Raw genomic sequence first — 54,362 nt, forward strand, 5'->3', positions numbered from 1 at the left:
TGGCTCACTTCAAGTCATCTTCAAAATAGTGTCCTAAAACCGATAAAGAAAAGCATGATATATCTCATGTGCCTTATTCGAATATGGTTGAAAATTTGATGTATGTCATGGTTTATATAAGACCAAATATTTCACATATGGTTGGTATTGTTAGTCGATACATGTCAAACCTTAGAAAGCAACACTAGGAAGTAGTGAAATGATTACTTCGATACATTCGAGGTACAAAAGATTACATATTAACTTTTGAGAAAATGAGGGCTAAGTTAGTTTAATATGTGGATTCAGATTATATGTGCAATGTGGATTCTAAAATGTCAACTTCTGGTTACTTGTTTGTACTAGTGGGTGGAGCAATCAGTTGGATGTCGAAGCTTTAGTTTGTGGTGACTCTTTTTACGACCAAAGATGAGTATATGGTAGTAACGAAGGTATTCAAAGAAGGTGTTTGGTTGAGAGGAATGATAAATCAGTTGAAGCTTCAGCAAGATATTGTGTCGGTTAATTATGATAGTGAAAATACTTTCAATTTGGCTAAAAATTATGTTTATCACTCATTACTAAACACATTGATGTTCGTTACCATTTTATCCGATAAGTGCTAGAGGAAGAAGGCATGACTCTAGAGAAGATTCACACGAACGTGAATTTGGCTGACATGTTTACTAAGGTGGTTAATTTCTTTAGAGAAGTTCAAGTTCTGAGCAACTTCTCTAGGCTTAACGAAGGTGTAAAGAAAGACGGATAATGCAAAAGAAATAATGGTGGAGATATGATACAAGATTGGATTAGAGATAAGAGAAAATAAGCTATGAAGAAGGGCAATTGAAGATATTGTGGAGAATGTTGATAGATGTCTTAAATCTATAAATCAACATGCCTATCGATGACAATTTGATGTCATCGAAAAATTTTGAATTTTCTCATGTTAGTTGCTGGACACTTTGGTGTCCTGCTCGATGCCATCGAAGGTTGTTCGATGCCATTAGAGTTAGTTTTGACGACATCGAAGGCCTATTCAATGCCATCGAAAAAATTTGTAAAATCCATGATTTATCGCTAAAATGTTTTGGTGTTAGTTCGACGCCATCGAAGTGGGTTTGATGCCATCAATGGTCTGTTGATGCTATCGAAGTGACATCGGACGGTTTTCGTAGAGTTACGCAGATTTATGTATTTACAGGATTTGTTTTCGATTTCGATTGTGATTCTTCTTAAGGCTATATATAGGGGTGTAATCGGGATTAGGGTGTATCTCATAGCTTTCTAATTTATTCATAGGGTTTCAAAGGGCTTGTAAAGGGGAGTTCGAGGTTTGTTTGAATCAGGTATTCTCTCCATCTCTTGTAATTTCCACTTTCATAATGATATATAACTATCACTTTGTGCTGTGGTTTTCTCCAAAAAGGGTTTTTCCACGTTAAATTCGAAGTCTTTGTGATTGTGCTTGATTGTGTCATTGGAATTCTTGATTCATCTTTGTGTACTTCTGTGTCCCCCAACAAAAATAGCTTAAGAGTGGCCAAAGCATCACAAGTTTATGATGATATGTGATTATTAGTAATACAATAGTTAAGTGCGCATTTGTTCGCATTTAGTATAATGGTCATAGTACCATATGATGATGATGGTATCATAAGCTGCAGTTGTGTAAAGGAAGGTGAAGACCCAATAACATAGAAAGGTGGTTAGTTTTTATAAAACAACAGGAATAAGATAATGGGTTAAGCATAAAAAGGTAGATCTTAAGGCTCACATGTATGTGTTCTCTTCATTTTAGTATCAAACTCACTAGTTTTATTGTGAGGATTTAAGAAAATCATTTACATGTTGCAACTTTAGCCTACATGAAGGTTTAAATGATGCACTAATTTTCTACTAAAATTTGACCTTAATTGAATTCTTGTATAAGGTTGAGTGCTTTTAATAATAAGTTTGACTAATCATTTACAACAATTTCTACTTCATTTATTAGCAATGAGTCATCACATGTTCCAATGTTGAATGGTGAAAATTGCTTGGACTGGGAAGAGAAAGTTCTCCTAACGGTAGGGTGTATGGAACTTAAATTTTTTTGTAGACGAACCACCCATATCCATTGAATCAAGTGTATCAATGGAGAGAGCATTGGGAGCGATTTAACCGCCTATGTCTGACATTCATCAAGGCTCATTTTTGGAAGAACATATTCAATCTTAGAAAACGCTTGCTTCCATCTTTCCGTTGGGGGGGGGAGAGAGAGAGAGAGAGAGAGAGAGAGAGAGAGAGAGAATGTGCTAAAGTTAATTAAGGCCTTCATGAAATCTGTTGAATTGTAGTTTGTAAATTTTGATAAGGCATTGGCCAACATCCTAATAAACAAACTCATGAGTAGCCGTTTGTGAATTCAAATAAAGGTCGTGAAATGTTGGAAAAATGATGAATCTTATACACAATGGAGGATAGAGGAAAAAGATAATGAGATAATCAGATCTATCGGGTTCAAGGCTCGACTTGAATGTCTATTTCTTAAGACAGTTTTACTACACCTTTTCTGGTAGTTCCAGCAAGTACAAATGAAGGAAATCTGCAAATTGTCTTCAGGATGCAATGAACTCTCAATCTAAATTTCAACACGAAAATATGAACATTTAAGTGTTAAACAGATCTTTAATTTTGATACCGATATGCCTTTAAGACATTCAGAAAAAAAATAATATAACAAGAGGTCAAATTCGAGAGTACTACATAGAAGATGATTTTTATCTAAAAAATGAAGAGTATTTTATTTGGATTATAATATCGAAGATTTATAACAATTAAAGGATCATGGAGTTCTTTCATAAGAGATGCTCATTTGCATCTTCAAGACATCCATACCCATTCACAACAAACAATTTTATTCCATGAAAAGATACGACCCTTTGTCATATGGCAGTTATTTATATACCCTTTCAGACAGAAACAGTTATCCAACAGTATAAAATTGTAGTCACATGTCCTAATTATCATTTTAACTATTGCCACATGAGTGACACGTGACATAGGTGACTCATGTACAATTATGCCACAGTTACTCTCAATCAACACCAAGGTAGACCCTAGTTTAATTCAAGTTGTACTATGGCTCAAAAAGGTTTGAACCATGGCTCCATGCAAAGATGTGCATGTGCGAAGTGTAAAGTGTAAAGTGCGCCTAATAAACTAACACAACACAAACAATTACCTTATTTCCAACAAACCCATAAAACATAGTCATTAATCATATAGAGTACAGGGCTAGCCTGGCAACATGGACAACATCAATCTTTCTTAGAGTGAGAAACATGCCTAACACCATCTTCATAAAAACAAATTTTGCATTCGAGTCACTCAACATAGTAATTGTGTCAAAATCTGATAAAAGGGGGCAATATTTGAGGCGATCCGACCAGGAACGATTCTTAAGCAACATTGAGGAGTTCTTAAACACTGCTTCTAAGCCTGCCTAAAGAAGATTTTCTGCCTGTTGAATTTCGACCACAACTTAACTCGGTGTTTTGTTTTTTAGTGGCCTTTCTAAAGCCATCAACCAAATAATATGAATCATTTGATAAATGTGATATTTAGTCATGGACACACCAATTGAGGTCCCACCTGATGAATGGTCCAGCTCTCATGAGTCCATGTTTGCTTTTTATGGTCTTCCTACTATTTATAGGAGACCCTCTTTTAGCACTAAACCCAATTCGACTAGAACATTCAATGGCTCTTGACTCCTCTCTTTCAGCATCTCTCCCTCTTTTTCTACTAATATTAATCCTTTTTCTTGATATACAGAAAAGGAATAGTAAAAGATGCTCAAAGATACCTCCAGGTCCACCTGGGCTTCCCATCTTAGGCAACCTGCACCAGCTCACTTCCTTGCCTCATCGCAAATTCTGGCTACTCTCTAGAAAGTATGGCCCACTCATGCATTTGCAACTAGGTCATGTACCGACCCTCGTTGTTTCTTCGGCGAGAGTTGCTAAGGAGGTCCTGAAATCTCAAGATCTTCATTTCTGCAGCCGGCCACCACACGTCTCATACAGAAAACTCTCATACAATTTCTCGGATGTAGCTCTTGCACCCTATGGTGAGCACTGGCGAGAAATGCGCAAGATCTTCTGATCTGAAACGGTAATGAACCGTACTTGGCTAGTTGTTGTTATACTCTGTTGTTTCCATTTTTTGTTGGTGTGTCTTAATTGAGTGTTTGATGTTCTTATTTATTATTATTATGCTTTATTGTTTTATTTTGAAACAGATGGACAGAATGGATTCTATTAGTAACTTCTGAGTGGACCCCACATGGCTCGAGAGCCACGTTACTGTATATACCGCAGACTACCGAATATTTTTCTTCATTTCCTTGCGCCAAAACGCCCTAAATCCCTTATTTCCTTACGCCATCGCCATCTGCGTCTCCCTCTCCCAATCTCCCTCGATCTCCCTCCCTAGATCTCCCTCTCCCGATCTCCACCCTCTCTCTCGATCTCCCTCTCCCGATCTCAACCCTCTCTCTCTCTCGTTCTCCCTCTCACTCTCGCTCCCTCTCCCTCAATCTCCCTCTCCCTCGATCTCCCTCTCCGTCTTCCGATGTCGACCCTCTCTCTCTCGATCTCCCTTTCTCTCGATCTCCCTCTCACTCTCCCTCCCTCTCCCGATCTCCCTCTCCCGATCTCCCTCTCCCTACATTTCCTCTCACATGAAAGATGTATTCGTGCATTTGAATCTGTGGAAGAAGGTAATGTGACGTCTGCTTACTCTATGAAATTGAAATGACGTCTCCTGGAATCTCTCATCATGAATGTGCATGTTATAATCTTCCGATAGATATTTGTTTTGGTGTATTTATAAATGTTTATGAACATGTAGTTTTGCATTTTGTGGGGTTTTCAGACTGTTTTTATCCAATCTGGAAATCTACTCGAGTTAGAAGAAAGTAACTAAAAGGATAACGAATAACACATATCTGCCATTGGCTTGGCAATTATTTTTGAATTAGAGGTTGTTGGATCGAACTCTACCTGATAGAGTTGTTTTTCTTTTTAAAAGAAAGCAAATGAACACCTTAGTTGACCGGGATTTCCCAACTGGTCTCGACTGGGACTCTCTGGTCCAGTTTGGGTTTCAAACATTGCATTAAACTGGATTTTTTTTTTTTTTTGTTCCATTACTAATACATACTGTAGACTGTAGTAGTTAATCTGCCACAACAAGGAGAATGTGGACTTGGAATTGGTAAAAGAAAAATGAAGTGGTAGACTGGGATGATAGTTTAGACCTCGAGCATGTTAATTTAAACTGCAACCCTGCTGGCTGTTGTGACTAACTGATGAGGCAGGCATTATACTTTTCTTCAATCATGTCTGGGGAGAGGTAGGAAATTTAGTTGTGGTCCTCTTAGACAATCATGATGCATTTGGTTGTCATCTAAATTGCAAATCGATGGGAATTTTTGGCTTAAAAGATGGCTATTTGTTCCATCTGACACTTGGAGTGGTGCAAGTTTTTTGAAACTGCATTATCGAAGGTCCCATTTTTCAGCCTTGTGTGCGCCAAATCAGTATCCAGATTCAGGTTGGATGTGAAACACTGGGGATGTTGATTTGGGGAGAAAAGCATCCTGCCTGGGCAGAAAAATCAGGACATGGAAATGCAACCTTTAAGTGCATGGGGCTGATATTTCTTGTAATTAGGAGTTTGATTTCATTATTCACTTCACTTGGTCCCTTTTTAATTAAAAACAGGATATAAAGCTCGGACCACCATTCTGGTTGGATAAGTAGGTCCAAATATCCTTTAGATAAAATCGTAGAGACCTCACTGTTCTACAAAGGCCTTTGGATATATCAATTCCTGGCATTTTTTATTGCACAGTTCAAAAACTCACTGACTCGACTCGAAACTCGAGGGAGTAAACTCTGACTTGCTGAGATTTTTAGCTGCATCACTGGGAAACTTGGTTGTGGCCGTGACTCGACCTCACTGAGATTGTATCCTGTTATTGTTTGATAGATTTTGACTCTAAATTTTTATTTTTCAAAGAAATCAATAGTAGAGAATGCAGGACAAACTCAGCATTGACCCATAGTAGTCCAGGTTCAATTCTCTCTACCTTGTTATGCATCTGTATACTTGGGTTTATTTTCATGGTATTTTGATTATTTACAATGGCACGTTCTTTATTATTATTTTTTTCCCCTCGTCTTTTCTGGTGGTGATAAAGCAAACATGTTCTACATGATAAATACAATTACTAACTAGACAATGTATTGTGCTTGTATTCCATTTATCTGAAAATGGCTTCCAGTTTGCCCATTCCCATCTACATTTGGCTAGCATTTCTCATCTTTGCTTGGGCACTTCAATGGATTATAAGTGGTTGCTTTTGAAAAAGAGAAACTTTAGATACTCTGACAGTGTGATGGATAATGTGCAGGCACTTAGAAATTACTTAGAAATTGCATACATGGCATACAAGTCAAATTATGCCATCCAAATTATGGTGTTCCCAGTAGATGTATCATGAATAAAAATTAAGCTTGTTTGATTATTTGACTATTGGATTGGTGGACATTTATTGGATGGTTAACAATGGGGGGGAAAATCCAATAGTCCTATTTCAACAAACAAGTGTTCACAAATGGAATAATCCAATATATGGGAAGTTCCCATGCAGTTGAGCTTCTATGGGGCCCACCGTGATGTTTGTGTAGCAACCACTCTATCCATCAGTTGTGCCATGGGCTGACCCAAAACTCAAGTGAGTCGCACGGCAAGAAAAAAAATGTAAAATGGGTTGATGGCACACATATATCAATGGCCTGGACACGGCTCAAATGTATGAGAACTTCCCATGCAGTCGACTACATTGAATGAGAGATACATGGATGATATGGAGGCAGTTCTAAATTATCGAGAAATTGCAAACTTGGAACACAAATAATTCAAAAAAAACTGGTCCAAATTATAAGTACCAGTTTAGATGAAACCAGAAATTACTCTTACTTGCTCGTCCAACTATTGTATTTCCTGACATTTATGACAGGGTTAAATAAATAACATCCATTAGTCTTATTTTAAAAAACAAGCGTCCACTTTGTATTATTCAACCCATCTAGTTTTTAGCCTGTAACTTTGCCACAACTGTTCTTGCACAATCTCATAGTTTATTTTTTTATTTAATATTTGCCGCATGTATCATTTCTAAGTGTCTGCATATCAAATGTTATATCCAGCCAGAGTATCAAATAATATTCCCCATTGGATAAAGGCTAGTATCCATTTAATGTTCTAACTATTACACCCATCTCTTTATATCACATGACATCATCAACATGATTAAATATCTTTTAGTATGTTACTTACCAGAAAAAAAAAAACATTTTTTGCCTACTTTTGAGTTTTTTATGCTTCCAATGGCATATTATTTCTATTCTCAGTCAGGACTGTGTAATTATGGATGATAGGTTATGCTTTAAACTTCATTGATCTAGTGAAAAATGAGAGTTTCATTGATGTAGGTCATACTTGTACATAGGACCAGTTTGGCGGTTGTCCATTATTTTTTGTGGTCCACATGATGAGGGGATTGGTCTGATTTTTGCATCTTTGTGGTGGGGCCAAGCAATGAGTGCATCATCACAGTTTTTGCATTTATGTATTTCTATTTTGTTCATGAATTACTTTACTATGAATAATTGCACATCATTTTTAGGCTTTAACCAGAGATTTAATTTGTACTCACTAAATTTTATAGGTGATGCTGCTTGCACATTTCAAGCGATTGATGAGAGAGTTTACACATATGCATGACCAAGCTGTTCATCCAACCTGATTCTTGGACCAAGCATAAGTTGTGGGTAAGTTTTACTAACATGTGTGTGAAGCATTGCTCAACCAAATGCAGCCACATGCACCAATGTAGCGTAAGGTTGTGAGATAAAAGCTTTCCATTAAGTGGGTCACATTTTTTTAGAACTTTTAGCTTTAAAATCAAGTGTTTCCTTCCTCAAGTTTTTAGAACTTTTAGCATAAAAATCACGTGTTTCCTTAATTGTCTATTTGCAGCCCACCAACCCAAGGATTCAAAGGAAACCTCAGCGATTCATCCATTTTGGACTCATCATGTGTTGTTAGTTGTTACTCATAAAGGTCCTAGAAGGGGTCCTATTGGTGCTACAACTTCCATTTGAAACATCCCTGAGGTCCTAGAAGGGAATTGATGCAAATGGATAAATTCTGGGCATTTTGAAGGAATGGGTTTTCACTTAATCCATCACAATAGGGCATTGGTTTCTTTTTACAGAAATATTTATGTAGGTGGAGGAAGTTGACGGTTGGATTTGTCTGGCCTTACATGCGTCATATTTTGGGTTGTCCTTCTGTTGGACGCTCACCTTGAAAATCAAGTTGCAACACTCATCAAGTAAGTACATGCGTACATCTTAACATGGATCAGCGGTCAGCCTCTCTGTCACGCTTGTGGCCATTCCTTCGGAGTTGGATTTGGACTTTGGTGTGCTGTTATCATGGTTTTTCTGTCTTTATTAATAGCTTATGTTTCCAGACAGTAGTATATACAATGTTTTTGCCATCTTCTCATGAGTAGTTTCATTTGTAATTCTTGTGCATGCCTGCTCCTTTCGTGCAGGTTCAACCATGTGTTGGTATTTGGAGTGATAAATGCTACTCAAAATATGGAAGAAGATGGCCATTTATTTTAGTTGGATCCCTCATGATCTCTATCGCTGTGAGTTTTAATAGCTATTGTTTTTATCATTGGTTTCTGGATGCTGGATTTGGCTAACAATACAGTGCAAGTAAGCTTGTTGAAATAGTTGTGCTGCCTTCTATGTTTAATCTACTTTATACGATGACATTTACTACCATGCATAAATCATCTTCTAATGGTTAACATCTTGTTTGGATGTCTGTTGACTTCCTGGTACTGTTTCCATTGTAGGGTCCAGCTCCTGCTCTTCTGGCTGATCTCTCAGATGAATTAGTGCTACCATTACAGTCTTTGCAGGATTGATCAACTTTCTTTCTTTCTTTATTATTTTTTTTTTTCGTACATATATTTACTCCTTGAAGAATAAGTTACACCATATCACAATGTTTTTGAAGAATGTGCTACAAGATTTATTTATGTTGTGACAGGGCCTGACCAAAAAAATGCAGCAAATGCAATATTTTGCTCATGGATTGCTATTGGAAACATTGTAGGGTATTCTTCGGGTGCTAGTGGAAGTTGCACAGGTGAAATTTTCTTGGCTTATATTATTAATTTATTACTTTGCTTTTCTATTGATTGTTCTTGCAGATGTATGGTAATACCGTAAATTCTCCTCCATACAATATAAACCTTAAACTTATCTCAGACTGAATTAAGGTCTGTAATTTACTCTTGAATTGCTTAATGATTCCCTATTCTCATTTTTTCTTTGCATATAGTTTGGGATCTTGTGTGGATGGGAACTACTTCCCTTTGAGTGATCCTACCTTCTTTTAGTGACATAAATATTTTAGAGTCCTTTTCATGACTCAACTTCGATATTCGGTTTTCTATCAAATTGTTTTATTTGAGTACTCATTTTTAAGCAGGTGGTTTCCATTTTTGAAAACAAGAGCTTGCTGTGAAGCCTGTGGAAATTTGAAAGCAGCCTTTTGGAGTCCTCGCTTCTATTCGCTGGTCATGATGAGGATGGGCCTAGTTTGTAAGTATCAACCTTTAACTTTGATCTCTTGGTCTTCTGTAAGGACCATAGCTATTGGTCATTGGGAATATATAGTCTACATTAGGAGGTTATGCTTTTTTATATGCTTCTGACTTTGAATTTTAGAATGGCCAGTTTTAGCTTTTTTGCTTTTTAGTTTTTCTGCACTTAGAAATTGTGATATGCAGATACTACACGGACCCATCTGGTACCTTCTGGCAATGCAATGCAAAGGCAATAGGTTCGGGCTCCAAAGGTGCTGACAGCTCGTTGCAGGAGCAATACAACAAGGATCATTCATTCAATCAAAGATTTTCTTTTTCCTTTTATTTTTTTCCACTTTTCACGTAGTGACTTCTGTTTCTATATATATTACCAGCACAACCTAGGCCACGGGAACTTATGGATGGATTTAAGCAATTTGCCAAAGTTGAAGAGCCAAGAGTTATCAGAGAGCAGTCTTTATAGGTAAAGCACACAAATCCAATTTCCCTATGGTTAGATATATGTCCATATGTGCTTTTGACACATTTAGTTTCCTTCAACAGTTACATCCACCAATACATCCAGTCATTGGAGAGGGATGCCAGGTTGGACATGATTGAAGGAATAAATGAGAAGACCCGAAAGCGTTTCAAAAATCCAAAATTATTATATAGTAACTGTGCCAAAATATGTAAGCATGCTTTTGTTGCTTGGTGTCGATCCATTCTTATTAGTTTGGCCTTGATCACTCCATTACCTGCTGAAAATGCAAGTGTTCAGGCTCCTTCAACCGTAGCTGCTGGTTCAGAACCTGGCCTGCTGCTTTATGATGTTCTGAGCTTTTGTTTTGGCTCCATGCTTTCAAGATCCATTCCCCATTGCCTCTAATCCTGTATCTCATGACCCTACTAAAATAGTGTACTGTAATTTTATTTGAGAGAAGATTTAGAGTGTTGGATGGATCAGTTGAACTGATATGTCGTGCTTTACAAAATCATTGTCATCGTCTCATTTCCAAGTTTGGAAGTGTTAAAAGAGCTGGAGAGGTTTCTTACAGCCCTAATTCTCACATTTGAAAGATGGATGGCCTTCCTTAAAGTGACGGTTTGAGGTGAAAGTAGTAAATGGCTAAATATTTTGGCAAATGTGATTAAAACAAATAATAATAATAAATAAATAAATAAACCACTCCTTATAATAATAAAGGCCATTACATGAATGGTCCTGATATATACATTTCTCTGCCACGTGTACTTTGTAGAGATGGTTCTACCGTAACATCTCCCCAAGACCGAGATATACGATTTGTATGGTTGGGAGGTTATTAGAACCCAGCACCTACTGGACCCTACCATGGACTGGTTACTGTTCACATGGCAGATCCAAAATACAATGAACTAAGGGGTTTAAAATTGTTCTTAAAATTCCTTCCTAAAATCTGACCATTGGCAACATTAATAAGCATTCAAAACTGTATCTAAAATTGTGCCTAAAATGTGACCGTTGGCACCAGAACGGTTTAAAACCGTTCCTAAAATTCCGTTGAAACGGTACCCAAAACGGTTCTGAACCGTTCCTGATTTTCTGCGACGCCTCTTTTAGGAACGGTATTGAACCGTTCCTGAAGAATTTAGGAGCGGTTTAGAACCGTTCCTAAATGACGATTTTAGTGTAGTGAGGTTTCTCGGATGTAGCTCTTGCACCCTATGGTGAGCACTGGCGAGAAATGCGCAAGATCAGCATCATTGAGCTTCTCAGTATGAAGAGGGTGCAATCCTTTCGAAACGTTCGAGAGGATGAAATCATGAGATTGGTTTCTTCAATTTCTTCTTCTTTTGCGGAACATGTTAATCTGAGTGAGATGATGCTTTCTCTTGGCTATAACATACTCTGTAGGGCTGCATTTGGTAAGATCTACAATCAAGGAAGTGAAGATGAGAAGATGGAATTTCATGGAGTGCTTAAGGAGGTAGGAATCATGTTGGGGAGTTTCTTTGTTGCTGATTATCTGCCGTGGATGTGGTAGGCCGATGTGATCACGGGGTTGCATGGACGGCTGGAGTGGAGTTTCTCTAAGTTGGATGCTTTTTATGAAAGACTCCTCGACGAACACCAGAATCGGAATAGGTATGACGCTGAGGAGGATGACTTTGTGGATGTGCTGCTTCGCGTGCAGCAGGAATTCCATCTCACCAAAGATCAAATCAAGGGAATTATTATGGTAATGAACTGTTTCTTCATCCTCGCTTTCTTCATTTTTTTCTACTGCTTACAAAAACGGAAGCGGATTGGCTGGTGTACCGCACACCAAACGATATGGCTCGTGTGGGTACGTGTCGTGATCAAAGTTACATGGCCCCAAAATGATGTCTTTTTTATATCTACACCGTTCATCCATTTTATGAGATCATTTTAGTGCATGATCCTAAAAATGATTCATATCCAAAGCTTAATTGGACCACACCAGAAATAGCAGTCGGGACAATGATTCTCATCATTAAAACATTCGTATGGCCCACCATAGCGTTTATTTTCCATCCTATCCATTCATAAGGTCACACAGACATGGATGGATAAGCAAAACAAATATCATATTGATTCAAAACTCCTATAGCCCCCAAAAGGGTTTTAATGGTAAACGTTCAATCCCCCGTAGCCATTTGAAGTGTGGTCCAATTGATCTTTGAATGTGTCTTAATTTTCGGTTCAAGCCTTAGGACGAGCTCGCAAAATAAAGGACTGTTGGTATATAACACATACCTCATGATGATACCACATAATTTGGTGACGTAAACACATAAGCCAGATGGGTGGTGTGTGGTACAGCAGCCAATCCGCTTCCAACTCTCCAAGCAGGAGATTAGGTAATGACAGGTTGAGTAGCGAAAGTGGCTACTGAAGTGACGTCACCAAGTTCTGTGGCCTTAATGATGTATGTTTTGAATCCATACCGTCCATCCATTTGGAGAGATTATTTTAAGTCATGATTCAAAGAATGATTTAGATATAAAGCTCGAGTAGACCCACCACATAAAACAGTGGGGAGCGTGACGCCCACCGCTGAAACCTTCTTTCGGTTCCGTAGCTAGTCTCGCTACTCAACCTGTGAGTAGCTAATCCACGTCCAGCATATGCCTGTTGTGCGCTACACCAGCCAATCCGCTCCGGGAGAGTACCATCGGTAATTTCCAAAATGACCAAAACGCCATTGTGAAAATGGACGACTGCTGGCTATTTTTTTGGCCTCTAACGTGGCTCATTTGGATTGCACCGGTTTTAAGTCGACAATAAGTATCCCGGTGGATAAATTTGATTATCTGTTTGAATGTCAAAAAAGACCCAAGATGGCAACTATACATTGAATTGTAGGATAGCCGTATCCTATATGGCTATCCTACAAAGCATTGTGGTAGATTCTAGGGCATATGAAATAAGTAGGGCTGCACATGAACCGAGTTAGCTCGGTTAACTCATTCTACTCAACTCGGAAAAAGCTTGACTTAAGCTTGAAACTGAATTCAGGCCGAGTCAAGCTTATTTTTTGAACTTGGAAAATTTTTTATTCCAATGACTCAAACTTGACTTGGTTGGAGTCAGTTCAACTCAGATTGATTTCACTCAATATAAATATTTTATAAATCTTTATATATTTAAATAAATTATGTAATATATTATATATTATATATATTAAAAATCATAAAATCTAAACTCAAACTCAGCTCGTAAGCTTGAACTCAAACTTGGCTTGAAAGACCAAGCTCAAGCTTGGCTCGAATTTGGCTCGAGTTGGCCCAAGCTGCTGATCCAACCGAACCGAGTTGAGCTGAGCTGGCCAGTTAGGCTCGAGGATTGAGTTGAGTTCAAACTGGGATAGCCTGCTCGCCAAGCCGAGCTGAGCTAGGCCAAGCTCCACTCGGTTTGGACTTTAGAAATAAGCATGAGATATGAGCTTTCATAGGGTTTGAAATAATGCTTAGATCTTGTGCTTAAAAATGGGATAATCCATGCTTTGGGTGGGACACAAAGTAAAAGCAAAATGACACAACAGGGTAAGCTTTAAAAGCTTCTACAATTTTCTTACTTCGACGCTTGCGTTTTTCTTCCGATGCAGAATATTTTGCTTGCTGGAACAGAAACAATCTCGATAGTAGTGGTTTGGGCAATGACAGAGCTTATGATGAAACCAAAAGCAATGAAGAAAATACAAGATGAAGTTAGAAGTGTTGTTGGGAATAAAGGAAAGGTGGAAGAAAGCGATCTCCATCAACTTGAATACCTTAAGATGGTTGTAAAAGAGACACTGAGATTACACCCTCCAGGCCCACTTCTAATTCCTCGAGAAACAACTCAGGATTGTAAGATAGACGGATATGATATTGCCAAGAAGACTAGGGTCTTTGTGAATGCATTTGCGATTGGAAGAGACCCCGAGTCATGGAAAAATCCGGAAGAATTCTTGCCAGAGAGATTCATAGATAACTCCATCAACTACAAAGGGCAAGATTTTGAGTTCACACCATTTGGAGCAGGTCGGAGAATTTGCCCTGGGATGTATTTCGCAGCCATCAGTTATGAGCTCGCCCTTGCGAATCTTCTCTATTCTTTTAACTGGGATTTTCCAACTGGAATGAGCAAAATGGACGTGGATATGACTGAAGTATTCGGGATTGTGCTGCACAAGAAAACTCATCTTTGCCTTGTGCCTACCAAATATAGTAAATTTGGTTAACGAAAAAACTGAAAATAGATGTTTCTCATATGAGAAATGATCAAATAGATTAGCTATATGATATATGTAGGATATCCTGTCCATACAAAAGATGGTCCAAGCAATGATGATTGTTTAGTACAAAAATCACGCAATCCCTTTGTTGGGTGTGTCATCTCAATACAGCAAGTCACGCCGTGTGTTTTTGGTTGAAATTGACAATTTTTGTACCAGATGATTATTATGGTGTGGTCCACCATTTGTACCGATCATATATTTTATGCATTTGATATGCTGGTAAGAAAAAATGTCTTTATCATTGGATGTTTCCGATCATTCTCTTTTCATTGTGTATTGTGTCCAAGTGCTATAAAAGTACATTTCTGTTTTGCTAAACCCTAAATTTCTCGTGTATTGAAACATATATCTATTATATAGATATCGAGATCTTATTTTTATACATGAACTTTCTTTATTCCGTATATCCAGCCACAATTTTAGCGGCCTTTCAGGTTGCCACTCTCAAATGGGCCGCTCCTGTATGCCTGGATGCACCACCATCCTTGGCAAACTCACCCCCAAGACAATCCTCAAATCATTCACAAGCTTTGACCATTCCTGGATTCAAAACCAAAATCATTCCTTGCATAATGGGCCCAAATACCCAAAATCATGCCTTGATAATGGGCCTAAATAAACAAAATCATGCCTTGCATAATGGACCCAAATACCCAAAATCATGCCTTGCATATGGGCCAACGCCCATTTGAAGCTTGGGAATGGGCCTAGTTTGGGCCTTTATAGTGTATTTGACATAGGTTGGTTCGTGGACTTGTTTTTAAACTATGGGAAGGCTCTATTTAGGCTCATTTACTGACCATCTTTGGGCCTCATTTTTGTCCCAGACCCTATTGAATCCAGTACCATTTCTGGGTCACTTTGGTCTTCTTCTTGAGCCCAATCTTGGGCCTTGTCTTTCTGGTTTTGGGCTTAGACTATCTCATCTTGGGCTTGGATTCCACGCTGGCCCATTGTAGTTTTGGGCTGGAATTTGGGTTTAGGCCTGGACATTGGGCTTTGGGCAGTTGTGAGCTTATGCCTGGCATTTTGTTTGAATTATATATTTGGGCTTGGACGAGGCTTAAGTTTTGGCATGTTTAGATTCTTCATTGAGATGTTTACATTTTGAATGTGTCCTTTTGTATCTATTGTCACGTGCACATATGGGCCCACATATATGAACCATTTGGAAATTAGATGGTGTGCTTGGAGCCTATATTAGGCTTAATCTTTAATCATGTATATGTATTGAGTGGTACTAATTTCCTTAAGCTTAATGGGGCCTGATTTTGGGTATTTGGGCCCATTACTATATTTATCCATCTTTGAGCCATCTGATCACTTTGAGATGTGGGGCCCATCACTATTTTAATAAGGTTTGAGCCTCATGGCCCCTTCAACAGCAGGATCAATGTGTGGGGCCCTAAAATCACACGCTTTACAGGGTCTTAATAAGGTCGAGGGGTGCGACCCATTTTAAACTCAAAATTTGGCCCTCCTTGGTACATCTGATCCGGTAACTTTATTCTCTTTATGGAGAACTTCTTAATGAGCGGTCATTCATCTTGATTGGGTCTTTGGATTATGGAGACATTGGATGAACAATATCAGTTGCTCATTAAGTGGGTCGTATAGTGATTCAACAGTTAGATTTGAGTGAAAATTAACCTAATTAAATAATACAAATGGTCCGATCTTCAAGGTGGACTGATCAGATTATCCAGATCTTATTCAGATCTGCAAGGATTGATCAGATTATACACATCCTATTCATACATGGAAGGATTGATCATGACCAAATTTTAGGGTGTTTTAAACGGATCTGATTCATTTCAAATAGGATCGAATTGAAAACTCCTCCCCTATCTCAGTCTGGATATTTTGAACACGTTTGTAGACACCCTACCCTAGGCCTGACATGTTGTTCAAGTTGGATGGAAATCCTGAACCGAACCCTAAACCTAGTACAAACCCCAAAACTAATCAACTCACCAAGTGAAGTCATCGAGTCAACCCACCAAACCGATTTTCAGTGGTTTCCACCATCCAAAACTATATGATCTACTCAATAGGTTAGATGGAAAAATAAATATCACGATAAGCCACACAAGGTAGTACATGCTATAATAGTGTGTGGGGCATGCTCTCCAACAACATGATCCACTTGTGGGCCCCACAACACCATCAAAGAAGAGGAAATGAAAATGAAGGAAATGGAAAGAAAAGGCAAGGGAAAATAATCAGCTATCGGGGTGGTCCCCTGCTACTATGGGGTCTACCATGCACTCCATAAATAATAAAGGTGGGTCCTACTCTTGTGCGCCCATCAAAATGGAAAAATCACAAAGAAAGTGAGAGTTTTGATCCTCCCCTGCACTCACTACTGCAGATGAATGGTTGGATCGACTCGAATCGGTGATCGGACGGTCCACCAAGCTCCTCTTCACTCTTAATCTCCTTTAATCTCTTTTTTCTCTTCTCTATTTCTCTTAGCTTCTTGATCCCTCCTAATTCTCTCTCAAACACTCTTTTCTCTTAAGCCATCTCTCTCTCTCTCTCTCTCTCTCTCTCTCTCTCTCTCTCTCTTAATCTCTCCTTAATTCTTTCTAATCTTTTTCTTTTTCTTAATCTTTTTCTACTCTCTTGCTTGCAAATGATAGAATCAATGGGAGTTATGGGATTTTGTGGTAAAACTTTTAGGATAGGGAGAGAATTAAAAGAAGATGGAGAGGTGGATGAGGAGAAAGAAGGAGAGAGGGATGACTAGGCATGGGCAAGGCATGGATTGCATGATGAGAGGCATGCGTTTTTTTTACTAATGGGGGAGAGAAGTGATGGGTTGATTGATGGATTGATTGATGGATTAATGGATTGATGGATTGATTGATGGATTGATTAAGTGAAGAACCTTGGGAATTGTGCAAGTGGGGCCCACGTACATTCTGAGGCTGACCTCGGATTGTGCTAAAAGTACAACTTCTAATCTAGGGGTCACAATAGGGCGTGCCATGTGGCATTAGAATTGTAACACCTACGTGGTTGCAAGGGTATAAGTCTCAGGGTGTTGCGGTATTGAAATAGGATCGTGATCAAAACTTGTCAATCTATCTCACAGGGTTACGAGTCTTACACATTAGCTCTGTATAAGAAGATAACAACAATATTTTTTTAGGGAATAATTTTTAAAACGAAAAGACTCCATATTCTCTCCATAAAGAGGCAACCTTTTTAATATTTCAAGCAATTTCGCTTGTTCTTGTTTAACAAAAATAAACTCTATGGGCTTGTTTGAAGAAAAAGAAAAATTTTGAAATCTTAGTTCTAAAAATATGATTTTATATGAAATTTTTATTTGGAGATAATATCTATTTTATTTACTTTTTTGATAATGTAGTTTGAATGTCACTATTGAGCTCTATATGAGGAATCCTTTGTTCGAGTGAATCTCATCTTAGGGTAGCTTCTTTTAGAGAGTCCTACTTTTAGTTATTTAGATAGAGTTAAAAGTTAAATTAGTATTTGTCACTTTTCTTATGCGCACTTTTGGGAGATCAAACAGTATCAAAACTTGAAAATGGTTTTATTTGAAATCCCATTATGTTAGCTTTTTAGTTTTGATTTTTTTATCACTGCTAAATCGCTCATTGGGTGCTAAAATATGGCCCAATCAACGTGGTTTGTCGCTAAGTTGCACATCAAGTTATAGTGTGACATCCCAAATTTTTTCATACTCGACCTTGGTGAATACATGAGTGTCACTGTTAGAAAATTGCACGAACTCAATTAGTTATCCTAGATAGCCTACAAATCGATGATTTTGGATTATTAGGATCGAATAATTGTTTTCATTAACTGCGAATAGGTTGTGCTATGAACTAGTAAAGCCAAATATTAATTATCCTGTACAAGAAATCTCACATCCTAATTCATTCTAGAAATGCTCATATTAGCTAAATTAGATCTAGATTGTCCATTAGTGGGCCACTAAACCTAAAATGATATAAAAATATCTATCTTGTTGGGCTTGATGCCCATCACAGATACTGAGCTGAGATCACGTTTAGAATAATTTAACTTGGGCTCGCAAAGCGAGCGCATGGTACGCGCGAATGCCCTTAGAAAATATTATGAACTTAACATAAATGTCCTCCTCTGTTCTTTACTAAAGTTATGGCTTTTGGACTGTTAGCTTTTGATCAAATTAGGGACACTGACTTAGATTAATACCTTGCACATATACATATAATTATGGCCCCAATCAACAATCAATACCTATCGACTTGACTTAGGACGTTACTGTTGATCGACGCATCCGAACATCAGAGTGATTGTATCCATACATAGATTTTCACTAAGGACACCTATCATCATATACCTCATTGTGGGACCCAACAGTAAAAAAAACCTCCCATAGGGTTAACATATCAAAAACCTGGTCATTAGGACCATTTGCACCACATCTGATACTATAAAAGTCTCATTTTGGGCAGCCCCTTCATTCCATATGAATTTTGCCCTAGAGAGAAGAGATAGAGAAAGAATTAGAGAGAAAATATGGGTGAATGCTTATGATGTTTGGCATCCTCTTCCTTTTCTCCTCTTCAATCGAAGACTTGTCTGCTTTTGAATTTCTATCGAGCCCCTCCCGTTCATGATCAGAGTAAAGATTTGGATCTCACTTCCTACTCTTTCTCCCTTTATGTTAAATTTTATGAATCTTACAATGGCTCTGGTCCTTGGATAAGAATCGATGGTTTTTCCTAAAATCCTAACCATAGAAGTGCTTTGAGTTGGGTGAAATGCTACTAAGGTATGGACTATTTTCCTAACTTTCCATTTATTAACCCTTGAGGGTGATAGACTATGATTTTCTATTAATTATTTGAAATTCATATGATAATTATGCTTAAATTGTGTTATTATGGCAAACCCTAATGTTGATGTTATTGGTAAATAACATATTTAATGAAATGCATGGTCAATATGAACTCTTTCATTGAAACCCTATTATGGCTATTGTTAAGTGTTGTTGATGCCTATATATTGGCATGCCTTGAATACATTATGTTGTACTATAGCATTTGTTCAATTGATGTACCCTGATGGGGTATAAATATGAGATTGTCAATACCTGTGGGTTTGTGCTGTGTATTGTGGATTGTGCTAATTCGTATTATAATCGAACTAATATTTTCAACCATGTTATTAAAATATTAAATGATTGTTATTGTGTATTTGATAAGTTAATTTGTCGTTGTGTTAGATCGAGCCCTGCTAGTCACTTGAGTAAATAGATAGTTATCGTTGGTTGGCTATTCCAGGCTTATATATATGGTCGACCAGGGTTGAACACGGATGACCGGTAGTAGTTAGATATACACGGAATGTTTTGCACCCAAGGATAGTTCGGTCTAAAGTTCTCCATGGTCAATCAGATTAGTCTGATGCATAACCCGATCATTCTCATGCTTGGTGATTTTATAACACTCGAAGGAATATGGGATAACGCTGTTACTGGTAAATTGAGTCCATTTATAACCATTGTGTATTACGATCTTATGAAGACTCAGAAGCCGGTCATGATGGTATGAGTCACCGCGTCCAAGCTGTTGGCCTATGATGGGTGATGGGCCTCCCCATAGTGTCCTTTGATCACTAATGGAGGTGACATTTCATATCACATTAGGATATATAGTTGTTAGTGATATCAGTGACGGCCTACCATACTATTGTGAGAATTTAGTGGCAAGCCTTTTTTTGTCTTGATTTGTGTTGCCCTTATTATTAGTTAATTGTTAAATTTGGACTATTGGGGGACAAACCCAAAATTAGATCAAGGGACACTAGTAGGAAACTGCCTTGTGTTGCAACGAGTCATGTGATCTGGGTAAAGACTAGTTATACGATGATGATATCCTACTTTCGCCAATACTGCTGTATGAAAATGAATTAATTAAGGTTGGGCTAAGCATACACACATACATAGGCACATATGGTACCTGGTTGACTGTTAAAGACCAATATATCCTCATGCATATGGTGCTTAGCTAACTATGAAAGGCCAATATATCCTCATTCATAGGGGGCCTAGCTAACTGTTAAAGGCCAATGCACTCTATTCTTGCATGAATGTTTATTGGGTACCTGGATGACTATTAAAGGCTAATGTATTATTTATTGGGTACCTAGCTGACTGTTAAAGGCCATAATATTGTTCATTTGGTACTTGGATGACCGTTAAAGGCCATGGTGTTATTTATTGGGTGCCCAGCAGACTGTTAAAGGCCAGAGCATTCAAAGAACCCCTTATTCTATTTTTGAGACCTGTTTTTGCATATCTTGACATACATACATTAAATTAACTAACTTATGAAATTTCTTGTTTTGTAATGAATCATTGCTTATGCTTAATTGTGTTTATAATATATATGTGTAACTTAGGATAGTAGTTGTCACTAAGTTGATCACTTACTCCTCCCTGGGATGGTGCTTTAAAACATCAACTAGATGATTTCATCGACGCAGGTACAGTAGAGGTATGTGCTTTCGAGGGTGCTTACATGGACCCCATGGAGTTCTCGTACTTTTAGGCATCTGATGAGTAGTTTTAGATCGACATATTTCACTATCGAGACGTTTGGATGATTTTGGGACCAAAACATTATACTTTATTATTCTTTTGGACATATATATGGTCCCCAATTGGGTGGACTATGTGAAATGATGATTGGTAGATGTATATTTTGGATTTTCATCTTATGCACACTTGTAGTTGGATTAATATACTATTTAACTTAGCTCTTGTGAATGCTTGGATACTAATGTAATTGTACAGAGAAATCACACTTCTGGAAAACAAAAGTGACATTTGAAATATCAGGGATCAAGTTCGTGCTCGACCCTTGAAATTTGGCGCGTTACACATAATGTTTATTATCCATCAATGGCTTTCATTGTTAACTTTCCACCATCATCCCTAATACCCACTCATGTATTTTTTACAATACAAACAGTCGTCATTAAGTGGTATCAAAGCATAGTCAAATCTAATTTAATCGATCTAGGTACTTATCACATCTCGACACCATCGCCATCTCACTATCACCACATATACCATTAACACTATCGCCATTCATTATCATCTTTTCCAAGTTATTCATTACCTTGAATGTCTTAATCTCAAATTGATCATATCTTCAATCTCAAACATGTTAAAATTGTGACACCAAAATCACTATGGGTTGATTCATTTTTATGAATTTATATGACCCATGTTTCGCATGCTAACAACACCCAAGTGTTAGTGAACTCTTGAAGGGATATTTTTTACATTTTTCTCTTAAAAGGATAATTTTTAGGGTTAGTTATATTAGGGTTAAGAGAGAGTTATTATTTTAGGGTTGTTTTGAGTAGCTCCAAGGGGAGTAAGCTAGGGTTTTTTCGTTTTTTTGTTTTTTTTAAAATTTGTTGTAAGCATTCTTCTCCGAAAGGTAGATTGACCGTTGCTTTATGCCGTAGTTTTTTCCTGCAATGGTTTTTTACATTAAAAAAAAATCATGTGTTCTTTATGTGGTTGCTTGGATTTTATTTTTTTTCATTTTCACTTATTTGTTTTAATCGAGATTAAGGTGCTTTTGCAGGGCAGTTCTCTAACAAAACATGTGTCAAATCACTATGGCGGATCTCGTGATCTCAACAGGAGACCCATCTGCAATAAAGGACCTAAAGAGATCATTCTGTACACCATGTCATAAACATCATTAGCACCAACAACCACCACTACCTAATCATTACAGTCATCAACGACCCATTACCACTGTTGCTGCATCATATGCTTCCACCATCTATTGATTATTACAAGTGCCTCATCATCATCTTCTTCATTTGAGAGTTCTCAAGAAAGCAAAAGTAAAAAAAAAAAAAAAGAAGCTTTTCTTAACCTAGGAATTATGTGAAGCGAGTATCTAGGCCAAGTCAATCTCCATTGTTGGTCTTGAGATGGCCTGTAATCGAATTGTTCAAAGTCTTATATTTTAAAGAGCGACACGCAGATTGTCATTTTTAACCTTGAAAGATCGTGTTCACGAATGTGTGAAGAGAAACCTACTATCATGGGCCTCACATGATAGTCATCTATTTGGGTGACCCCTATCTTAGGTTAGATTTCTCAAAATTGTTTCTCTTACTCTTTATTTATTTAAATAAAGTTAGAGTATTAATTATTATTCTCATCACTTTTTTATGGCCCATTTTTTGGGATATGAAATGAGGTTGAAACAACTTGAAAATGTCCCATTTTATCATGTAAGCTTTCCACCTCTCTCAAAATTATTCAACTTTGACACTGAATAAGCAAGTTATATTGATTCTAAGCATATGTGGTTGTGATGGATTTAAGGGATGAAGAGTCTAGATTGATTAGGGTTTAAACTATACATTGGTTGAAATTAGAGCTAGGCATCGAGTCGAGTTGGACCGAGTCAAGGTTGACCTGACTCGATCTAGTTTTGAAATAGACCTGATCTGAACTCGATTTGACTCAGTACTGAATCTAGCATGCTTGAACCGATTCGAGTCAAGGTTTGACATGCACTAATTCGGACCTAGTCCGACCTAGTCAAAAGTACTGAGTCAGTTTAAGTTGGCACCAATTTGGATTGAGAGATGAGGGAGGGAGGGAGTGGAGGAGAGAGAGAGAGAGGAGGGTGGTGATGGCGGTGGTTACCTGCCGGGTTTGGAAGAGAGAGAGAGGGAGAGAGGAGGGTGGTGATGGCGGTGGTTACCTGCCGAGTTTGGAAGAGAGAGAGAGAGAGAGAGAGAGAGAGAGAGAGAGAGAGAGAGAGAGGATGAGGGTGGTGATGATAGTGGGTGGTTGATGGGCTTGGAAGAGGAGGAGAATGAGGGAGGGAGAGATTAGGATCGGGTCGGGGTGGGTTCGGGGTCGGCATATAGGGTTAGAGATACTTAAAAATTAGGATTTTTTTTATTTTATTATAGGTATACCCGAGTCCGAGTTGAGTTGGTTTTGGATCGAGTCAGGTTTGATTAGATTGAGTTTTGGGTCAAGTTACTGGGTAACTTGAACCCGACTCGGTTTGAGTTCGTATTAGGCGAAGCCTACTTGGTTATGACCGACTCACTCATTCGGTTTGGGTTGAGTCGGGTTTGAACGAGTCGGACAAGTCAAGTTAGGCGAGTCGAGTTGTTAGGTGCCCAGTTTTAGTTGCAATGGGTTTTACTTATAAAAAAAACTCTTTATATGAAGAGTAGTAGTTGATTTTTAGTTTACACTTTTGTGCATGAGATTAAGACTCTCCTCATTAAGCCACTAGTGGATGTCTAATTTTGAAAATTTGGGTTTCTGTTGTTGAGTCTCTTATAGGGTGTTGAAATTCAGCATGATCAACGTGATTTGTCACTCACTAACTCAAAATATGAATCATTTGGGTCACTCATCAAATTACAATATCAATTATTAGTCACCAGCTTTCGTCGTCAACTTTCCAATGTCATCCCTAGCACGTCTTTTTGGACAATACAACGATGATCATCAACAATCAAACATCGGATGATTCGAAAGAGAAGATGAACCTTAGGGGCCATTTAGGGGGAGTAAATGGAGGTAAATGGGAGGAATTGATAGTAAATGAAAGTAAATGATTCTAAAGTGCGTTTGGATGAGAGTAAATGTATGGAAATAAAATGAAATGGGAGTTAATAGGCCTATAAATGAAACTCTCTTTCATATGAAAGATTTGGAAGTAAACGGGGTGAAATGACTTTTTGGACTCCCTCGGAGAGTCACATGAGTAAACAAATATGTTGCTACGCACATATCCGCCATACATATGGTATGCTAATGATACTTCAAAACGATCCAATTATCAACCACATCACTAAAATCATATCGATAGAATGATCCAAACTATTTAAAGGTTGGCCACCAAAATGTACAATTAAAAAAGGTTGGCAAGTTGCTTATTTATGATTATTTAGTTTGTGGCCTAATCGAGGCTCAACATTTTCTCATTTTTTGTTAAAGTATGTATTTCAATAAGACTATTATTATTATTTCGACATGCACCCTAATTTGAGATATTAGAGCTAATTTGGGGTATCACATCACTACACCAAAATCTTGAAGGTGGAACACGTGAGAATTTGGTTGAGGATTGGAAACGGTTATTAACCGTACTACCATTCATTGCTATTTTACAGGTTATTTTCATTGTTTTGTTGGTGTGTCCCAATTGAGTGTTGGATCTTCTCTTTTATTTTTTTATTTTTTTTTATTGTTTTATTTTAAAAAAGATGGACGGAATGGATTCAGTTAGAAACCTCTCAGTGGACCCCACAAGGCCCAAGAGGCACATTGCTCTATATGACGCAGACTACCAAATGATTTTACCTATTTTCTTACGCAAGAGCCCAAAAACCCTCATTTCGCAGAAATCGCCGTCTCCGTCTCCCTCTCTCCCTCTCCCGCTCAATCTCCCTCTCTTTCGATCTCCCTCTCCCGATCTCAACCCTCTCTCTGGATCTCCCTCTCACTCTCCCTCCCTCTCTCTCGATCTCCCTCTCCCTCTTCCGATCTCAACCCTCTCTCTCCCTCGATCTCCCTCTCCCTGCAGGTATCTGATATTTTAGAAGCAACAACAGCAGCAGCAGGCAGCAGCTCCGTATGGGGTGTGTGATCTGTAGTCCACGGTTGAATGGGGAAGACTGAAGGGAGGAAGTGAGTGCAGCAGCAGCAGCAGCAGCAGCGTGCAGACAGGTACATCAGAGTTTGCTGCCTTGATTTCCTGCTTATGGTAGTTTACATGTTCAGGAGACACTATCATTGGGAGAACTTGTATCAGATTCTGCAAGTCTAGAAATACTTGGAAAAATTTCAAGCTTTTGGAATAATGATGAATGTTATTTCGTAATTGCTGATGGTTATCCCTGTATAGCCCCTTCCTTGATCCAAACCCACTTATCTGAAACAATTGGAAATTATAATTTCACGTCTTCTAAATGTAGGGTGCGGTTGGGGCTCCCGCTTTGGAGCTAACAGTTCAAAATATTTGTTATCTGGGTATGGATACAGGGTCTAGTTTCAAACTCGTTGGACCTCCAAATCTCAGGCTGAGGGGATATGGTTCTATATTTTATATTCTAATTTTGTTATTGGTATTTTTTAATATTTTAATCATTTTGAAGGGTTCAACATTTTCTTTGTCTTTTTTTTTTCCTCCTGCAATTAAAGCATTTTAAATAATATTTTATTGATTTTTGCATATGCTTGTAAATATATTTCTACAATTTTTAATCGAATTCCAGTAGAAAATGTAGGCATCAAAGATTAAAATGTCTTATTTGTATCTTGCTATCATGAGAATGAATCCTGTTTCATAACGCCGACCCCAAATGACTGGGACATGATGGTGATGGTCATTGCCGTCGTCATCATAATCATATTTATTAATTTTATGTTTTTTCGTAGGCTTTTACTGAACACCCATGATAAGGTTCAATCCCGGTCTCCGCACCAGCTGGGATTATGAGCTGGGTCTACTACTACTAAATAGTTCTAAAACTCATTGAATCGACTCAAAACTTGGCTCAAGATTTCGAGCCAAGTAGCCAAGAAACTCAGTACTGGACTTTGAGAGATTAGTGGAGTCGACTTGATGGTTCGATCGACTCGACACGACTTAGGTGTGACTTGAACCAAGTTCCTCACCTCTTGGGTGGAAATTTAAGTAAAGAAGGTGGGGAGTGGGATTCACACCCACCTCAACCAAACGAAGCAATGCACTTAACCAACAAGGTGTCTTGGCAGTTGTTGATTTTTAAGTTACATTTTATATTACTTATACTAACTATTTTAAATATCTTTTTACATTCCCAATATTTTCAATTTACAGTAATTAAATATTGAGTCGAGGCTGTTCAAGTCTTTGACAATCCGACCTGTCTAAACATTGAGCTGAGTCGGGTTTTCAGGTTTTTCAACTATGCTGCTGCTACCATTATTATGAAGATGCTGATGATTTTGTACTTTTATTACTGTTCTGCTTCTTGAAATTAGGTAACTGAGTGAGTTTGGATGCACTACCAATCAAATTGGATTATCACCCTAACCAAGTATGAAAAACCAAATTGTATTTTCCTTTAGCATTTATATTGAGGCTGTGTTTTGATATACATTCCATCAAGACAGAATTTATTGAAAATAGATGGTGAATCCCATTTAGTTTGTTTGTCTAGCCTGTCACCAAATTGCAATCTAGTTTTCATGTCTATTTAGCGGCTCCACTTCAAAATGCAATTTGGTTTTATTAAATCTTTTCTAGACTTGATGCTGCTTTTTGATGCACATATGATCAAACTCTATCAAACATACCTGAATTTAAAACAGTGTTTGATAGCTTTTGCAATTGAAAGTAGATGGTGAGTTGCATTCAGTTTGTTTGGCCCATATGTCACTAAATCAGAACTATAGAGTTTTCTTTTCTCCAGTTAGTGTTAGTGCTTTGATTTATTTTTCGGATTTAACTGTTTCTTAATTTCACTGAAAGAATTCTGAATTTGAGGAATTACATGGGCCCTCAGGCGATATAAGTGGGGCCCATGGTTGGTGATCCAGACTGATTATCTGATGGTCCCTACTGCAGATAGGCCTCCCAAAAGAATCTCCCAGATTGGAAAATCCAAAATATCAAATGACTGATCTCTTTTTTATGGAAAATGTGGATCCTTGATGCATTTTTCCTTAACCGCCATTGATCAATGGACTTGGATTTTCCCATCTGGGAATTTTGTTAGTTAGGATTTGATTTTAGAATGATATTAACGACCCCATTGTTGGGATATGCTCCCAAAACATGCCATGCAAAGAGGCTTTTATTTATCTGGGAACAAGATACATTCTAGGCTATGGTCTCGCACAGGCCCTTATGGCATCTCGAGCAAAAAACCTTGATTAAAAGGTAGAGGCACGAGAGCTACTCCATTGCATGGTACAAAATGGCATAAAGATCCTAATCTATGGTCCTTCGTCTTCAGAGCGTTTGGATCATTGATCAGGTTGGGGGCCTATATGACACTAAAGTGGGATATCAGAGCTCTCCATAAGGTGGGACAATATGACCAGATCTTCTCTGATGCAGGACATGGAAAATTAAATATGATATACAAGATTTTAGGCTTAGATCCTACCAATTCAGAAACAATCACACAAATTCCACATCCCCATGAAAATCCAAACATTTAATTAAAAAGGGGAATCTATGCGGGTCCAAGTCGACACAGGCTAGGACTGGACCAATAAAAATTATAAACCAAACGATGTCAAAGGGAAATAAAATCAACTACTCATGCATAAAAATCAGTCTTTAATCCAAGGGATTCCCTAATTTCAATTCAAGGAACCCTAAGGTGATAAAAAGGGGCAAAATCAATTAGGGATCATGTAATCTAGGGTTAGGATTCATGAAAAACGGCTATGAGAGGATAAAAGAGGATAAAAACCTGAGCCAAAAGATGATCCCGCGTGTGGACAGCAACAATGGCCTAGACGGACGTGGGTGTGATCTCGGCCGCACGTGTGTGGGGCCCACTATTCAGAAAAAGGCCACCTTGGCCCTGGTCGGCCAGGATGGACTCCAAAATCCCCAAATCTTAGTTCGATCCGATGTACGGTTTGTGCGTGGTGCTCCGCCGAAGTTTCAGCTCGCCTGCGGGCCGAAATCTGGAAATCTGCTGTAATGAAGAAATCTGATGCAACAAAAGAACAAATTCGAAGTACGGATGGTGGGGGAAGATGGAAAAAAAGATGATGGAAGATGGGGGTGAATTGGGATCGATGTGGCTTCGCATCACAGTAGTTAGCCCCTCGAAAAGGGAAGGCTTCGCACCCACTTTTGAATTCTTTCACAACTCACGAAGAGAATAGAAAAATAAAGCAGAAATTTTTTTTATTAACTTCAATCAATCAAAAGAACTGCAAGGGGTGCCTATTTATAGGGAGAACCCTATACTAAAAAACTCGCACCATGTGCGACACCTATTACTTGGCGATGAAGTAAACTAAAATAAAAACCAAACAAGGAAATATAAAGCGTTCAGGATGTTCTAAATAATAACAATAAGCAAAACCTAAAATATAAAACCAATCAGACGAGTGGGCCACGATCATGAGATCCCATGGTGGGCTTTCCTTGACTATTGGGCCACTTTTCTGAATCAAAACTTGACTTCTAGTTAGGAGGCCTTCCCTGGATGTCATCATCAAGCCAGATCGATGATGGGGTCTTCCTTCTACGTACATACGTGCATAGGGGGGCGGCGTGAGTGCACGTGTGCGCGTGATGTCCCCATCAATTCTCCCCGGCTGCAAAGATTTCGTCATTGGCGAAATAAAACTCCTGAACCGCTCCAGGATGTCAGGATCAAGTCTCTGAAGCTCCTCCTCAGTGAGCCACGTGCTGTCTGAAGCTAGGCGTGACTTCCATTTAACCACGTACTTCTGAAACCCGCCATCCGACGTTGAAACTATCTGATGGTCCAGGATATCCTCTATTTCCTCTTTGGATGTGTAAAGGTTAGGTATGGGAGATAGAGGCTGGGAAAATGAGTCAGGAAGGATAGGTATGGGAGGTAGAGGCTGGGAAGATGGGTCGGGACGGGTAGGTATGGGAGGTAGAGGCTGGGAACATGGGTCGGGATGGGTAGGTATGGGACGTAGAGGCTGGAAAAATGGGTTGGGAATGGTAGATATGGAACGTAGAGGCTGGAAAAATGGGTCGGGACGGGTAGGTATGAGACGTAGAGGCTGAGAAAATGGGTCGGGAAGGGTAAGTATGAGAGGTAGAGGTTGGGAAGAAAGGTTATGAAAAATAGATATGGGAGGTAGAGGCTGGGAAAATGGATTGGAAAGGGGCCATGGTTCAAGGGATAAATATAGGGAATCAGGATGGGTGGGCGAAGGGCCGGACAAAGTATCAGTGGTCCCCTGAAAAGTAACTAAATCCTCCACATCGGATGTGAAACTAATTCCCATGGAAGGTGGAAGATCTACCTGATACACATTGAGACCGTTTCGTTTTATAATTTTGACGGGTCCAGCGCTACACGCGTGTAATTTACGAACGGCCTTCGAAGGATACCGCTCGGGCCTGATGCAGACCATCAAAGAGTCCCCAATATTGAATCCTTTGAAACATTTATACTGGTCTGTAAAAAATGTGCAATGTTCATTATTAGTCATGATCTTTTGCCTGATTTCTTGATGCCATGAATGAATGTGATGCGCAAAAGACTCTGCAAACTCTGACGGCCTATGAGACAGTGACATAGGGACAAGATCAATAAGCTTCCTAGGTTTATAATCAGTAATGACTTCACGAGGACTTAGACCTGTGGACCTATCGACAAAATTATTCAACGTAAACTCGGTTGTAGGTATTACGGTGTCCCATGTTCTGATGTGCTTTATATCCCTCTTAGGGGACTCATCCGGTAGATCATCAGGACAAACATCACGAAACTCATCCACCACCGGAATGACCTCAGTGGGCAACTCTACACTAACATCTGGTGCACTCTCTCCAGTCACAAGGCTGCACATGTTGTACCCCTCAAAATAGTGGTCTTGATGTCCCTTATGAGGTGGGTACACGGGTGCACACTCATAACTGATTCCTTGGCCAACTCCATTCATTGGTCTATCCTTCAGGCCACCTGCCTGAGATTGGACGTCTATCCCAATGGTGGGGTTTGTCCTGGCGATGGTCTTTAGTCGGGCAATGCGTTCATCAAGCTGCTCAAAGCATTGGTCCATTTCCAAGCGCTTAATCATAAACTCCAACTTCTGGGACAACTTGTTTAGTGACTCTTGCAATTGTTCCATGTTTAGTGTAGGGTGCCAACTAAAATTCAGCAATATAGTTGTCAAAATATAAGAGATTTTTTTTTTTTTTTTTTTTTTTTTTAATTTATTTATTTAAAAGAATCGACCTAGTTTCTAAAAAATAAAAAAGGAAAGTTTCTAAAGAAACAAATTAGGAAAGCTTCTAAAAAAACAAATTAGAAAAGTTTCTAAAAAAAACAACCTAGTTTCTAAAGAAAAAGAAAAAAGGAAAGTTGCTAAAAATAGAAAGTAAGTTAGTTTCTAAAAAAGAAAAAGGAAAGTAAATTAGTTTCTAAAAAAGAAAAAGGAAAGGAAATTAGTTTCTAAAAACAGATTAAGAAAGTTTCTAAAAAATTAGTTTATAAAAAAACAGAAAAGGAAAGTTTCTAAACCTAGAAATAGAAAACTAAGTTAATTTCTAAAATAATTCAAATAAGGGGATAACAAAAAATTTCATCCGCTTATTTCAGGGTTTATGGACCTCTAAATAGCCATATATGATGAGAATTGATGCGTAATGGACATAAACAACCAAACCCTAAACATGTACTGAATTCCCCTACAAGAACCCTAGGCTCTGATACCAAATTTGATGCAGGACATGGAAAATTAAATATGATATGCAAGATTTCAGGCTTAGATCCTACCAATTCAGAAACAATCACACAAATTCCACGTCCCACATGAAAATCCAAACATTCAATTAAAAAGGGGAATCTATGCGGGTCCAAGCCGACACAGGCTAGGACTGGACCAATAAAAATTATAAACCAAATGATGTCAAAGGGAAATAAAATCAACTACTCATGCATAAAAATCAGTCTCTAATCCATGGGATTCCCTAATTTCAATTCAAGGAACCCTAATGTGATAAAAAGGGGCAAATCAATTAGGGATCATGTAATCTAGGGTTAGGATTCATGAAAAACGGCTATGAGAGGATAAAAGAGGATAAAAACCTGAGCCAAAAGATGATCCCGCGTGTGGACAGCAATAATGGCCTAGACGGATGTGCATGTGATCTCGGCCGAGCGTGTGTGGGGCCCACTATTCAGAAAAAGGCCACCTTGGCCCTGGTCAGCCAGGGATGGACTCCAAAATCCCCAAATTTCAGCTCGATCCGATGTACAGTTTGTGCGTGGTGCTCCGCCGAAGTTTCAGCTCGCCTGCGGGCCGAAATCTGATGCAACAAAAGGACAAATTCGAAGTACGGATGGTGGGGGAAGATGAAAAAAAAGATGATGGAAGATGGGGGTGAATTGGGATCGATGTGGCTTCGCACCACGGTAGTTAGCCCTTCGAAAAGGGAGGGCTTCGCACCCACTTTTGAATTCTTCCACAACTCACGAAGAGAGCAGAAAAATAAAGCAGGAATTTTTTATTAACTTCAATCAATCAAAAGAACTACAAGGGGTGCCTATTTATAGGGAGAATCCTATACTAAAAAACTCGCACCATGTGCGACACTTATTACTTGGCGATGAAGTAAACTAAAATAAAAACCAAACAAGGAAATATAAAGCGTTCACAATGTTCTAAATAATAACAATAAGCAAAACCTAAAATATAAAACCAATCCGACGAGTGGGACACGATCATGAGATCCCATGGTGGGCTTTTCTTGACTATCGGGCCACTTTTCTGAACCAAAACTTGACTTCTAGCTAGGAGGCCCTCCCTGGACGTCGTCATCAAGCCAGATCGATGGTGGGGTCCTCCTTCTACGTACATACGTGCGTAGGGGGGGCGGCGTGAGTGCACGTGATGTCCCCATCATTCTCCCTCAAATCAGGCCCATATGTGCCCAAAAATGAGCTATTGGTTTGCATATTCTAAGGTCATTTATGCTGTTTAAGTACCTTTTTTTTTTTTTAAATTTTTTATGAGAAAAGTGGTTCTAGTTCCAATCCCATATATTCTTTAATTGAGCTATCAGTAAGATTTGCTTTTGTTTTTCTCAGCATCAGTTGTTTCAAATAAGAGATACGAGTTCCTTTCAGGTAATTTCTTCTTAAAAGTTCTTTGTATTTCTCACACCTTGTATGATTTGTGGCATGAATGCTTGCTGCAGTGGTGGAGCCATTGATTGGTCTTCATCTGGGCCCTTTTTGTGTTGTAGATTATGTGCCACAGAAATTAAGAGCCCAGGATGCCTTGTTGGCCAAAGCATTAGCTGAGAAGTGATGAATCATACCAGAAGTCTTTCAGGTGCATACAGCAATGCAGCAGTCATGACTGTTTTGGAAGTCTCCTTTCCCATAACACATAATTGCCTGTTGTACTGGTCTGATGCATAGTCTGTTGTTTGTCTCTAAGAGCACATGACATTTATAGTACTTTTGGATGGAGAGAAATCTCCCCTTTTTTTTTTTTTTGCGGTGCAGCCAAATCATTTTGCAGTCTAGTTGAGTCCACCTCAACAGGAAAGCAACCTGTATGGTTATTGCACATTGTATTGGAATGCATGTTTTTTTATTTATTAGTGTGGACCCATGATTAGGTGTCATTGATCCGATTGGCCCTACTGTTGATGGTCCATTTCCCAAAGATTTCCCAACTGAAATGTAGAATCTATGGCCTTTTTGCCTTTAAATGTGGATGGCTGCTGCATTTCTTCTAAACTGTTTTAAGGCCATCAGTCAATTGGTTAGGATCATTTGCATTTTTTTGCTGTTGAATGCGGTCTGTTACTAACAATGTGCCCCAACTGACGGAAAGTTCGGATCTCTTGCACATGTGAAACTGGCACTTGTGCTTGCATGTGGATTGCCAGGCTCTAAACTAAGATAATGATATTTACTTTCACAACTGAATAGGATAAGAATATATATATATATATATATATATATATATATATATATTTTTTTTTTTTAAAAAAACTGCTTATAGTAATCTAATCAAATGGAAATTCTTCTCTGTTTCTTAGTGCAACATATTTTCTAGCAATTTTGTTATTGAAGTTTCCCAATTATTTCCTCGGATAGGTTCATCCCCATGAACATATGTTGGTTCATCGAGAATCACATAAGGAGATGTCGAGTGATTAGATCAAGGCCGTGTTTTCAGTTTTTGGAACTATGATTAGATCAACGAAAATTACTGAATGTAAATGAGCGGAACTTTCGGAACTTTCAGTAGCTAGTTGATAAGATCAAGGCTGTGTTTATAGTTTGCTGAATTCCCAGTTAAACACATAATTTATAATGTGACGTGTGGAGAACATTGTCCTTTGTAAATGCTACAATTGGAAGAAATGTAGCCCTATAATACACTGTGGCTTTGAATATTATATTCTTGTAATTTTGTAATGTTTCCAGTGGGGTTTCTTGATATTTAGAGGTAATTGCTTGAAGAAAATTCCTCACTCTTAAGTGATCCTGTTTTCATCAAATGTGCAGGTTTATTTCACCATGTATGACCAACTCAAAAGCGTGCTTTATTCAGATGGTTAGTTTTACGATGTTTTACCCTGGTTGTTAATGAAGTGAAGAATCATCAATTGTTTTATTGACATCTCTATCACAACTTATTTAATCTTTTGAATTTAAGTAATTAAATTTTCTGCCCACTTTTGTCTTCCTGTCAAGACTCTAATGTGTTGGAAGTTGCATTGCTGTAGAATCTGTAGATAGGAACCATCAACTCTCAATAGGTGCCAACTCTAATGAATGTGGAAGTTGCATTCCCCAATGATACACACACACACACACACATATATATATATATATATATATATATATTCTGATTTCTGTTTGCTGAGCTTCTATGGATTTGTAAACCACTCAAACAAATATAGATTTAAATGTTTCAATGTATTAAATACTAAGAGTAGTCTGTGAGACAGACCCTCCTAGCAATTTTCCCAGCTTGTTGATAGAGGTTGATCAGATATATCATTTAGCTTGCCCAGCTTCTCCAATCTTCTGCAAATACAATAACATGTAAGGAAGTGTTCTTTTTCAGGTCATGCACCTTTTGTCACATGATTCCGGGGCATCATTCCATTGGTCAGCCTAATTGGCACATATCTTCAGATATTATAGCATCATAGAATAGGTGTGGCAATCCAAATCTGGATCTCACATGTGAGATACAGGTCATTCAGGGACCCACCTTGTATATGCCATGCCCCAAGATTTAGGCAGGTTTAGTCATCAGCTGGGCTGCAGGTGGATGAAAACAATGGATGGTTGAGATAAATTGATGTGTAGTCCACATTCTGTGCACATGTCGCACATGATGACCCATGAGTGGCTGTATTGAGCATGACTGCATGAGCTTTACAATACAATGTTGTGAGATAAAAGCTAGACATTCAAGTAGTTCCTCTTTTTTTTTTTTTTTTATTCTACGACTGAACGAGCTTTACAGCACAATGTTGTGAGATTAAAAGCTAAACATTCAAAGTAGTTCCTCCTTTTTTTTTTCCTTCCCTTTTTGATGTTCCTACCTGCCATAAAGAAGGCTGATCTGGTGCATATACTTTCTAGGGTCTGCGACCGGAACTTCCTGACAACATGCACCCCAAGCTGTTAGACTTGATGCAGAGATGTTGGTAGGGAACTCCTACTGATCAGCCATCCTTCTCACAGATAACAGTGGAACATGAAGAACTCCTGCAAGAGGTTCAGGTAAAATCCTTTTCCTAGATTTCGCTTTACGCTCCACATTCATTCAACTCTCCCTACATTTCTGCTTCCACTATTTTGGTTGGTAACTTGAGAGCAGCCAGACATACAGCTGATCTTCATATTGGCTTGTGCATTGTTTTATGCAATGGTTTCGGAACTATTACAAGTTGGTATTGCCGATGGAGTACCTGACGTGAGGCTTTTTGTTTTTTCTTTTCCTTTTTTTTTTTTTTTTTTCTTCCTGTCAGTTTTCCAAGTGCATCTGATGGCAAAGTTATAGAGGTGTACCAGTAAGAGTAGGCAAATTGATGGGTCTGTGTTCCACCGTCTTTTAGTGAAATGGTGAAATGGGTATTAGACGGTCAGTAATTAGTCTCAGCTGCTGTTTTTTCTTTCCATAAACATCTACACCATACGTTACGTGGACCTTTATGCGAAAACCTTATTTCTAATATGATGAGCTTGTCCACATAAATATCAAACCAATGTATCGAACACAAAATATTAGAATTTGCTTCATAGATTAAGGCTGCATTTCAAAGTAAGCCCAGATGACATTCCAAATGACACACCCCAAAGGCAGTGTACAATGGAAAATGTTTAAGGGTGTGTTTGGTTGCACGGAGTATCATGAAATTTTGCGATTAATCCGTCTAATTTGGTGTGGAAATTCATGATATTTCATGAAATTTTTGGTGCAGCCAAACACTCCTTGAAATATACCTTAGAAATTTGGAGACACTGCCCCTTAAGAAACTTTGGTAAAGGTAAGATGTGGCAAGACTAGATTAGGACTGTACAATCAGGGTCATTTAATTAATGCGGCCCATCCATGGCAGGGCCAGCAAATGAGCAGCTTGTGACTTGCCACATGTACGGAGATATAATTAAGTGATTCAATTGATTTCTAAAATCTGAAATCTAGCTGTGAGTCATCAAAATAAAATAAATAAACAATAGCTGATTGTAGGGTGTCCATTTATGACCTTTGTCAAGTTGATCATTCATATTCAATGGTTTGTTTTCACAACACGTGATATCCTGTCCTTGCCTAGCTTTCAATGTAAGCATCTCCATCTTGTTTGTGTTTATTCAGCCACCTCCACCTGTTAACGATACCAATCCGTACAATGTATTCAGACCAAGGGAGAAAGCCCACCGGTTCCACACAAGAAGGGTAGGTATTGGAGGTTTGTTACATGTTGAAAGTAGAAACTACTTGAATCTAATATGAGCATTGTTTCTTTGACGAATTTTGGCTGTTCTTCGTTTGTAGATGCAAAGGCGGGAGAACAATGTTCAGTCCTTTGAAAGGCTTCGCCAGGTCAACTTCTCTCTCCTTGTAGAGATGTAATGCTTGCCTTTTGCCTCTCAATGAAAACTGTTGCAAGTTGGGAAAAGTAGAAATTGCTTAAATTGGTTGTCCAGTGCCTGAGCTTGGTAGGGCCTTCTGACCTGTTAAAGCTCACAATTTACTGGTGCTTGCCTTTGTATCTGTTTTCATGCAGCTAAGAGAAAAGCTAGGATCATCTTGCTAACCTCTGCTTGTTTAGTGTCTTATATGGAATTGCTTTTCACTTGTGGTTTGTCACATATGCTCACCCCCATGCACTTTCATACTTTATGTGCCTCTTTATGCACTTACATATTATCGGTCATTTTTGCAACTTCGCTTATCTTGTGGCAGAAATTACTGTCTATGAAAAAATGTTCTTCTACTATTTTTTTCGTTATATGCAAACAAGAGGCAGGCATTAGACAAAATTATAAGCAGAAATAAAGAAACAACTATTATTTATTTTTATTTTTTAATAAATAGCGAGTAACAACTATATAATATCTAGTGGTGTATAAAACCATTCATGTCTATTTATCGTTTCTTTTAATAAATAGCGAGTGACAACTATATAATATCTACTGGTGTATAAAACCATTCATGTCTATTTATCTTTTCTTTTCTTTTTTCTTTATCTTTTTTTTTATTTATGTGACAGCTATACAAATAAGGCCGAATGCCGAGACATGCAGAACTTATTTCTTTAGGGAAACTAGGAAAATGCTGCTCTCAGAGCTGCCATTGACTACCCATTACTTGAGAGCAATATACTCTTCAAACTTGAGTATTTAAAACTGATGCTATCTCAAGAAGATGGAGATACAAACAGTGGTGCATGGTTGGTGAAGATGACAAAAATAGTGTTTACTTCTTTCTTTCTTTCTTTCTATTCTTTCCTTTTTTCTTTTTTCTTTTTTTTTTTTCTTTTTTTGGTAGATTAACAACAACAAGAGGAGGGAACTCTTTCCTCTAATTAAATTGGAGAAGCTATGGGACAGATAATTGCATGTTAAGGATCAGTTATTTCTTGCTGTTACTGTAAACCTTCTGGTTCGTTTCCCCATCTTTGACTTAATTCTCGCCCAGAATCCAAAGAAATAGAAGATGTGCTAGCAACAATGAGGATTTAGATATTAGTAGCAGAAATATTTAGTCAAAGGTGGCCCTTCACTTCTGAATCTTGCCCTGCACTCACTTTGGAGTCCTCTCTTAGTCTGTCTGCCCGCCACTAGTAAGACTATTCAATGCCTCAAACTCTACCAATTTGTTCCATTAGCATCTGTTGGAAAATCTGTGTTTCTATAAACACAATCACTAAATATGTTTATTTTTATACGTTATTAAATATCAATATAATTTCAAATGCTTTTATTGCTAACTTATACAGGTACTCATAAGCGCTCTCAGTTTGACATTTTTTGTCTCATGTTTCCCCAATGACTCCCGTGTCTCCTCTTGCATCCATTCCCACTGTGTTAAACTAAGGATTAAATGGCTTTTTTAGATGGTAGGGTCTATATACTTTGATTGCCAAGTTTTCTGTTCACTTCATTTGACCTTAGTACTACCTATGGGGGGAAAAGACTAGTTTGAAAATGGAAATACTGTTCTTGTATTTTTTCTCTTAGAAACTGGTTAGTCTTTCTAGTTATCTTTTTTTCCCCCTTCTACTATTATACATCATATTGCAGCACTACTTTCTCGAAAGTGATTTTATTGGTCGAAATTGCATTGATTTTGCTTCAGGTCAAGCGCAACTTGACCAAGCCTAAACAATAGTAGAGATTTTATTTAAGGTATTTGTTTCTTATGATGCATTTAAAGTTCTCATGAATAAAATATATATCTTATGTTCTTAACGCTAGGAAATGTGTTCCTGTATCTGATCACAATTTTTTTAGAGGGAAGAGGAGGCGAGAAGTCATGGAGAGTGAAGTTAACCTTCAACGGATTCATGAGCTGCCACCTGCGCTGCTAATGCCTTCGTTGGATCTTGACGTGGGCATTTACTCTAGGCATTTCCATGAGCCATTGGGTACTTGCACTAACATGATACCGGAGGCAGATAACCCACACTTCACTGACGGTCTCATGGAGCATGAGAAGCCAATGGCACTCGAGCTTGTGTTCTCTAGGAGTGGAGCACATGAGGATATTTTTTCAATTTTTAATGTATTCGTGCAATTGTAAACTTACTGTAAATATATATAATTTTTATTATAAAATTGTACCATATTTATTCAATATTAATTTTTAATTGTATATAATATTCTTTGGTTTTTAAATATAAAAACAAATATACAGCCTTTATTGGCCATTTGTAAATAATAAAAATACCGTTACCGTTAAAATTTTCTGACCGTTGGCAACATTAAGAAGGGTTTAAAACCGTTCCTAAGAGTCTGTTCTTAAAATTTGAAACGGTATTTGATGCGGTTTTGAACCGTTCCAATTTTTTTACGACGTTTTTTCGTCTAGTGCATATGTACCCATGAATATATTAAAAACTCGGCATGCCTTCCTATTCCTCCCGTTTACTCCCATCAAGACGCGACTGAGTCATTCATTTACACTCAATTCATTTTCTCATTTACAAGCTCCCTGTGAGGCTAAGGAATTGCCCAGGCGTGTTTGCTAAGCCTACATCATTGTCCAGCCCTGCTCATGCACACGTAGTTGTGCATGCCAATATAGCCATGGGTACAAGATCCAAGCTTCCCATCTGATGGGAAAGCATTCTTAGATCATCTGGTCCAAAATTTAGAGGGCTAAGTTAAACGTCTGAATGATTATTTTTTTCTAGCCATTGATTTCTTATGTACACCGTGGCCTACTTCAGGTATGAACCAGCCTGATTTTTGGCAAGATAATCCAGGAAGTGGGTCACACATCATGGAAAGCTCAGATCTTGCACACATGCCATGTTGGCATGTGATGGCATGGTGTGTGGACTTAGTAACCCTCTCCACCAAATATTGATTGGATGAGAGTGACGAGATGAGGTGGTGTTGCAAACACCACCTAAAGCGGTGGTGTGTGATGTGTTGGGTCCATCCGGCCGACCCCGATATATGTGTTTGTCCACATCATTCATCCGTTTTGCTAGCTCATAAAGATGAAGCAGAAAAGTGAACCACACTATTGGAAACATAGGTGATTGAATGCCCCTTAAGTATTTTTCCTTTCATCCAAGTTTGTGGGACCTTACCAACAACTGGAATAACAAATAACCCCAAAAGGGGGAATCCTTCGAATGTAGAGTTCCTGCTTTTTAATCGGATCACGACCTATGGGTACTCGAACCCTTTGACATGCGTTGTAACTCTTAAAAGTCTACCACCGGAGTAAGAGTTTTTGATATGCTATATTTTTGTTGCATGTCCTAAAATAAGATAGTAAAATGGGTGGATGGATGAGTTTCTTACAAACATCCATCCCAGACAGGAACTTTCTTTCACGAGACGCGTCATCAAATTATGATTAACTTGTAGTCTGCAATGCGTGTTATTTTGTGTTTTCATGTATCTCGTGGTGGTTTTGGTGGCATTAAATTATATAATATTGATTGCTTATGTCATGACTGACGAGGCCCGATCTGTACGATTGTCCTGGAAACGGATTGGCTATTCCCCCTGTCACCAGCCCCGTGGCTGGTGGTCGGTGCTGTGGGCCCCACCAAGATGTATGTGTTTCATCCATTCCGTTCATCCATTTTTAAAGATCATTTTAGTGCTTTTTACCTAAAATGAGAGAGATATAAATCGCAGGTGGACCACACCACATGAAAACAATAGTATTGGATATCCACCATTAAAATCCTCCTAAGGCCTACTGTACTGTTTATTTGACATCCAATCTGTTGATTAGGTCATACAGGCCCAGATGAAGGGAAAAAACAAAAATCAGCTTGATCCAAAACTTTTATGGCCCCCAAAATGTTTTTAATAGTTGATGCTCATTCAACACTGTTTCCTGTAATGTGGTCCACTTGAGATTGACATATATTTCATCTCTGTTCTCATATCTTAAAATGATCTTTAAAAATATATGGGCGGCATGGATGAAACAAATACATCATGGTGGTGTCCATAGAGCACCAACCACCAGCCATTGGCTGGTGGCAGGGGGAGTAGCTAATCCATTTCCGATTGTCCTTGCCTCGCCCGGAAGCGGATTGGCTGGTGTACCTCACACTAGCTGTATACCTGCTGTGTCCACGCCAGCAAGTTCTTTACGTCTGATCATGAGGTATATGTTATATCTAAACCATTCATCCATTTGGCCAGCTCGTCTTAAGGCTTGAGACGAAAAATAAGACAGATCTAACTATCATGAGGACCACACTGAAAAAATAAAATAAAAAAAGGGGGGCTATTGAAACCCTTTTTGAAGTCACATATGTTTTGGATCAATATTAAATTTGTTTTTCCACTTCATTCAGGTCTTTGTGACCTCATGAACAGATAGGATAGAAAATAAACATCATGATGGGCCCTACGAATTGTTTAACAATGAAAATCATTATCTCTGCTGCTATTTGTGGTGTGATCCAGATGATCTTTGGATATGATTCATTTTTTGGGCAATGCTCTAAAATAATCTCTAAAAATAGATGAACGGTGTGGATATAATAAATACATCACTGTGGATATGATTCATTTATTGGAATGATGCTTTTAAATGTTCTCAAAACAGTTGGATGGTGTGGATTTAAGGCACATATTGTTGGGGATTTATACTGCGGAATCTTACAGATCTAGATCTAGGATAACAATCCAATAATAACAAGCAATCACAAGAGAACACAAAGTTTTAATGTGGAAAACCCTCGCGGGAAAAAACCACGGCACAAAGCGACAGAAATCTACTATGAAATAGAAATTACAAGAGAGAGAACTTACCCGATTTGAACAACCTCGAATCTCAACCTTGCTACACCCTTTGATAACCCTAGAACCCCTTTAGAAAGCTTTAAAATCCCTTAGAATAGCCCTAGGGACTCCTATTTACAGTTTAGGAAACTTCACTTTCGCACCTTTGCAAAACCGCCTTAGATTTTCGCAGTCTGCATAAGATCCAGACTCGAATCTGCATAACCTCGAATGGTCGAAGGATGACCACAATTGATCGAGCAACCCGCTCGACCGGTTGTGCAATCCCCTCGACCGGTCGAGCATCCCGGACACCAAAAAAATTGAGTTTGCTGGACTTTGAGTCGAGCGGGTCACGACCGGTCGTGCAGCTCCCTCGACCGGTCAAGCATAGCAAAAATGTCAGATTTAATACATCTGATAATAATCTCCACCATGTCTTCAATCTTCAACTGTGTAGCTTCTTGACCTCTTTTCTTATTTCTGTATTACATCATAGCTTCAATTAACGCTTCTCGTGCACACTCCGTCCTTCTTTGACGCCATCGCCAAGCCCAGAGAAGTTGCAGGGAACTTGAACTTCTCCGTAGGAACAACCTTAGTGAGCATGTCTGCTGGATTCACGCTGGTGCGAATATTTTCCAGTGTGACGCCTCCTTCTTTAAGCACCTGTCGGATAAAGTGGTGATGAATATCAATGTGTTTAGTACGTGAGTGATAAACAGAATTTTTAGCCAAATTAATAGCGCTCTTGCTATCACAGTTAACCGGCACGGCCTCCTGCTGAAGTTCCAACTGATTTATCATGCCTCTAAGCCAAACACCTTCTTTAAACCTTCCGTCACTGCCATATATTCTGCTTCGGTCATGGAAAGAGCTACCATGGACTGAAGCTTCGACATCCAACTGATTGCTCCACCTGAAGTACAAACGAGTATTATGAAGTAGACTTCCTAGAATCTATCCTACCTGCGTAGTCGGAATCCACATATCCTACCAACTTTGTCCTTGTTTTCTCAAAAGTTAAGACGTAGTCTTTCGTACCTCGAATGTATCGAAGTAGCCATTTCACCACTTCCCAATGTTTCTTGCCAGAGTTTGACATGTATCTGCTCATAATACCGACTGCCTGTGAAATATCTGGTCTCGTACAGGCCATGACATACATTAAACTGTCAACCGCATTCGAATAGGGCACATGAGACATAACTTGCTTTTCCTCATTAGATTTAGGACATTATTATGAGGAAAGCTTAAAGTGAGCTGTGTGGGGAACACTGACTGGCTTTGCCTGATCCATCCCATACTTGATTAATACCTTTTCAAGGTACTCTTCTTGTGATAACCAAAGCCTACTCCTCTTCCTGTCTCTATGAATATATATGCCGAGAACCCTCTTTGCAGCCCCCAGATCTTTCATATCAAATGTCCCTGATAACTGAGTCTTCAGTACATTAATTTCAGACATTTCATGACAGACGATCAACATATCATTAACATATAGTACTAGGATGATGAATTTTTCATCACTCAGTGTCTTGTAATAGACACAGTGATCATATTCACTCTGAGTAAATTTCTAACTCACCATGAAAGAATTAAATTTTTTATACCACTGCCTAGGCCACTATTTCAGGCCGTACAACGACCTCATTAACCTGCAAACCTTTTTCTCTGCCTCTTTAACTTCGTAGCCCTCTAGTTGCTTCATGTAGATCTGCTCTTCCAATTCCCCGTGCAGGAATGCAGTCTTCACATCCATCTGTTCCAACTCGAGATCGTATTGGGCAACTAGCACCAACACGAATCTGATAGATACCTGCTTAACCACCGGCGTGAATATCTCTGTGAAGTCGATTCCTTATCTCTAAGCATAACCCTTTGCTACTAACCTAACGAGTCCATCTCATCGTCCATAGCCACCTTATACTTTTCTGCATCGGGCTCATCAAGAGCCTCTTGTATAGTAGACGAGTCCTCCTCATCTATAATAAGGGTATATATAATATTAGAGTCGTCCCTATATCTTGCCGATAACTTGTGATCACGTGGTAGATTCCTTCTCACAGGTGGCTGCTCCACTTAATGATGTACCTCTGTCTTCGCATCTGTCTCTGCCTGAGTATCATCTATGTCAATCTAGACATCTATGATCACCCTTTCTGGTTCCTCTTGCTCATTTTGATTATTCTTGTGAAATTGGGAGCTTTTATCGAATCTGACATCATGGACAGTGATGACCTTGCATGTGACCTTGTCGAATAACCTGTAACCTTTCACACCAAGGCCATAGCCAACAAAGATATACTTTTTGGCTCTATGGTCTAGCTTATCTCTCTCAACTGACGGTGCATGAGAGTAAGCCTCATAACTAAATATGTGTAGATATGAGTAATCGATTTTCTGACCACTCCATACTTCCTCTGAGATTTTACATTCAATTGCCGTTGAAGGAGATCGGTTCACCAAATAACAAACCGTGTTAACGGCCTTAGTCCATAGGTCCTTACCTAACGCAGCATTACTTAACATGCATCTGGCTCTTTCCAGGAGAGTCCGATTCATTAGCTCAGCCACACCATTTTACTCGGGGGTGTGGCGCACTGTGTTGTGCCTGACGATCCCTTCACCCTTGCAATAATCATTAAAATCAATGGAAGTAAATTCTCCACCATTGTCAGTCCTTAAAACCTTTATTTTTTGCCCTGATTATTTTTCCACCATTGCCTTCCATTGCTTGAATATGGTGAAAACTTCAGATTTACATTTCATGAAGTAAACTTAAACTTTCCTGGAGTAGTCGTCAATGAATGAAACAAACTATGACGACCCCCCAATGGAAACTTCTGGCGATGACCCCCATACGTCAGAGTGCACATAATCAAGCACTCCCTTACAAACATGTTTTTTAGATTTAAAAGACAGCTTAGATTGTTTACCATATATATAATGCTCGCATATATCTAAATCAGAATTTTTAAAAGCTAGAATCAAACATCGATCAGAAAGTACCTTCATACCTCGCTCACTCATGTGGCTTAGACGAGCATGCCACATACGTAGAGACGTGAAATCTGCAATAGCTGCTACCGCTTCACCTGCCGAAGTGCTCCCAATCAACTTGTAAAGGTTTTCGTGCCTTTGTGCTCTCTAACCACGAGTGCCCCTTTTGAAATTTTAAGGACACCATCAATACCAGTGAACTTGCACCCTATAGCCTTGAGTGCACCGAGAGAAATTAGAGTTTTCTTCATATCAGGAACGTGCCTGACGTCAGTCAAGGTACGCTCCATCCCATCAAACATCTTGATGCTCACCGTGCCAATAGCCACAACATTATAGGCATTGTCATTGCCCATAAAAACCTATCCACCACGCATTCCTTATAACTGGTGAACCAACTCCGATGATGAGTCATATGATATGACGCTCCTGTGTCTAGGATCCACTCATCTGCATGATTGTCGTGAACCTGTCCGATCATGGACACAGATAGAACTTCACCACCACTTGTCTCTTCATCAGATGTGACAACATTGGCCTCCTTGGAAGAATCTGCTGAATTTTCTTTCTTCGCTTTAGGATTTCTACAATCCTTCTTCATGTGTCCAAACAACCCACAATTCCAACACTTTAATTTTCCTTTGCCCTTGCCCTTAGATTTGGATCTAGGCCTTGAGAATCTTGTACCTCGTTCAGAATCTCTGCCCCTCGTAATCAGTGCATCGGAAGATGCCCCCATGTCATCGTTTAACTTTCTCATAGCCTTCCCTTGAAGGGCTGAGATAACGGTGTGAACACTTACGGTTTTATTTGCGGTGCACATTGTGTCCCTGAAAAACTCATATAATGCATGAAGAGAATTCAACAATATATATGCCTGTTCCTCATCTTTAACCACTTCCTCTATATTCAACAATTTGTACATCAATTTATTAAAGTTGCCGATATGGGCTTCTAGATCTCCACCCTCTGCCATCTTGAAGGTATAACACTATAGCTTCAAGTGTAGGCGATTTTTAGAGGACTTCTTTACATAGATGTTACTAACTTCGCCCACAAACTAGCCATAGTTTTCTCCTTCAAAAAATTATAGAGAACCTTATCCGTGAGACATAAATGGATAGAGGCTAAAACATTACTATCAAGGTTTTCCCATTCATCATCTTTCATGGTAGATTTTCACTCCTCAAGAGGCTTAATCTCGCCTTACTTGGTTAACAAGCTAATCATCTTAACCTTCCAAAACACAAAATTATTTTTGCCCGAGTACTTCTCAATATCAAACTTGCCGTTTTCCATTATTACTAATCCTACAGATTTAGATCTGTGCCCTAATGATTGCTCTGATACCACTTGTTGGGGATTTGTGCTGCAGAATCACATAGATCTAGATCTAGGATAACAATCCAATAGTAACAAACAATCACAAGAAAACACAAAGTTTTAACATGGAAAACCCTTGCGGGAAAAAACCATGGCACAAAGCAACAGAAATCCACTATGAAATAGAAATTACAAGAGAGAGGACTTACCCGATTCGAACAACCTCGAATCTTACCCTTGCTACACCCTTTGATAACCCTAGAACCCCTTTAGAAAGCTTTAGAATCCCTTAGAATAGCCGACCCCTATTTATAGTTTAGGAAACTTCACTTTCGCACCCTTGCGAAACCACCTCAGATTTCCGCAGTTTGCATAAGATCCGGACTTGAATCTGTGTAACCTCGACTGGTCGAGCAACCCGCCCGACCGGTCGTGCAATCCCCTCGACCGGTCGAAAATCTTGGACACCAAAAAAACTGAGCTTGTTGGACTTTGAGTCGAACGGGCCACGACCGGTCGTGCAGCTCCCTCGACCGGTCGAGCATAGCAAAAATGTCAGATTTAAGACATTTGACAACACATATATTATTGCGAACCCCATCCCACCCACTACGGTGAATTTAGGTTTCACCTAATCCGCTTGAGCCTGAATATAGAAGTTCTAACTCTTTACCTTTGCTCATAGCTCAGATTATGATCTAGTGAGTCTGGATCCTTGCTTGCCACATAGATCCTGTTTGTTTCAAGTAATTGGGTCGCATGATCTGATATTGTATTTAATGTAGCCATGTTGATAAGATTTGAGATAATGTGAGCTAATTATGATATTCCAAAATAAGATATTTTTGTTTGAATCAAGAAAAGAATCTAGATTCATCCCATGAAGGATGTGGACTCAATCATGTAGGGTTGTTGGTGTCATTGGCAACCTTCTCTCTCCTCCTTTATTTCTCTCTTACCTTTTGAAAAATCTCTACATATGTGGCCTCGCCCATGCCACGTTCCTATAATATTATACTAGTGAAAGTCTATTTACAAGAGACCACTCTCTTGTAACACTCAACCTAATCAGTTTAGGCGATCCAATTGCTCTCAGCACCACCCTCTCAGCATGGTTTCCTCTTCTTCTTCTATTGATAACAATCCCTTATCTTTCTCTCTTCCTTCTCATACATAAAAGGAAAAGTAAAAGACCTTCAAAATTGATAGGAAGCGTGGAAGGTGAGCCCTCAAGATATGACGGTCTACACGAGTTTTGGAACCCTCACAAAGTAGAAGATTAATGCTCCAACGGACCGCCTATCTACTGCTAGAGCAGATGGATCTATTCACACCTTTGATCCTATAGTATAGATGGCCCCGGATCACGATGTATGGATTAGATTGTCCCAAGGACAAGTCAAAATGGACAAATTATAGTGCGCACTATATATCTCTGTATACCCATGGTATTTTTAATGAATTGTTTTACGAAAAAGTCTATTCCTTTTATAGGAAAGAATGCGAGATAAGATGAAACCAGAAGATCTGATCTTCTCCTTATCTCTCATTCAAATTTGAATTTGAATCCTTTCTCATAACGGAAGAAGCCGGAAGAAGCCTAAACTTGCAGGACCCACCCAGTAGTGATTGCTCACCAGTGGGACCCACTGGCCTAGGTCCAATATCTCCCACTCAATCACATTGTGGGATAGGAACAAAAGATTTGTCCATCTAACTTGCATAATAACAATCAAAGACCAAACATCGCGATCAAAAGAATCAGAGGCGTGGGACTAGCTGGATCACCGTTATCTTCTCACAGGTGCTTAACTACTAAGTGACCACCTAACTAGTACTCAATAACTAAGATTTGCAATGCCTGTCCTAGTCCACATGACCACAATAGATGGAGTAAACTCCCGATCTGGAGTAGTCGGCCAACATACGCACTTATCCAACTTATTGAGTTATTCTGAAAACTTGATTTTTTACAAACTTCGACTGAAATCAATTTAAAGCAATACTATACACACACACACACACACACACACACACATTTTTTAAGAAAAATATTGTTTGCAAAAGTCTAATAAAAACAACTCGATACTACCGGCGGATAAGTCTTCGAGTGTGTATTTATAGTTTTAGAAACTTGGTGTAGCTGTCACGGGATCTTCCCGATGCAGATGTGTAATTTGGAATTAATCAAGCCGTTTTCCTAGTGTAACCGAGTCTGGCCAATCAAGGACCTTTCGTCATAGTACGCTAAAGTAGCGACACTCAATCTCATCCTCATATACACAAGAGGAGGGTAGCTAAGGATACAAAGAGTCACTTACGGGACTGGCTACTCACACGTTGCAATGATTGGATCGAATCAAAGCAATCTGTAGCTAAAAGGTCCCATCACGTGGCTACAATCCACGTCGTAAAGTAGACCATACTAGGTGAATGTCGGGTCTACAATACACAGGTCATTCTACATGAGGTATAATTCATCTCATAACCTCATAACCTGGCTATAAATTCAGGCCATAACATTGATCACATGAATGAATGATGCGATTATGTTATTCGACTTTATCAGTCTAATCTTCATTCTTAATAGATTGTAGGTGGATACAACTCACTCATATCATCATCCTTTATTATTCACAATAAAGAGAAGTTCATACTTCAGTGTATGAACATGACCCCAAAATATACCTCTCTTGTATATTCAAGGTTGGTCAACCCGTGCGAGTGGGCTACTGGCCTGCTGACAAAAATAGAAATCCTACATGATCTCAAGGTAAATGCTGATGATCTACTTACCTAGTTTATATTATTGTTCAATACTGAATAAATGGAATGTATTATTCATTAATGAAAGATCAAAGGTACTACAAAACAAGTACATCACTCAAGCTTTTCTCAATCTCATCTGCCTGACGTGAACCTGAAATAGATCTCTAGCTATAGGTTTCATCATAGGATCAGCCATCATCTCCTTTGTATGAGTGTAGCTGAGGGGGACCTTCTTATCTCTCACTTGATCACGGACGTAATGATACTTGATCTCAATGTGCTTAGATTTTTAGTGGTGTTTAGGGTCTTTTGCCAAGTTAATGGCAAAAGTATTGTCTATCTTCAGCGATATAGGCTAACTAACACTCGGTACAACACCCAGACTCAATAGAAATCTATGAACCTATACACACTCCTGAATTACAGCACAACATGCAATGTACTCGGCCTCCATAGATGAAAGAGCTATGGGTGTATATTTCTTACTCGACCATGAGATGGCTCCTTCTCCGAGTAACACTACATATCCTGAAGTAAACTTTCCCTCGTCGGTGTCATTACCCCAAGTAGCATCAGAATATCTTTTGAGCTCGAGGCTTGTGCCTTCATAACACAACATTAGGTCTTTTGTTCCTCTGAGATAGCGGAATATACATTTGACGGCTTGTCAATGAGACTGTCATGGGTTACTCTGATAATGATTGACTATGCCAATTGCATAGCTAATATCTAGTCTAATGCAAAGCATAGCTGTAACGCCCCAGTTTTTAAAACCCGAGTACATGACTCGCATTCCAAAAACTCAGGAGTTAACTGCTAATAGTGGTAATTATTAAGTCAAAGTGCATAATAGGAATAAAACGTAGTATAGATGTGATTCAAAATGGGAACAATATTCTGCCCCACTCAGCTGGGGGCCAATTACAGAACCTCAGGTTTCTCAAACTCCAAATGTATTGAAATAAAATAAAGGGCTAGTCTACTGGTTCAACCCAAAATAGGCGGTTGCCTCCTGCTGCGGCTCCTCGTAATAAGGTTCCTCCTCGACCGCCACCACCTCCAAGTCAGCCACTACTCATCGACTCCTATACCTGCGTCCTCTGTACGGTTGAACATTGATGAATAAGTAGATAGCTCAGTGTGATCTCCCCTCAAGATTTCACACCGCCGCCCTAAATAAGTAATAGTGTAAAGACATATAGACAATCCAAAACACAGTAGATGCAGTCTTATTAAATGCATGGATGTATGAATGCAATCGTCGGCCCGGGTAAAACATCCAGATGGCCTGTGTCCTGGGTAAAGCATCCGGACAGACATTGGGGTCGTCACCCAAGAATATGACTGGTCATCAGTGCAACATTCAGCGTAATCACATGGGCATGATGATCCAAGTCATTATCACAATCGGATGACTGATCATTAGCGCAACACTCAGCGTAATCGCATTGGCAGAATGATCCAAGCCATCGTAATATGCCATGTATGCATGATTTGCCAACCCATTATTAGTCCAATTGCAATCAGCTGATTTAAATAAGCTCACGGTCACTACAAGGAGCGCATGGCTTAGTTTAAGCTTCGATTCGGGTATAGTATCCCATGACTACCATCCCCAGCCCATGAGGCTACTGTCTTAGGGTGTATATAGTACCCATCAACATGTGGTCAATCAATTCAATGTAAAGGGGCCACTACCAATGCCGATTGGGAATGAAAGGTTGAAATCACTAAATCTGGCAATTAAAGCATGTCGGTTGGAGGGTTCAAAGATGGATAAACAGCGGTATCAGAAAGGTTGCAAAATTCGCCCCCAAATCAGTTAGGTGAAACCACACATGGATGGTAAGCCCCATGGTCGAATGTCAACAACTAAAACCTCCATGTTGGGGGCATATGCTCCTCACAACTAGTCCATTTATACCCTAAGCACGAACTCTCCTTTACTAGGATTCTCCATGGAGAGATTTCAGTAGTATTGTATCACATCATCATCTTAGCAACATAGATCTTATCATGAATAGGAGATAGAACAATACATATATTTTTATCAAAATACACTAACTGAATTAACATAAGATACATGACATGATTGGTTGAATTATTCCTCTAGGCAGTTCAGAGTATTAAGAGTTTAAACGATAGTAAGCATGGGAATCATAGATGAATATAGCCCATTTCCACACACAACTTATCATTAGTTTAACTAACCATTAAATTAATAAAATTGCCATTCCTGGTCTAGTTAGGGATGGAAAGCTTAAGGGGAGGAAAATCATCACCAGACAATTTGCAGTGTGCCCCTTAATCTGAGTAATCGCGGGTACCTTACTGCCCAACAACACGAGGGTAATCTCCTGGAGTCATTCCCAATACAATAACTAACGTTAGAAGGCGTCCCTACCTATAAAATAAGTACAGCTAGGGAGGACTTAGTGATTTGGGGTATATGGGCCTGATTCATGATCATGACCAGGCCCACCAACCTCTTACCCAGTAAAGACCCAATTTGGGCCCCAAATTCACACCTAGCTAAAGGCCGAACTGGTCATTCGTTTTGGCCCAGCTATAGGGCCTAACACGACCCAAGATGAATTTAGGTTAGGCTGTCCCTGGCCCATCAATTCATGGCTCAATCCAGCATCTCATTTGAGTATGGCCCACATGCATTGCAAAGTGCAGCCACCTGTGGAAGGTGAGGCTCACTGTACATTTCTGGTGAGGCCCACAGCCCTTTGAATGGGGTGCCGCCCATCTGATTTTCAGAGTAAGGCCCACCTGACATTTCAGGGTGCGGCCGATCTGATTTTCAGGGAGCGACTCGCTGCACATAATGGTGAGGCCCACTGTACTATAGCTGTGGTGCAGCCCACTGAGATGGATCTTAGGTGCATTTGATGGTTGGGCCAGGGGAGGGCGCAGCCCACCAAAACATATGGTGCGGCCCACCTGTTCTCAAACAGGGTGTACAACCCACGGTGCTGCAAGCATACCCACTGAGGCTATCTAAGGCCCACTGTCATACATGGTGTGGCCCATTCCAGGGCCTGTTCTAGAAGAATTTCAGAGCCCAAATCAGGGTTGTTTTGAGCCCTGCGCAAGACCTAGATAAAGGACCGACTGCAGCTTACCTCAGAGGCTGGTGAAAAACACAGCACTAGTCGAGCTCGCAGCTCGTTTCAGAGCCCGACCTGAGGGTAGATCGAAGGTCGTTCACAGCCATGGTAGCTAGGGCTGGAACAGGCCTTAACTTGCATTCGATTACAGCCCAATGGGGCCCGTTTCAAAGCTCTACCGAGAGCTCGACCCAGGCTCCTTTTAGGTGTCGATTCTCTGTCAAAACGGGGCCTGATGGAGCTCGAGTTCAGCCCAGCTGGGACCGATCCCCACCACCATTTCTAAGCCCATTTACACTTGGGTTTAGGGCCCTACTGATGGCGTGGTTCACCTGCAATGAGCAGGGACTGGGCTGGCTAATTCTAGCCCGCCTCTAGGCCTGGCTTTCAGCCTGAACCGGACCTTCCTTTCGGTCCAAATGTGTGGCCGAGCTTGGCCCTGGACACAGTCAGTTTGAAGGCCAACCTTGGCCTGCTTTTAGCTATGATTCAGAGTCTAGATAGAGGTCTTATTGAGGTCAGTTTCTGGCTTGGTTCAGAGCCATTAAACAACCCTTATCCCAGCCTTCAAAATGTCGCTATTCTAGCTCTGGTTGGGTCTAAACTACAACCATAGATTGGGTTGGTTCCAACCTGATCAACTTAGCTGATATCTGACTGGAAATAGGGTCATTATTTGGCACGTTTTCAGCCTGTTGTGGAGTCGTTGATCGGCCTGGCTCCAGCCCCATTTATAGCCTGATTAACGGCCCTACTCCATTCGATTGCTGGCCCAAAGCATGGCCCCAATCCTGGCTTATTTTAGCTCAAACAGAGCTTCTATTTGGTCCATTTCCTGCCACATTTTTGGTCCAGAGTTTAGCCATCGTTTGGCTTACTCCCGACTTGAAACGGAGCTGCTGCTTTAGCATTGTTTTGACCCATAGCCATTACTTGGCATTATCTTGGTCTAAATCATGCTCATTCTTGGGCTGTATTCGACCCTTATCTAAGCCCTGCCTGAGAGCTACTTTAAGCTTCCAACAGGGCCTGATTCGAGGCTGTTTTCCCTCCATGGATTATAACAGAGGCTCGGCCCAGTACACAGCCATGGTAAGGGCTGAACCGGACCTTGTCCTTTCCGATTACAGATACATTTAGCTGATAGGTGGTCACCTGGTATTAGCTCTGGGAGAAGGCACGGCCCACCCCTCTTCTTTCTCAGCTACGTCAAGCAGTAACAGGGCAGTCAGCCCTCTTAGTCCACACTCTCTTTCTATCCTCTACTCTCTCTCTCTCTCTTGTTGGTGTCATATAGGGGGAGAAGGAGGACACCAACGGCTAGGAATGCCCTTCCTGTGCACGGCTGAGATCAGAGATTAGTTGTGCATGGGGTCCATCCACTCGCTTGGATGGGAAATTGGCCCCAAGGCCCACTAGAAAATCATCTTTCCTGATTTAGTGGGGTCCATCTCGTCATTTTGTGTGGGTTTCAACAGGGAAGATGATCCGGCCTCTAATGGTGGATTATAATTTGATGTGCATGGTCATGATCCGGTCCGTTTGGTTGGTCCAGATGAGGCCCAAGATCAGTATGGGGCCCACTTCTCAGGTCCCAAACATCAGTTTCAACACATCTCATGAGAATCTCCCATTCTCGTGAGATAACTTGCACTCTCGTCTTTTTCTCGTTTCGCTTAGAACCAAGGGCAGGGATGAGGCCAAGTGGTCTTGTGGACGGTTGGAATCGCACCAGCAGCAGTTTCCTGAAGTGAGAATTTTCCTTTTTGCCTTTTCTAGCACAGGCCTTGCCCGACCATTTCTGGAATAGAAAGAGCACGCCTCTCCTTGGAAATTGGACGGCTGGGATGGCACGATTGGGTCGATCATGAGCCATCCAAGCAATCCCAGATGGGTCCCACCTAGCGGATATCCGCCACGTGTAACACAACGGACGGTTGCGACCATTTTTTTCGTCCGTTTACAAGGGCCCAAAAGCCTATACGGTTTTGTTCGTATGGGCCCTGCGGAAAATTTGAACAGATCGGATGGCTCGGAAAGTGGCCATGGTGGGCCACTTTGAGGCCCAAAGATTTCCAGTTTGAATCCAATTTCGGCGGGAGAAAACGTAAATTTCTGATTTTTCGAGAGGAGCTCGGTTAAGGGTTGTTTGACCGCGCCCGTTGTTCTAGTGCATGTCGTGCACGGATGCATGTGATGTACATGCACACCGTGTGGGGTCCACTGTGATGTTTGTGATAGACCTACTTCATCCATTCACCTCAGGAGTCGTATCTAGGGGCCCCGTCCCAGTTTGGGGTGGAGGTGAGGCCCAGGTGGGTCGTATCACACGCTTCAGGCCCTATTTGGCTTAATATATGCTGATCTAATAGTTGGATCGATCTGAGGACAAGTTTCAACGGTTAAATGGGGCTTTATAGTGCAACAATGGTTTGGTTGGTTGCTAATTAACCCCCAAGGGTCATTAGTGGATGCCTTACCCCTAACATGACTTAAATAGATTGATTTATAAATTCAACTTGAGGCGTTCGTTTAGTCTTACCTCATCATTTGGTGTTGGGTTAAGCTTGGCTCTGATTGACTCTGACGGATGGCCTCGATGTTAGATGGAAGTCCCATCCTGTAATGTCAAAATTTTTAAGTCGCTTAGGCTTGGCTAATGCAGGTTTTAAGGTAAGGTAACACCCGTGTACCAAAGGTACGGGGTGTTACAATAGCATATATTAAGCTCCATACTACACTTGCATAAGGTATTAAGAACATAGCTAATTTCTCGGCTTCAGTCTGGGGATACAATTTTCTATCTAACTTGGTAGCTTTATCCATAGGAGTTTCAATAGCTTTTAAATTTTTCATCCTTAACTGCTCTAAGATCTTTTGTATATAGGTGGCTTGAGACAAGCCTAAAATTTTTTTATTGCAATCCCTGATGATTTTTATCCC

At 39.6% G+C, this 54,362-nt stretch overlaps 2 protein-coding genes and 1 pseudogene across 10 annotated transcripts; all 3 read left to right on the forward strand.

Moving 5' to 3' along the window:
* Window positions 1-3,446: 3,446 nt before the first annotated feature.
* On the forward strand, window positions 3,447-14,875 carry LOC131239759 (cytochrome P450 71A1-like; annotated as a pseudogene).
* Window positions 10,096-10,763, forward strand: LOC131239758 (calcineurin-binding protein 1-like). The gene is made up of 2 exons (XM_058237615.1): window positions 10,096-10,190; window positions 10,271-10,763. Exons 1-2 carry the CDS (start codon window positions 10,129-10,131, stop codon window positions 10,593-10,595), a joined length of 387 nt encoding a protein of 128 aa, XP_058093598.1. The 5' UTR covers window positions 10,096-10,128; the 3' UTR covers window positions 10,596-10,763.
* Window positions 14,876-24,932: 10,057 nt separating the features above from the next.
* Window positions 24,933-38,647, forward strand: LOC131239761 (uncharacterized). 9 transcript variants are annotated; one of them, XR_009168372.1, is made up of 6 exons: window positions 32,153-32,370; window positions 32,490-32,578; window positions 33,769-33,817; window positions 36,098-36,178; window positions 36,278-36,325; window positions 38,203-38,647. XR_009168372.1 is itself a non-coding variant. In XM_058237622.1 (5 exons), exons 3-5 carry the CDS (start codon window positions 36,132-36,134, stop codon window positions 38,525-38,527), a joined length of 420 nt encoding a protein of 139 aa, XP_058093605.1. In that variant the 5' UTR covers window positions 24,933-25,249; window positions 33,769-33,817; window positions 36,098-36,131; the 3' UTR covers window positions 38,528-38,647. The 9 variants fall into 9 exon arrangements, 6 of the variants coding, with proteins under 6 accessions (XP_058093605.1, XP_058093604.1, XP_058093603.1 ...); XM_058237622.1 differs by lacking the exons at window positions 32,153-32,370; window positions 32,490-32,578 and adding an exon at window positions 24,933-25,249; XM_058237621.1 differs by having other exon boundaries at window positions 32,171-32,578.
* Window positions 38,648-54,362: the final 15,715 nt, after the last annotated feature.

The sequence above is a fragment of the Magnolia sinica genome, chromosome 3 (genome assembly GCF_029962835.1).
Source record: "Magnolia sinica isolate HGM2019 chromosome 3, MsV1, whole genome shotgun sequence".
NCBI classification, from domain to species: Eukaryota; Viridiplantae; Streptophyta; class Magnoliopsida; order Magnoliales; family Magnoliaceae; genus Magnolia; species Magnolia sinica.

Coding starts and splice junctions, on each gene's coding strand:
- LOC131239758 (XM_058237615.1), top strand. CDS start 10,129: ATGGATTTAAGCAATTTGCCAAAGTTGAAGAGCCAAGAGTTATCAGAG. Junction 10,191..10,270: donor TCAGAGAGCAGTCTTTATAG/GTAAAGCACACA, acceptor TTCCTTCAACAG/TTACATCCACCAATACATCC.
- LOC131239761 (XM_058237617.1), top strand. CDS start 34,976: ATGAAGAACTCCTGCAAGAGGTTCAG. Junction 35,002..36,097: donor AACTCCTGCAAGAGGTTCAG/GTAAAATCCTTT, acceptor GTGTTTATTCAG/CCACCTCCACCTGTTAACGA. Junction 36,326..38,202: donor CCTTTGAAAGGCTTCGCCAG/GTCAACTTCTCT, acceptor TCTTAACGCTAG/GAAATGTGTTCCTGTATCTG.